Here is a 72,089-nt window from a genome sequence, read left to right as displayed (position 1 = left end):
AAAATAATCAATAGGAACGCTAGAAGTTCTTTCAGCTGGTTTAAAGAGACTATGATTGACAGTAACAACTTCACCATTATGGGGAAATTTCAAACACTTATGAATAGGAGAAGCAATAGCTTTCATGGAAGATAGCCAAGGATAGCCTAGCTTCACACGAAATTGTTCGGATGAAGGAATAATAGCAAAGTTCACATCAAGGGATTTGTTATGGACCTCAATAGGTAATGTAATAGAACCAATTGCAGGAGAAGAAAATGCATCAAATAATTTCACAATCACATCTGTTTTGTCATAGATCACTTGATTCAATTGCAAAGTAAAAAGAAATTTTTCAGTAATAACATTAACCATGCACAAAGGATCATTAAGCACTCCACGACAAGGTGTATTATTGATTTTTGCAACTATGTATAAGGACCATCAGGTGCCCTGATAGTTTCACTAGAATCAAATGTGATGGAAGGTTCTTTAAGGTTTTCTTGCTGCTCTTCAAAGTTAATCACATTCGGAGTCATAGACACAAGACCATCAGATGAGAAAGAGGAATCATTAGTCTCAATCACATGAGAGGTATGAGAAGGTAATGGATCAGTAAAAATCTGAAGATTTTGGTTAGGAGGAGCTACAAATGTGTTGCCTTTATCATTCACTCCAGAAACAGAGATAGTATTATTATCAATCAAATCTTGAATTTTACCCTTTAAAGCAAAACATTTTTCAGTATCATGCCGAGGTTGACGATGAAATTGACAAAAAGATTTGTTATCAAAATAGGGTGAATTAATCTTTGCAGGATCTATTTGCCTTATAGGAGGGAGAGTAAGCACATTTTGTTCCAATAACTTATTGATAATACTATGCAATGATTCATTCAAAGGAGTAAACTTTCTTTCTTTCTTGAAAAACTTAGAAATAGGAGGCACACCTGATGCTGCATTCACATTGTTGTTGATGATGTTTTCATTGAATTTAATGGAATCTCTGTTCGGTTTAAACTTTCCAAATGGTTGTTGACTGCTATCACCCTTATCACTCGGAGCCATAGGATTTGCTTGCTCCATTTGACTCACAGTCAGTTGATAATTGTGAAGAGTTGCACACAACTGTTGGAAAGAAGTAAACTCAAAAAACAGAAGTTTGTCTCGAATATCTTTTTGTAAATTAGAAATAAAGATTCTTTGAATATCATTGTCAGGCACTGGAAAAGAAATTTGAGCATACAAATGCTTATATCTACCAATGAAATCAGTCACTTTTTCTTTAACACCTTGTTTACAATGCATTAAATCAATCAAAGTAACTTTAGGACTTATATTGTTTTGAAATTGTTGAATAAAAGCATTTGCAAGTTGTTCGAAAGAAGTAATAGAATAAGAAGGCAATGAGCAATACCATTGTAGGGCCTTATCTCTTAATGTTCTAGTAAACAGTTTTGTAAGCAACCTTTGGTCATAAGCAAAATCGGTACATATTGTTTGAAAAGTCTTAACATGTGTTAGAGGATCACCTTTACCATTATAAAGCTCCAAATGCGGGATTTCAACATGTTTAGGAGGGATAGCTCGAACAATGTCAAGAGAAAGTGGGATCGCAACATCAAATGTGGGCACACTAAACTTAGATTGATTCATAGAGGCAATTTGTTGCTGTAAAGAAGAGACAGTTTGTGCAAGATTATTAATGGTCGCTTCAGTTGAAGAGTTCATATTAGATGTGTTAGATTGAGATGGAGGTATTATGTTATTGAAAGAAGGTATTGATTGAGAGTAAGGTGGCGGGACACTATGATAGTTAGTCATAGGAGATGATTGGAAAGGAGGAACACTACAAGGAGGAATGGAATAGTTAAATGAATTGCCCCCTTCCATCATGTTCATTTGTGGAGATGTAATAGGGACATTCATTGAAGGAATGAATGAAGAAGTTGGATTGAATGAAGGAAGAGGGTTAATTGAAGAGGAAGGATTGCCCCCATGACTAGTGATCATAGGCGGAATGTCTTGTATAGAAGTAGTCATTATGTTTGATGTAAAGGTAGGTATGCTAGCAATAGAAGTTGTTAAAGGAACAGAATGATTGACTTGAGTGGGAGGTTGTGTATAACCTAAAGTTTCGGCACAACTCTTCATAGGAATCACATTCGAATCAACAATGTGTGCAATACCACGCAAAATATCAATTCCATTCTTATCACTTTGAAGCATATGTTTTAGACCCTCAATTAATGAAAGAGCTTGACTATCGGGATACTCTTGAGACATCCATTGCTGAAAATCACCAAATTGGATATCCAATTTCGAAAGTTGTTCTACAGAAACCTCATGGAGAGCTTCTTCATCATTAGAAGTATTAGAGGAATTACCCGTTTCCTCGTTAAAAAGGCTATTCAAATTAGGTTCCATCTCCTCAGTAATTAAACCTCGGAAAGACTTAATTCTAAGGCTTTGTCCAACGGGAATAGTGTAAGTAGGGCTTATTGTTGTAAAACTCATGCACTAGAGAGGGAGAGAAGATTTTGAATGTAGAGGTAGAAAATTTTAGTAAAATCAGCCAATCTCCTAGATTTAGGCTGTTAAATGCAATCATGACAATCTCCCTAAATTTCAGAAAAAGTGTCAGGGACCGTGGTGCTCGGAGTGCACACGGTCCTCGCAATTTTTTTTGAAATTTTCAAGGATGAAAGTTATGATGATTTTAAAGCTAATCTGAAAAAATTGAGTGATTTTACAATCTGTAGATAGGCCAAATTAAAGTTGCAATCTGAAAATTGAACCCTACCAAGATTGTTGAAAAATGCAAAATTTGAATTTTGAAAAAGAGAGGGAAACTAAGATTTTGAATTTTATGATTTTAGAGGGAATTCCAAAAGCAATGCAAGTTTTGAAATTTAAAAGTTGACTCAATTTCACGCAAAATTCAATTTTGAAAGTGGAAATCAAAGTTGGTGTAATTAAACACTTAATTTCAAAAGTCATAAATTGCAAGAATTTGAATAAAGCATTGAAATTTCGAATGAACGCCAACACACTATTCAGATTTAGGACAGTAAGAACACAATTTTGACACAAAATTTCAATTTCAACAATTTTAGAATGATTAGAAGCCTTAATCCAAGCAATCACTAGACCAACTTTGACTATAATTTTGAAAGTGTTAGAATAGATAAAATCAGCCAAAATTCTGGATTTTAGTAGAAAAATATAATAAGATCTAGCTCCCGAAATTTTGAAAAAAATGTCGGGGATGATGGCGCTCGGAGTGCACACGGTCCTCGCAACTTTTTTCCAAATTTTCAGGGATGAAAGATATTATGATTTTGTTGCAGAATCCAAAGTTACAGCTGATTTGGAGATGTTTTGATCAGTGAAATTATCAGTCAAAGGTTGAATCAAGAGGGTTTTAAAAATTAGGGTTTTGACACTTAACCACTTAATTTTTAGAATTAAAGCACAAATATGAATTGACAATTTGTAATAGAAGAGTAGATCTAAAACAAGCATTAATAATTAAACATTTCGCAAGCTTAATTACTAAAAAGAAAATTTAGGGTTTTTATGCAATTAACCTCTAAAATTTGCAAAAGATCAAACATGGAAATGTAATCAAGGAAGCCAATTTTCAGATCTAACCATGAATAATCAGAAAGGATGTTCACGTCGGGTTCACCAAAATGTAAATCGAAAAAATCGAACCCTAGTTGCTCTCCCCTCTTCCAACTCCAAGGAGAGAGAAGGGAGGTCACTAGGATTGACGGTTTTCACTTAGGGGAGACTTTACATTCAAAAGAGGGGTTGAAACCCACAAGATCCAATCTCACACAAGGCAAGATTGGATTCAAAATGAGTTTCAAGGGTTAAGACAGCAAGGCTACCCTCTTTTGTAAAGAATGTAGATAGAAAGATTAAGGTGGGAATGCATGAAAAGTGAGAAAGATTCACTTATAAACTGAGATAGGAATATAGGATGAAGCTGCGGACCTGGAATTAGTAGTAAAATGTCGAGACGACACTGTCCTGCAAATTTGAGTGAAAGTTGACGGGACGATGGTGCCCGGAGTGCACACGGTCCTCTGAAAAATCCACGAAATGAAGGGGGATCTGTTCATCTCTGCACAAGGATTCCAGATCTTCAATTTCAGCCGCGTACCTGCAACCTACACACAGAAAAGTAAAGACGATTGGGGGGTTAGGGATTAGGGGTTTGCCCTTAGGTCAAACCCCGGTTTTGGAATTAACCAAGAAATGAGAAATGCTGTAAATGTAATTGTTTGTAATGTAAAACAAGTACTAGTACCTTGTTGTAAGAATGTTTGTATTCTTACATGCGAAGGTGTAGTTGTTGTTGTATGTTGTATGTTGTATGTTGTAAGTGATCTCCTCTTCAATGGTTGAATCCTTGCCTTGAATGCAACACTTAGCCTTGAATGGAGACTTAGAATGATCAATTGCTTGTAGGAATGCTTGAATGCTTGAATGCTTGAATGTTTGAATGTCGTTTCCACGCCTTTTTTTTTCATCCTTTAAAATTGGAAAGGAAATGTAGTTTATATACTTGTCAATTAGGGTTGATAGACTAATTTTCCTGACCTTAGGCCAACCAGGAAAGAGTATTTTTCAATTTGCAAATATAAAGACCCGAAGCCCCATAGGAGACCGGGCCCAAAATAGGGCCAGGGACCAGGGCACTGGGCGCCATGGTCCTGGGGGACCAGGGCGCTGGGTGCCCTAGTCCTGAAGGACCAGGGTGCTGGGTGCCCTTTTCTTGAAGGACCAGGGCACTGGGCGCTCTGGTCCCACCTCCCGGGATAGCAGGGTGCAAGGAGGGATCAAGCAGGGTGCTGGAAAAATTCAGTTTTTGATGTCATGAACAAGTTTCAGGGTCTCCATTTAGGTTCAGTGTTGCGTTGCCATTGTGAAGACCCAAATGCAATCGAAATTGCAGGTGTTGCAATTTTAGGACGCTACAGTAACACAATGATACGATATTTCTGAACAATTGTCCCTTGAAAAACCCCGAAGGGAAAACCAGTACTGCAGATGAGAAATACATTAACTTCAACAAATTAAGAGATACAAAATTCCTTGCCTCTCATTGGTAGAACTCCGACGATCTCCCAATTTCTCCTGCTGATATTCCTGCACTGCTATCCTCAATGCTATCATTGTGCCCCTTGCTAACACTGCAAGACTATTTGCTAACTCTGCAAATAATTCAAAAACTTCATCTTTTCCAAATGACCCATGACCCCTTTTTATACTACTCTATTGGAAAACCAATGGCTGAGATTAAGACAACTCAATAACCAGTAAGTAATTTTGGCTATGAGGTGTCACCTAAAAAGAGCCACTATTAAATAACAATAGTTATTATCCTAACAATAGGATATGACAAAAATAACCATTTTCTAATTTCTGGGTCAGGACGAATAGCTGTCCAAACTACCCATATCTAATGCTACTATTTCTGGGTCAGGACGAACAGCTGTCCAAGCTAGCCATAATTAACACTCCCTCTTAGCAAAGAAGTTGTTCTGCACAACACCCAACTTCTCTCTGAAAAAGATGAATTTCACCTTCCCCAATGCCTTTGTCAAAATGTCTGCTACCTGTTGATCTGTAGGTATAAACTATAGCTGAACAACTCCACGCTGTACACAATCTCTGATGAAGTGACACTTGATGTCTATATGTTTCGACCTATCATGAAACACTGAATTCTTAGTCAACTTAATGCAACTCTGATTGTCGCAGTGTATTACTGTAGTCTCCACCTTCTGACCAAACAAGGCTATTAGCAACTTCCAAAGCCATATAGCTTCACATGTCGCCATGCTAGCTGCTATGTATTCCGACTCTTCAGAGCTCAGAGCCACGGACTTGTGCTTCCTATTGAACCAAAAGACAACTTCTGATCCTAGACTGAAACAACACCCTGAAGTGCTCTTCTTGTCTCTTGTACTGCCTACCCATTCTGCATCAGTATAGCCCATCAACTTGATTCTTTCACCTCGAGCATATCTAATCCCATACTCGATTGTACCTCACAAATAATGCAACACATGCTTTGCCGCTGTCCAATGTACTCCCTTTGGCTCAACCATGAACTGACTAAGAGAGTTAACTACAAATGCTATATCTGGCCTAGTATTGACCAAATACATGAGAGAACCAATCAACTACCTGTATAAGGTGGGATCTACATCCTTCTCTTTAGATGTGTCTACCTTCCTCCAATTTGTGATCATAGGTGTAGACATGGCTTTGCAATCTTCCATCTTGAACCTCTTCAAGATTTCGATGCAATATTTCCCTTGCCCAAGGAAAATATCTCCATATGTCTGCCATACCTGCATGCCTAGAAAGTAGTGCATAAGTCCCAAATCTTTCATCTTGAACTCTGCTGCAAGGTCCCTCTTGCACTCCTCTATGAGCTCTAGTGAACCAGTTAGAAATAAGTCATCCACATACAGGACAAGAATAAGAATCTCACCCCCAACCACCAAGTAGTAGAGGTTAGCATCCGCCTCACTCTTCACAAAGCCCATTTCCTGCAAGTAACTATCAATGCGCTCATACCACACTCTGGGAGCCTGCTTGAGTCCGTACAAAGCTTTCTTTAATCTACACACATGGGTCTCTTTACTATGTGCTACAAAGCCCTCTAGTTGTTCTATGTATACCTCCTCTTTCAACTCACCATTGAGGAATGTTGTCTTGACATCCATCTGATGGATCTGCCATCCCATTTGTCTGAAATTGAGATTATAGCTCATATAGAAGTATACCTGGCAACTGGAGCAAATGTCTCATCATAGTCTATTCCCTCCTTCTGAGAGAACCCTTTTGCCACAAACCTTGCCTTGTATTTCGCGATGCTACCATCTGCACTGTGCTTGACCTTATAGATCCAACGTGATCCAACCACAGCCCTATCTGTTGGTCTAGGAACTACTTCCCACACATCGTTCTGCATTATTGAGGTATACTCCTCAACCATTGCATCTTGCCACACCTGATGTTGTGCAGCCTCCTGATAGCTAGAAGGTTCAATATCTACCAACTGACCAACTAATGCTACATAGTCATCATACCTAGCTGGTTGTTTCTGTTGTCTACTACTCCTCCTAGGAGTACCCACTAACTCCTGAGTATTCTTTTGTGTCGACTGAACCTCATGATTCCTACTACCAACTGTAGAGGATGAAACATCAACCTCCATGTCTTCTTGATGCATCTCCTACTACACCAGTTGCTCCATACTCTGCAAACTCCCACTACCTAAGCCTATGCTTGTACTAGTAACTGTACTTGAGCTTTGCTGCCTTGACTCGATTGAGCTATCCTTGGAGCTTCTGTCGGTTGCTCACTTTGATCATCTGCTGGCAAATCTCTAGACCTTCTAAATGCCTTGTCCTCCATGAACCTGACATCATGCCTGAATATAATCCTCCTGGTCCCTGGAATAAATATCCGATATGCCTTTGAGGTTTCACTGTACCCCACAAAGTACCCTTTTTCTGTAGTCTGATCTAACTTGGTACATGTATCCTTAGGAATGTGGCAATATGCCAAACTCCCAAAGATCTTGAAGTGACTGACATGTGGCTTCTTCCCAGTGAATGCTTCCTTGGTGTCATCTTCTCCAATACCTTATGTGGAACTCTATTTTGTATGTATACTACTGTACTGCATGCCTCTACCCACAGATAACGAGGCATATCCTGGTCATGCAACATAGCTCTTGCAACCTCCGATATAGACTGATTCTTCCTCTTAGCAACTCCATTCTATTGCGGATTGTAAGGAACAATCCACTCTATCTTGATTCCTTCCTTGGTGCAGAACTCTTGGAACTCATTTCCTTTGTACTCGCCTCCATTGTTTGACCAAAGAACCTTTATCTTCTTTCCTGTTGAATTCTCCACAAGAGCTTTGAACTCTTGGAAGCGACTGAAAACCTCATCCTTGGTCTTCAAGAAGTATATCTAGGTCTTCCTAGAGAAATCATCAATAAAAGTAACAAAGTACTCATACCCTCTGAGAGACTTCGTTGACATAGGTCCACATACATCTGAATGTACTAGATCAAGAACACCCTCAGATATTGTATCACTTCTTGGAAAAGATGGTTTCACAAACTTCCCCAACACACATCCCTTACATATATCATCATGCTCTATGCTCACCTTTGGAACACCTATCACAGTCTCACGAAGCAATTTATGTGCTCCATGATGTATATGGCCCATTCTCCCATGCCATAGCTCTCCAAGATCTATAGAATTACTGCTACTCATGAGTGCCTTAGGAGTATCAAACTGCAACCTATAAAGTCGACCACTCCTAACTCCAATAGCTATGGGTGATTTCCAATCCTTATGCTTAGTCAATACATGTGCTCCTCTAAAGAGTACATTGTACCCTTTCTCCTGAAGGATAGATATAGAAATCAAATTCATCCCTAAGCTTGGAACATGTAACACATCATGAAGAGGAATCATCTTACCATTCTCCCTCTGAAACTGAACACTCCCTTTCCCAACTGGGTTGAGTCTGGACAAGTTCCCCATAGAGATCTGGATTCTGGTGTTCTCCCCTTTGTAGCTAGAGAAGTACTCTCTAACTCTTGTCATATGAAATGATGCACCACTATCTATATACCAGACACTCTGTGAGGTTGAGCTAATCATACAACCTATGAGTGCAAATGCATCCTCCAATCTACTAGAGAGCTCCTCTACACTTGTTGAAGCTGCCACTTGGTTCTTGCCCTTCTTATCTTTCTTCCTTTGAGGGAAATCGCTGACATAGTGGCCAAACTCATGACATCCAAAGCATTTGATCTTAGATAGATCTTTCTTCTTCTTCTCACCTTGTGGATTTGATCCTTTACTAGATCCCTTCTTTGCTTTCCCTTTACCCGCTAGGGCAACGTTTTCCTGTTCCACCTCACTTTTTTGACTCTTATTGTTGGCTCCATTGACAAGCCTTAGTCTAAGCTCCTCCTGAGTGAAATCACTCCAAAGTCAATCCCAACTTGGTAAGGTGTCTCATCCATTAATAACTTGAACAAAGACATCCCACTTCTTAGAAAACCCATTTAGGGCTATTCTTACTAGTTCGTCATCATCTGGTTTATCTCCAATAGCTGCTAACTCATCCTTGACAAGTCTAAGCCTGGTGAGGTAACATGTAACGTCTTCTCCCTTGTTCATTCGAGTATTCCTCAACTTTTCTCTGAGAATCAGCTTTCGGTTGGTGGTTGCATTCTGGTACAGATTCAGGATGGTGTCCCACATTGCTTTCCCTTTATCTAAATCTGAGATATGAGGAACTATGTGATCCTTAACACCGTCAAGGATTATCCTCCTCGCTTTGGCATCATCCTTCTTATAAGCTACAAGAAGTGTTGCATCTATAGGTATAGTCACAACAGTGGTAACATATTCCCTGATACCATTCTCTTCTAGCAATAAAGAAATTTTGGCTTTCCAGACACCAAAATTTGAGGCTCCATCTAATCTATCCTGATCTCTTAAACCTACTGAGGCCATCTCAAGGGATAAAAGAAATAATAATTCTAAAGAAGTCAATCTAGATTTTATAACCCTTCAATTTCTTTCCTTGCCTAGGGTAAACTTTTTCTACCCTCAACTTAGCTCTAATACCATGTGAAAATCCTATTGTAGTTACTGATTATTAACCTCCTATCTTCAATAGATTATTTGATCAACAAATATTGGAAAATAACACAACTACAACTTCACAAATAAAAATAGGCGGAAAGAAATATGTAACACAATGATACAATATTTCTGGACAATTGTCCCTGGAAAAACCCCAAAGGGAAAACCAGTACTGTAGATGAGAAATATATTAACTTCAACAAATTAAGAGATACAAAATTCCTTGCCTCTCACTGGAAGAACTCGGACAATCTCCCAATTTCTCCCACTGATATTCCTGCACTGCTATCCCCAACGCTATCACTGTGCCCCTTGCTAACACCGCAAGACTATTTGCTAACTCTACAAATAATTCACAAACTTCATCTACTCCAAATGACCCATGACCCCTTTTTATACTACTCTATTGGAAAACCAACGGCCAAGATTAATTCAAACCAATGGCTGAGATTAAGACAACTCAATAACCAATAACTAATTTTGGCTATGAGGTGTCACCTAAAAGGAGCCACTATTAAATAACAATTGTTATTATCCTAACAATAGGATCTGACATAAACAACCATTTTCTAATTTCTGGGTCAAGACGAACAGCTGTCCAAGCTACCCATATCTAATGCTGCTATTTCTAGGTCAGGACGAACAGCTGTCCAAGCTACCCATAATTAAGAAGAGGATCATGCATGCATTCGATTACATGAAACTTATTAATATTTTAACTCTACCACTGTAAGAGCTGCACAAAAATAGTGCATGTGGATTTATTATGCACCGATGAAAAAAAACTAAAAATATAAATTATGGTAGTCTTCATGCAAATAGATTCGAATACCCAAGGAAATAAAAAACCTAGCTGTGGGAAGATGCTGCATGAAAAAGCAAAACTAAAATTATGAATTTCCTAAATTTAACCATCGTTGTGAGGCCATGATGCAATACATGCAATGCATGTCTTCATACTTATCATAAGGGCAGTGCCGATATGCTTCAGGACCACGTGAAAATTCTCTGACAATGTTATGATTTTATGGACATGTCTATTTTGGCTCCAAAAAGACAGTACGGATTGACTAACACGTGTGTTAGTCCCACGTTTTACACCGTCAATTTTGTAATTAACGGCTGCGATTGACTAACCTATCACTAACACACTATACAAAAGGTCTGTTTTGGAGCTAGAATAGTCGCGGCCTGATTTTATGGACACGTCTATTCTGGTTCCAAAATGACAATATGAATTGACTAACACGCATGTTGGTCACACGTTTTACACTATCGATTTTTCAATTAACAGCTATGATTGACTGACCTATCGCTAACACGATGTACGAAAGGTTTGTTTTGGAGCCAGAATAGCTTCAGCCTAATTTTATGGAGGTGGATGAGGAAGAGGAAGAGGAAGGCTTGGCTTAAACATCACACACTAAGCCTTTGACTGCTTAGGTGGTAGTTGTGGGCCCATTTCCTTTCCCAAGGTCTTCTTTTGTCTGTTCCTGTTTCTGTTAGCATTCAAATTCAAAAATTTCTCCCACGCAAATTTCAGTGGATGTCTGTATATGTTGCATCGCAGCTTGTGGGTAGCTTTTGTTTCCCACAACTCTCTTGGCCTATACTAAAATGACAGCTTTCTGAACAAGGTTTGGACATTCAAGAATGTTCAATAGAACGATGATTATTGTTAGATATCAGTTGGAAATGCTTAGGTAAACATGTGTGAAAAAATGCGGAAGCAAAACCAAGCCACATGAACTTTTTGATTGGATGCATCAAAGAAATGCGATCACATTGAACACTTTTGTAGAAGCGAAGATTGTTGCCATTGATTTAAACACGACATCGCTTATTCCCCATTGAAGGGAATCAATACTGAGAATGACGAGGCGCGTATGGTGAACTCACCATACGGTGGTTGTTCACCATGCAGTGAGACACCATACTACCATATGGTGATGTGTTGTGAGACACTGTATGACCTATGCAAGGAGTCACCGTGTGGACTATGCAGAGGGACACATCATACAAATTGTGTGGAAAGATCCAGCAATGTGGCATATGGACATGCCCTCATAGTGTACGAAGGTGTGCGATGAAGCTATAAAGCATATAATGATGTCATACCAAATAGTGATGCCCGTGTGGTAGTATCTAAGAGCATGCAATGATGTCCACACATAGTTCGGTGACTGTTGGATGGAGGAGTGCCAAGGCTATTAGTAACCATTTTTTGTGCAGTGATAGTTAACGCACTAGGTTTCATAATGGATTCAAGTGTGTATAAACTGCTACAAGTTTTATTGGGAATGAGGCATGATAGAAATTCAGGTTGATTGTAGCACAATCTGAGCCTGTGCAAAAAGTTTGTTGTCAATTGTATGTAATATTGTTTACTCTAATACAAAGGACACGCTCAACTTTTTGGGGTGTGGTTTTTTTTCCCGAAAGTGTTTCCCATGGTAAAAATCTTTGTGTATATGTGCATGATCTTTATATGTGCTCTATTCTTCTATTTAAGTCATCTTAAGATTCTACAATTTAGGAAATAGAAAGATGTTGTTGCTTACATCCTCTGCGAATTGGCATTAGGAGAGCATTTCTGCACCATAGCTTTCCTTACAATAAACTCCAATGATTAGGAGAGAATTTATGCACCATAGCTTTCCTTACAATAGACACCAATGATCCTTAAGAAGCAATAGAAAGAATACTCTCTGTTCCAGGACCTCCAATGTTTGTTTTTGGCTGTCATCCCATGGAATGAACAAGGAGTGGAGCAATCTTAAGATTCTGCAATTCAGGAAGTAGACAGATATAGTTGCTTACATTCTCTGTGAATTGGCATTAGGAGAGCATTTCCGCACCGTAGCTTTCCTTATAAGTGGTATCAGAGCCTAGCCAGTTGTTAATTTTGTTGGGTAGGGTTGGTTTTTTGTTTCAATTTGTTTTCAGTGGGAGTTTGCGAAGTGGTCATCAGTTTTGTCTGGAAATTGAGAAGGCTAGCATGCCAGAGAGAATAGACATTGAAAATTTTAATGGCATAAGCTTTGAGTTGTGGAAACTTAAAGTTGAAAACATGTTGGTTGACTGAGATCTGTGGATTGTTGTGTCTGGCAACAATCCTCCAGGCATGAAGCAGGAATATTGGGATCTAGCGGATTGAAAGGCCAGAGGACTGATAAGATTGAGCCTTGCAGATTCTGTTTTGTTGAATGTCCATGAAGAGAAAACTGCACATTCTTTGTGGAAGAAGTTGGGAGACATTTATTAGGGCAAATCCTTGGTAAACAAGCTCTTCCTAAGAAAGAAGTTGTACTCTCTGAAGATGGATGAAAGAACGTCTGTGCTAGATCATCTAAGTGTGTTCAATATGGTGATTTGATAGTTAACTTCTATTGGTGTGTCCATTAGTGAAGAGGAGAGTTGTATGTTATTGCTGAATTCTTTGCCTGATTCGTGGGATCACCTTGTGATGGCCATCGGAAGTACTACTACCAAATTTAAAATGGATGAAGTAGTTGCAGCACTTCTGTAAGAGGAGATGCAAAGGAAATCTTGTGAGGTGGCTAAAGAGGCTCTCATTGTCCAAGGCAGATCCAAGGACAAAAGCAAGAAGAAGGACATGAAGTCAAAGTCATAGGAGAGATCCTCTACTCCTTGAAAGAAGTCCAAGGCAAAGTGTTGGAATTGCGGGCAGGAAGGTCATATCCAGAAGGATTGCAAAGAGGAGAAAAAGAAGAAGAAGAAATCTACTTCTAACACTGAATCTTCTTAGAGTGATGATGATGCCCTTGTAGCAGCCTTGGCAGTGCTTGTATCCGATGATGTATGACTAGTCAATTTGGGAGCATCATTCCACATGACATCTCATAAAGAGTGGTTCTCAAATTATGAAGTGTACAATGGTGCAAAGGTTTTTCTAGTAAGTGATTCCATACTGAAGACCATTCGAAGGGGAAGAGTCAGAATTCAGTTCCCCAATGATAGAGTAAAGGGAATTGATGGTGTACTTTATATACCTGGTCTGGCTCGAAACTTACTCTCGGTCAGCAAACTGAATGATGCTAGAGTTTAGGTAACTTTTGTGAATGATGGTTTTAAGATGACTAGGGGTTCTATTGTTTTAGCTAAGGGTGAATGCATTGAAACACTGTATAGGTTAGATGCCAAACCCATGTGTTGTAATAGTGTCTTGGTAATATCCAATCAAGCTGCTATGGCAACACATGATGTGAATTCAATGGAAGTTAAACTTCTAGCAGAGAAAACAATGCTCTGGCATTATAGACTTTGCCATATTGGCGAGAAAGGTTTAAAAACCTTGAAGAATAAAAACCTAGTTAAGGGGATAATTGACTATAATCTTGAGTTCAATTTTTGCAAACATTGCATATATGGAAAGCAAAGCCGTGTTTAGTTTTAGTCTAGTTCTCAAAAGTCTTCTATTTTTTTGGACTATGTTCACTCTGATGTATTTGGTCATGTGGATGTTCCTTCTTTGTCTAAATAAAGATATTATGTGTTTTTTATAGATGATTATTCAAGAAGAGAATTCGTTATTTTTTGAAGAGTAAATCAAAAGTGTTCAGTTGGTTTAAGGAATTTAAAAGCCTTGTAGAAAATGAGACTGGGAGAAAGATTAAATATTTAAGAATGGATAATGGTGGTGAGTTTTGCAATGCAGATTTTGATCAATTTTGTGTAGATCATAGAATTAAGAGGCATAAGACTATGCCTTATACTCCACAGCAGAATGGAGTAGCTGAAAGGTTGAATCAATCTTTGATGGAGAGAGTGAGAAGCATGTTGAGCAATGTTGGTTTGGAGTAGAAGTTTTGGGTTGAAGCAGTGGCTACAACATGTTACTTGTTGAATCGTTCTCTTACTACAGCACTAGTCGACAAAATGCCTATGGAAGCATGGTCTAGTAAGAATCCCTCATTGAGACATTTATGTGTCTTAGGCTGTGAGGCATATGCTCATGTACTTGATGTGAGAAGGTCAAAATTAGATAATAAGGCAGTGAAATGCATCTTCATTGGTTACAACATTGGTGTGAAAGGATACAAATTGTCGAACCCTCTCACTGAAAAGGTGTTGTATAGCAGGAACATTTTGTTTTATGAGATGAAACCTGTGTCTATAGATCTGCAACTAGGGAAAATAGAAAAAGGAAAAGAAGCAGTTGAAATCACTTTTGCTTCTAAAAGGGAGATATTACAAACCCCAAATGTGTCTGAGACTGAGGACCCAAATATGCCTGAGAATGAGGAGAACTCAAGTGGTTCTGCAAGTTTAGAAGAACATGATCATGAACCTCATGTCGAACCTTGTGAAGACTCACCATAGGAAGTAAGGAGATCCACATGACAGAGACAACAACCTGATAGGACTGTGAACGAAGGAATTAATATGCCAGACTCAAATTCTTGGTTGGAAGCCATGAAAGATGAAATGAAGTCATTGGAGAAAAATGGAAACTAGGATCTAGTACCCTTGCCTAAAGGTAGAAAACATGTGGGTTGTAATCTGGTATTTAAGAAGAAGTATGGTCCAGATGGAAGCATTGACAAATACAAGGCAAGACTAGTTGCAAAGGGGTATTCTCAAAAAGAAGGGGTTGACTATGGAGAAATATTTTCTCCTATAGCTAAGCTAACATCCATTAGGTTTTTGTTGTCACTTGTAGTAGCATATGATTTTGAAATTGAGGAGATGGATGTGAAGAAAACATTTCTACATGGTGATCTTGAAGAGGAAATATATATGTCCCAGCCGGAGTATTTTGTGGAGAAAGGTAAAGAACACTTGGTTTGTAAGCTTAAGATGTCTCTTTATGGTTTGAAACAATCACCTAGAATTTGGTATCAGAAGTACAATTCATATGTTTTATCTTTGGGTTTTATGAGGTCTAAATCAAATAATTGTGTGTATTATAAAATTAAAGATGATCAGATACTTATTATTGCACTATATGTAGATGATATGTTGTTTACAGGCAATAATAAGGCAATGGTCTCAGTTTTAAAATTTCAGTTGCCCTTGAAATTTGAGATGAAAGATTTGGGGGCAGCTAAATTTATTTTGGGGATGGAAATCAAGAGAGATAGGGCTAGTAGGAAACTTTGGCTTAGCTAGAGAAAATATATTACCAATATTCTTGAGCGGTTCAATATGACTGATTGCAAGAAGCAAGTAGTTCTAGTTTTATAGGGAACGGAGTTGTCAGTTAATTACAGTCCAAAGTCTTCGGATGATGTTGAAGACATGAAGCGAGTACCTTATGCAAGTGTTGTTGGCAGCCTCATATATGCAATGGTCAGTACAAGACTAGGCATTGCCCAAGAAATGGGAGTATTGAGTTAGTTTATGGCAAATCCGGGCAAGCTACATTGGGATTCCATGAAAAAAGTGCTTAAATATTTGAAGGGTACAACATAGTATGCTTTGTACTATCAAAGTAACTCAGCTAGATCAAGTAGATCAGTTATCATCCAAGGTTATTTGGATGCTAATTGGGCAAGGGACATTGACAGAAGAAGATCCACCAGTGGATATGTGTTCACGATGAGTGGTGGTGCCATTAGTTGGATGAGAAAATGATAGAGCATAACCATGTTATCTACAACTAAGGCAGAGTACATGACATCTACTCATGCATGTCAAGAAGTTGTTTGTCTTAAGCGCTTGTGTTTTGATGTCGGTTTTGATCCAGGGAAAATCACTATCTTATGTGACAGCCAGAGTGCAATTTGTTTGGCGAATAATCCTATTTACCATGCCAGAACAAAAAAAATTGATGTGCAATATCACTTTGTGCGTGACATGGTTGAAGATAGGAAGGTGACGCTAGAAAAGGTTGGCACTGAGGAGAATGTTGTAGATGCATTGACAAAGCCGATGTGCACTATTAAGTTTAAATGGTACACAAGCTCGATGGGGCTTCAGTATATACCTCGTCAAGTGGGAGATTGCTTAGAATGACGAGACACGTATGATGAACTCACTGTATGGTGGTTGTTCACCATGCGGTGAGACATTGTACAACCATATGGTGATGTGTCGTGAGACACTGTATCACCTATGCAAGGAGTCACTATGCAGACTATGTGGAGGGACACATCGTACGGACTATGTGGAAAGATCCAATAGTGTGGCATACAAACATGCCCTCATAGTGTATGAAGGTGTGCGGTGAAGCTGTAGAGAATAAAATGATGCCATACCAGATAGTGATGGCCATGTAGTATTATATAGCGTGTGGTGATGTCCACACATAGTTCGGTGACTATCGGATGGAGGAGTGCCAAGGCTGTTAGTAACCATTTTTTGTGTAGTGACAATTAACGCACCAGGTTTCATAATGGATTGCAGTGTTTATAAACTGCTACAAGTTTCATTGGGAATGAGGCGTGATAGAAATTCGGGTTGATTGTAGCACAATTTGGGCCTATGCAAAAATTTCGTTGTCAATTGTATGTAATATTGTTTACTGCAATACAAAGGAGACACTCAACTTTTTGGTGTGTTGGTTTTTTCCCGAAAGGGTTTCCCATGGTAAACATCTTTGTGTATATGTGCATGGTCTTTATATGTGCTCTATTCTTCTGTTTAAGTCATCTTAAGATTCTACAATTTAGGAAATAGAAAGATGTTGCTTACATCCTTTGTGAATTGGCATTAGGAGAGCATTTATGTTGGGCTTCATATACCCAACAATCTCCCCCGTGAAGTCCAACTGGCACAACCTATAACCTTACCTACATCTCCATTCCAAGGCTCATACTACAACCATCTCTTGAGAAGATTTTAATATCGCCAAACTTTGTTCATGAATGGTGCGAATTAATCTTGTCCAAGTCAAATCAGAATTAAAAACATATTCTCTAACTACTTCATCTAGTAATCCATAATCAAAAACACTACTACCAATAGATGCATAATACACTCCTCCATCAAAGTCTCTTGTTTTTGTGCTCCCCCATAATAGAATATCTAGAAGATCACCATTATCAGATTTTAATACCCAAATATAAAACTCTTGTACAGGTGTGAATAGCCTACAAACATCACTCCCAATTCTCACAGTTGCCTCACTGAATGAATTTATTGTATTTTGTGCAGAAACTTGTGCATTACCTACCATCAATGCATTCCACTCTGCCTCCACTACTGCAATCTGCAACAATAAATCATCACTTCTGCAATCTAACTGTTCTTCTTCAGGGTCATCCTCATTTGCTAGATTCTAGACTACATCCTCCTCACCTTGGGAGGCATCCTCCTCATCTTGGAAGGGAAACAAACCAATCTCTTCTTCAAACAAAAAATGCAACAAACCCTCTTCTTCTTCAGCCAAAGTCTCCTTCGATTTCCAGCCATCCCACCAATGACATTTGGTTTCAACCTTCACTTGGACATCACTCTCTACCGAGTCTAGACTACCAAGAAATTTTTCAATGACTAATTCGGCTTCATCATTTTATTCGGCCTCATCATCTGAAACTTTAGCCTGTTTGTCAATAACATAAAAGCACCCAGCTCTAGGATCAAACACAAAGTAAGGACACCCATATCCAAGATCAACTATCCAATGGGATCCCATCTCTGCTCAAGCCAACCGTGACTCTGATACCAATTGTTAGTTTAAAAAACAATTTTCTGCACCATAATTTCCTTACAATAAACACCAATGATCCATGAGAAGCAATGACATAGAAAGAATACTCTCCGTTCCAGGACCTCCAATGTCTATTTTTGGTTGTCATCCCATGGAATGAACAAGGAGTGGAGAAAACTAACTTAGTAGCAACTGTGATGTCATCTTTTACCCCGCATGATTAGAGGATATGCACAAAACATGCATTTGTTGAAAAGAATTTAGAAGCTTTCAACGAAATGCAATTGGCAGGCGTAATGCCAAACTTCACAATTTCTTTCAACATCCTCACAGCCTGCACGAAAATGGGAGCTTTGGAACAGGGCGTGGAGATCTATCACACAATAAACAATAGAGAAATTTTGGAGATGTTGTAGCTAAAACTTCCCTGGCAGACATGTATGCAAAATGTGTAAGCATAGAAAAGGAGCGTGGACTGTTTGATAGAATGCCTCCAAAAATTGTTTGGCAAAAATATATGTAAAATGTGGAAGCGGAGACAAGGGACCTGAACTATTTGACATAATGCCTCAAAGGAACATGCTTTTTTGGAAAGCCTTGATTGCAGGACATTAAAAAAATGGGATGGGATCTATTCTTTGGTACACAGAGTGCCAAAACATTCAATAGTGGGCTTTAATATCTTATAACTTAAAATATTAACAATTTTTTTATCTAATATTATGCATCTACTTTTAATGTCATGAGTAATTATCAATTGAAGCAAATTCAAAGCATTCAGATATTTTGAGAAAAAAAGAATTCACATTTGTCAACAATTGTTTCGAAGTCTGTCATGCTCTTATTCCAAATATTATATTGTCCAATGGCCTTCCTACCTTAGTTATCACTAATGAGGGTGTAGATATTACACAAAGATGAAAGAGATGTCAATGTTGGCATTATCTGAAATGAATCCTTCAATATTAGATTCTAATCTTTATTCCAAGATCCATAAAGCTTAGCATAAGAAGGATTTATTTCATGAAGTATATTCCCATTACTTGAATTCATAGCTAGTAGTGTTTTAAGGGATCTAAAGGAAAACCCTAACAGAATATTGATTAAAAAGTTAGTGGATTGCAACGTGGTAGAGAATTCAAGATTTTGGCATTATGGAGGTTGTTGATTCCTTTGCTATTTATGATATTTTTTATTATGGTTATGGTATTTGTAGGGAGTGACATTTATAATTTTATATGTATTTTTTCTTTTTATTTTATTTTATTTACCGTAATAGAGATATATTAACTAAATCTTGATCCTTGGAATTAAAGAAATTCAACCAGGTGAAATTTGAGTACCATGACACAAAATAGTAACATTTATGATCTAGCTTTTTAACTCGAAGGACATGAAAGTGGAGTATGTATTTTAACTTTTGAATTGACATGGAAAACAATTAAATATAAAAAATTTAATGTGTTTTCTTTTTTTTAATTCAAATCTTAAATAAAAATATTAGACTCTTTTTAAACAAATCTAACACTTTTCCTTATTTATTGAAAAAGTTCAAAATTTGGAATCATCTAAAAAATATTTTTTCTCTAAGTAATTATATTTTTTAATTTGTTTAAAATAGTATTTGTTTAGATAAATCCTAATATATCATCAATAATAAATATCACAAACTCCTTTATAATAAGTGCTTGTTGCAATTGAACATTGATTGAACAAATAAATTTATTGGTCAAATGTGTCAAATCAATGATAATAAATCCCTAAGGCATGCTAATTTCATATAATTAGGTTTGTGGGGCCTAATTATCCTTAATTATACACTATATATTGAATCTTTTAATAAACTAGTTTTAGTGAAGCACAAAATGTTTAGGGATAATTATAACATAATATGTGCTACTTTGATATAATTGGTTTTAAAATAATTGAGAGTCTATTTATTATAAAATAATTCCTAGTAATCCCTATAACCAAGTCTACATTCTAATGTGTATGCAAGATTTCCAAATTAAACATAAAATAATTTAAATAATCTATAAGAAATGGTAAGAAACCACATGGGAGCGAATTGGAGCAATAAATAATGAACCAATTTTGCTGGTTTGGTAAACTATAATTAGAATAATCACTATAATTCTAACCAAAATTTCGATTGAGAAATATACTAGTAATGATTGGGAGAAAGCCCAAGGGATATCCCACATTAATGATTCTCACTTTCACCAACGAAGTAAATTGGCGAAAGTGGAGAATTATGTTGTGGGGTAGTTCGAACGAACTGGGGGGGTTCGAGTGAGCCCCCCCTCTGGGTTCGAGCGAACCCTCCATCGAACATGGCTTTGATCGAACCCCAGGTGGGTTTGGGGGTTCAATCGAACCCCTTAAAATGGGGTTTAAGGGGTTCGATCGAACCTCCCCTTCACTTGAACTTGATTAAAAACTACTTTTTTCAAACTTCTATAAAATCCGAAAAGGACAATCAAACTGTCATTTTCAAACTTGTATTTTTATGTCTAGTGGGGTTTAGAGTGAACCCGACATCAGCACCACATCACCGTTCCCTGACTGCAGTAGCCAGCGTGTCTCACATTTTAGCTTTCGACCTACATTATTTCAAGTGCACAAAATATCCCCTTTTTTGCTTACTAATATCTTTTTTTATTAACTTTATTCATAAATGAGTAAATAATTTGTTTGTTTGTTTATTTTTTTAATTAAATAATTATATATTAATTATTTTTTAGCATTTTAGAAAAACTTTTGATAATTTAATGTTTTGATTGAAATTTATCAATTTGTTTTTAAAATTACATAACTATATATGTATTTTTTTTTTTAACATTTTAAAAAATTGTTATGAAAAACTTAGAAAACTAAGGTAGTAAATTAGAAATTAAACAAACATTAGCAAAAAAAGAAAATTAGAAAAATGTTACAAATCTAAATATAATAAATTAAAATTTTAGAAAAATTAATAAATTTTAATTTTAAAAAAAAATTAGAAACCTTAGATAACAAATTTAAACAAATTAGACAAAATAAATCCTCTACAATGTGACCCCTTTTCACATTCTATTACACACACAACATGACCCCTTACGACCCCTTAAAACCACAAATGCCCTTGATGACACTATACGTTCCTTTAGGACCATAGAGGATCACATAGTGGATCCTAAGGGGTCATGCGTGGTCCTAAGGGGTCATGCATGTGCGACCCCTTAGGACTGCATGTTACCCCTTATAAAAGCCTAGTATGTACAACATACCCCTTAGTCCATTACATAGTGTCCTAAGGGGTCATATGTAGTCCTAAGGGGTCACACATGTGTTAACACATGTGTGACCCCTTAGGACCACATATGACCTAGTGTACATACAACATTTCCCTTAGGATCACATAATGTCCTAAGGGGTCATATATGGTCCTAAGGTGTCAAACATGTGTTCTAACACATACATGAGCCCTTAGAACCGCATATAACCCCTTATAAAATCTTAGTGTGAACAACATACCCCTTAGTCCATCACATAGTGTCCTAAGTGGTCATATGTGGTCCTAAGGAGTCATGCATGCATTAACACATGTGTGACCCCTTAGAACCACATATGATCCCTTATAACATCATAGTGTACATATGACATTCCCCTTAGGATCACATAGTGTCCTAAGGGGTCATATGTGGTCCTAAGGGGTCATGTGTGTGTTCTAACACATGCGTGACCCCTTGGAACCACATATGACCCCTTATAAAATCCTAGTGTGAACGAAATACCTCTTAGTCCATCACACAGTGTCCTAAGGGGTCATATGTGGTCCTAAGGGGTCACACATGTGTTAACAGATGCATGACCCCTTAGGACCACATATGACCCCTTATAACATCCTACTATACATAAGACATTCCCCTTAGGATCACATATTATAGATTTTATAATTTTATAATCATATGCCCATTACAAAAATACAATGACCTCTATTTTTTTGAGATATGGAGTTCAATAACAAACAATGTCAAAAAGTTTAGGGAAGTTACATTCCATTTTGTAGACCAATGCCCATGTTCAGTTTCAAAAAAAATTAAAAAAATTGATATACACACAAATATTTATACGTTACAATAAAATATAGGTCTAATTTTTTTTTGTTATTGACTTATAAAAACTATATATATCATGTTCTTGAATTTTTTATGTATTCAAGATTTAAATAAATATATATATCTCTTTCTCTCTCTCTGAAATATTTGATTTTTTTATGTATGCAAAGATTTAAATTTTTTATTATATATATCTCTCTCTGAAATAAATGTCATCTCTCTCTCTCATGAAAATGATGTCTCTCTCTCTCTAGAATTTAACTAATTTTAATTTTTAATGTTTTAAATTGAATGCACTTCATGTGTGTGTGTGTTTATGTATTTATTTTAACTTTATGACATACCTAGATAGATGGTGTCCCAGGATATACCTTCACAGGCTCCTCATTAGGAGCCTCACATTGATGATATAGATCCTCCACACTAGGATCCCCCATTGCCTGACACTGCTACCATTCTATAGTACAATGATTGTGAGCTATATAGGTTAAGGGTCATATTAGATGACCCCCATACTGATGGCATCTACAAAAGTACATGCACATCCATTTTTGATAGTTTGGAGACATTGAGGAACCACTTAGTTTCTCACACCTCATATTTATAGACAGTTGAGGAGTGATGTGAGTGGTCCTAATTCTTTTGCTGATGTGGTGAGCGTGGTCTTGAAGGAGACCATCAAGGAGATATGCTTTCCACAGTATCAGGAGAAGAGTAAGGTGAGAGGATATTAGGTCATGAGATGTATCAACCCACATGTTGCATCATTGATTTATGCATGCTTCTTAGCTTCCCATTGTCGTTATCTTAATAACGACTAAATACCATTATACTTTGCACAACATGTATTTCTTGAGGTTCATTGTCAAATGAAACCAAACTACCTTGATATTCCAGCATATTATGGATAGGATAGGGGCAATATTGCTGATAGAGATGCATATCATAGGCATGATAGAGCTCCACCTAGACACAGGGACCTTGTTGGCTAGAGATTTCTTGCAGTAGTCCTAGCCCTAGCCCCCATAATGGATCACGTTATGATTTCTTCTCAGAGAGAAGAAATTGATAGGATTGGACTGATTGCATCAGCAACAACCACCATATCATCTGACAGGCTAGGAAAATATATGATGAGCCGACTACGTTCAAGATCATCCATAGATCATGTATCTTCTAGTCACGAGGTGGCTTCAGATTCAGATGATCAGTATATTACTACTGGCATCCCCTCCCTAGATGAGGTAGCAACTATAGTTGGAGGTAGTAGACATGTACAAATGTCATAGTATTTAGCCGAGGACTTGCTACATTCTTACCGTTTTATTTCATCTCAACTTGGGATACCATTTGCTGATGTTAGAGAGGAGATTCTCAGAGACAGGCACACTACCACTGCAATGATGCATACCCCAAGGCAGTCACAACATTCTCATCACTCAACGCATGCTCCAGGCATTGACCCACCTATAGATCACTTTGTTGCTGCAAAGGAGGCGATATGAGCTGATCAGGTCCAAATGAGAAATGAGTGCTTGGATTCATTTGATGAGCAGTTGTGAGGTTTGAGCCATACTTTGTTTGTGGATATGCTATTATAGTCAGACACTTCATCCGTGATGCCTAGTCATCTAGTTAGCCCCTTACACTCCTCAGTCATACATACAGCTAAAGAGAGATATGCAGGCATGAGTGATGTAGTTGATATGATCACATGACATGATCAAACTATATAGCCTACTCCTAATACACAGGTATGTACATACATGTGCGTTTAAATTTTTACAAGACATGTATACATGTTGTAATGTACGATAAATCTATATATAGATCATTTAATAAATAATAGTTCTAAGTAAATTTGTATCATTTAAATTGATCCTGGACTAATCCTTAAATATATATATATGTATATGTATAACAGTTATCTCATGTCACTCCTAGCTTGAGCTCTGATCATGTACGTAGAAGAGATTCTTTCGATGCTATTAGTGGACAGGTTAGTTATGGTTTTTTGTATATATGTACATATATGTATGTGCGTTACAATTTATCTTTTAATTTTAATTTAACTCTAGTTGGATTTGATGTACATGTGTCTAGAGATCTATATTTAATATTTAAATAAATTCTACTTTTACAGGGGTCTATTGGACATCCAGACTCTCACCAAGAATCTCCCTCAAATGGTCGCTTTGTTCGTGGCCGACATGATGCATGTTGATTTGCTGGACTTTATAGCTCATTTGTTTATCTTTTTATATATACATGTACATTTTAGACTTTCATATTATATATATATTCATGCATGTATGAAGCTTAGACTAGATTATACTTTATACAGTTTGTGTTTGATCAGATTATATATTTCATGTATGTGTGTTAGATTATATGTAGTTTATATAGTTTGTGTTTGATGAACTGGATTATATATATCATGTGCATGTATGGTTAGATTATACTTTATATATATGTATAGTTTGTGCATTTGATCCTAGATTAAATATATCGCATCATTTGTATTAAGATAATTATATATATGATTGAATGCACACATGTTAGATTACTTACACACTTTAAATATATATTATTGAATGCACATGTTCTCTAAAACTTTCAAATTTATATATATCTGTGACTCAATTTACATGTACATGTAGATAGATTAAAAAAAGATTGATATGTTTATAATTTAAATTTTACTACATGTAAAATGTATACAGTAGATATGCATTAATTTAAAAGAATTTGTGAACAATATATATCCACTCCATTGTGCAAGCCATGAACAATATAAAAATCACACTTGTTCATATCAAATGAACAAACTAAAGTTAATGAACATATTCAATTTAATTTAAATTCTAGGTCCTTGTACTTCTAGGTACATACAAGTTAAAAAGTTCACAACACATCACTTAGTGGTTCAGACCGCTCTTCAATTATTACACATGTATGTCCTAATTTAATGTCAATTTTACACATGTACATTCTAATTTAAATATGCATTTTTAATTAAATTTATGTGCATGTGCATTTTTAATTAAATAAATACATGTCCTAATTTAGTTTACATACATGCTTTAAAATTATTTTAACAACTTACAAATTACATATGCATGTACATGCATTTAGAATTAGATATCTACTATATACATCCTAATCAACTCCATACATCGCCCACCTCAACACATTTTCAACTCATCCACATGTCCCAATTTACTTTACATACATGCACGTAAGTATTATTTAACATACATACAAATTAAGTCTTCATACATCCTAATTTGATATAATTGAAAATTTCATATTTAACTAAAAAATATATGGTCCAAACAATATATATATATATATATATATATATATATATATATATATATATATAAGTTTCAAAACAAGTTAAGTTCTAATTTATCAAGTATTAATTCAATTCATGGGTTGAACCATATGTACTTTGGATTACTAAATAGTTCATACCACATCAAGTGGTTCAGAATGCTCTTCAATAACACTTAATATTTTGTCATGATCTTCATTATCTAGTCTCTACTTTTGAGACCGCCTGCGACATGGAACTGTTTGAAGAATTAGGCGAAAAATAATGACCAAGTGGTTATACTGATATACCTTGTTATCAATTTGGTATTCAGTGAAATGAATCCCATGTTGAGCAATTTTAACTTCTTTGAAATATGTCCCTTGCACTACAACTGATCCTGCATGTACATGTATATAAGAAACATGAGAAATTAAAAATTTGCACGTAAGCGATCTGTGTACATATAAATCAGTTCAAACCTGTGGGAAATGACATTCCATCGCTCATTTCAGATTTTGTTAACTTCTTTCTCTCTTATGTGCAACACAATAAATAATAACTAACACCTTCTATATTTCCATCTTCTACTATGACTACAAAAATATCTCCTGCAATTTGAAACAAGTTAAATAAATTTTAAACATCATTTAAAGAAATATTTACATGTACACAACATTTTTTAAGGATATATATATATATATATATATATATATATATATATATATATATATATTTATATATTTATATATATATATATATATATATATATATATATATATATACTTTAAATATATATGTGTACGTCATATACCTATTTTAATCAATTCTAAAATATGATCATAATCACTAGAAATCAAAGGAATGTATTCAAACATTTCCTCCTCATTCGAATCCTCGTATGTGTCAGAAATATCTAGTGGCACAAATTTCCATTCACTAACATATCCAAGCTCTTGGTTCTTGCAATCAACATAGTTTTCCAAAATGCAATCAGAAAAAAAACATGAATAATCCCTAGTGGATAATGTCCATGGGTGATTATCTGTACTCATGACACATTGCAAAGGTCTTGTCCTCTCCACGCTCTTGCATCCATGCATTGATCTTCTATCCACATTTGCAAAATGTACATGTGTACACGAACATACATATAGATCAAGTTGTTAAATTGAAACATTTTAACCTAGGAACATTTAAAAAAGAAAAAAAAATTAATAAAACACTAAAAGAGAACACGTACCAGTTATCTCCCAAAACACTCTATATCAAATGGGTCTATATGTTCTCAATGATGATTCACCAGAATAATTAGGTTGCTCAAAGTGTTTCTTACACCATTCAACAACATCATGTGCATCATCTATATGATCCCCTATGTAATTTATTTGATGCTTTCTTATAGCACTTTTGATACAAGCTCCTGCACCATCATGTTCACCCTTTCCATGACCACTCTCAAAAAAATCCAAACATGTGGTATTTTATCATTTCGATGATATCTACATAGAGCATAAAATAGCCTCAAAGATTTGAATTGTACCGCACATCCATCCGACCAAACAAAATGTTTAACTATTGTTATGCCTCTCTCTTTCAAATATTCAAAAAAATTCTTAAAGCAATGTTGTACAAAAAGTGTGTCATGCTCCTTATCACCACTGATATAGAAGTGGTACTCTTTCTTAATGAAATGATTTTAAAATGTACTATCAACACCATCCAAATCCATCTATGCATGTCGATAACACACTTGCACCAAAATAGTGAGTTTCTTTGAAAAGTAATACTCTAATTGAATCTCTTTTTGATGTGCAGAAGAGTAATTTTCTGCGAAGTCCACTACGGATAGAATAGTTCCAAGTGGGAAAGTTTCTCTTAATCTTTTAAATTTTTCTTCTTTCCACTTGGCAAAAAAACCATGGTATATGTATGGTTTTATCAACTTAGGAAATTTTTTTCCATAAATGTTCCAATAGGTATTTCCTCTTCTACATAATCTAACCTTGTATATTCCTTTCCAAATTTTGTTTCAAATTTTTTGTACTTGTAACTCTTGCAATTTACCATCTTCCTCATGTCAGTATCTTCATCTCTCAAAGGCAATTTAGCCAAGTCCCCACATGTTCCACAAATTCCTTTTATGCAATTTATTTGAACGGTTGCATTATCATCCGATTTGTCACATAAGATGGATGCTATGAATTGACTTGTTCGTTTAGGAGGAGCTTTTTGATAACCATCACTATCTTCTCTAATCTTTTGAAACACCTGATAGTATAGATAAAATTCGATGTGATAACGACAACAACAAGTTTCGAAAACTTTGTTTACCTTCACATAATATGGCCTTAACCATTCAAATATGGTTTGTCCAATCTTTATATGAGGGTTTGTTTTAGTAAACAACACATACAATTCATGTTTTGTTGTGTCTATCCAATATTTTACATGGAGATGATAACGATCAGGACAAATCCTTTGCTTGATAATATCTCTATTGTTTGATGAATGATGAGTATTATCATTCCAAAAACTTGTCACAAAGTTCCTAAAAACATCTTCAATTCTATCAAAATGAGGAGCTCTACACATAATTACCCAGTTCCCTTCTGAGGTAGTATCATCCAAACTCTTTCTCCTTTTAACATATTTTGATATTGTCCTTCTACTAAAACCAAACTCAGATGACAGTGAAGAGATTTGTCTTTTTTGAAGCAATATTTCATTTACTAAAGATGTCAACATCACTCTTCTTGAAATGGTCTTATCTATTGTTCGAGATTTTTTACCAATGTTCACCAAACGTTTCAACAATAGATTTTTGTAGCTGAGAAGTTTTTCTCTTTTGACTTGTTGTATCTATACCCAACAATTTCAGTGAATCTATTAAGTCTTTACGAGTAAGTACAATTGATAACAATTGAGCTTTCTCTAGTGTAGTATCAATATTGTAGAAATGAGACATTATTTCTTGTGCACTTTTATTCATTGGCCTCCTTTTAGTATGCCTAGGTTCTTCACTAAGACGTTTCAACTCATCCACATCCATTTCAAGTAAATGATCTAAATTTCTATAAGAAATATTTCTCTTCACCTGTTTAGCTAGATCCACAATATGCTCATCCATACCAATGGTAGGAGGTAAGGAGCCTGACCCCTATCCTTCAACCTCCATTGGTTCAACTTGGACAAGCTCCTCCCTATGTTCATCAACTATATTGTGTTCTTGAACAGGTTCATTTTCCTCGACTCCCACTTCAAAACTCCCTTCTTCTCAAGCCCATTCTGCACATAATTTAAGATGATAAAGAATATTTTTAATGCAATGAAATTCCAAGTTTAATTTTAAACCAAATTTTCAAGACATTTAGTAAGACGTTCAAAAATTATGTCATAACAAGTGGACTATAATTTCATGTATTTGAGACCTATTATTGCATAATAGACCTCCTAATATCACATGTAATACCTGTCCTAATGTGATCTGCATAATATAGGTCTTAAGGGGACTCTTGAGTATAATGGGAAATGTTTTTGCAAACTATTATGACATAATAGGTTCTAAATTTATGTCATATTTAAGACCTATAATCAATGTAATAAGTCTTAATATCACATAATAGGCCTTATTATTACATAATATGACCACATATGCAAAAAAATTTCACATTAATTTACTTGACTCCCCTTAAGACAGATATATTATGTGATATTAAAGGACCTATCACATAAAATTTAAGTACATGTCTTAAATATGATATAAGTTAGAACCTGAATTATGACATAATAGGTCTTATTAATTTTATTACTTAATACGAGACCACATATGCAAAAACATTTCACATTACACTTGACTCCCCTTAAGACCTAGATATTATGCAAATATTAGGACCTATTATGTATGTCATATTAGGACCTAAATTATGCAATAATAGGTCATTAATTTATCACTTGTACATAATAGGCCCTAATATATCATAAATATAGACCTCTTAAGGCCCATACTCAAGTATATAATGTGAAATGTTTAAATTGCATACGTGATAATGTTATTAAGTCACAATAAGACCTATTAAGTCATAATAGGTTCTATTATGTCATATTTAAGATAGGTATTAACACAAATAATAGGTCTTAATATCACATAATAGGTCCTAGTATCACATAGTATAGGTTTTAAGGGGAATCAAGTATAATGTGAAATATTTTTGCATACACTTAAAAACAAAGAAGACACAATGTTTATTTGTTTGAAAGTGTTTGATTGTTTTGATCATGCAAGCACAAATCCTAGGGCTAGACAAGATAGTAGTTGTTGAATCTCACTTGGGGGGTTACCCTGAGCTACACAATTCAGAGAAGATACTAAGGTGCTTGACCTCACTGGCTCCCTCCATGACACTCACTTCTCTCGGGCAGCCAAGCACCAGATATTTGTCTTCTTTGTTATCGATATCTTTGTTTCGTTTCGGGAGAATAATTCCTTGAAGTCTTATTTTTCCTTCTCTTCTTGTTCCCCATGCCTTTAAAAAAACCTTCAAATGTCTTCAAATTATTTCCCTCAAAATAATTTTCAAATGTCTTCTTTCATCCAAAAATGCAAATTGTTTTAATCATTTGTATGTTAAAAACTGAAAAAAATTATGTATATTTATACAACTCTACTTAAATGTTCATTTTTTTTTTTGAGTCGACCAGGGTTCGAATGAACAACAACAGTTAGAAAAGGTCGGGTTCGTTCGAACCCAGCCGTTACATAAATATGCGCGTCATAATTTAGCATGGGGGTTTGAGTGAAGGGGGGTTTGCTTGAACCCCTTATGGTTCTAGTGGATGCCCCTTCACTCGAACCAATGTTCATTCGAACCCTCTTGTTAGATGTCTCTCCCAAAACATTTCAGAATTCTGAGGAATTTTTTCCTTTGGACCTTTGGTTCAAGGCACAAATGAAATAATCTTAATAACCCAAAAATATTAGATGGTAGTACTTGGAGAAAGCTTTCCAACGAGTATAATTTTATTACATTGTAAATTTATTATGTTCTTGTTTTTTTAATTTTATGGAATATTGGTTTTTCACCGAACATGAACTTCTCTGTTCAACGCATTGGGAAAAATATGATACTAATTCAAAAAAAATCTGAAAAAATATCTATGCCCTAGGTATTGATGTCTTCTTTCTAACAAAAATAAATAAATTGAATTTTGATATATATAGAACAAGTTATATGTTCAAACTTAAACCTATGTCTGAATTATGACTAGTCAGACTTCAAAAATTAATAAAATGAAAAAAATTCAACATATCACTATCAAACCAATTGCAAGCCCTAGATATTGATGTTACAAACCAAAATTTGAAAGAATTGAGTTTTAATCATTTATAGAAAAAAAGTTATGCATTTCGGAAAGCACATCACTCTTAAAAAATGTAGTTTGTTGTAAAAAACTACTTTTCGAGGGAGATGGAAATATTATTAAAAAAAAATACTGAAAAAAAATTTGAAAAAATATATATAGAATCTACAGACAAAATCCTACAAATCACTAATCTACATCATCTTCAAATTTTTAATAATTTAAAAGTTATAGTTCTCGGAAATTGAAGATTATTTTAAAAATGTTCATCTCAGTGTCAAAAGTGGGAACCATTATTGTGAGTTCCCCCCAATAAAAGGTATATAAAAAGGTAGGAATAACCTTTCTAATTCCATAACTCCAAGGGAAGAAGAAGACTTATATAAGAAAATACATGAATATTAGTAAAAAATAGGAAATAAATAAATGTCTATATTTTTTTTCTAATAATCACATCTTTGAAGAATCACACATAATATTTTTAGTAACATCCTTAAAAAAAAGTTCTTGATCTAGACTAAGGAACAACTAACCATTCAATAAAGGAATCAACATTGAGTGAATGAAGTGAAGATATGGAAAATTAATTCTATTCTAGTAATAAAGATCTGAATCCGACAATTGGTGAGCTGAGAGAATGAAATTAACCTCTCAAGAAATTTTAATGGCTCCTATCTTGTGAAATTGATGAGGGGATTCTTACACATTAAAATTCCTCTCAAGAGAACTCATTGGTAATAGAAAATGAGGTGAATTTAATCTTCTATAAGAATTATAAATAAAAAATCTATTAAAAAATAGATAGAATATCCCATTAATTATTGTGAAATGGGTTAAAAAAGAATAAGTTGATCCTAAGGAGTCCTCAAATTAAAATTCTGCACAAAATCAAGTATTATAAGATATGAGGAGATCATAACTACCTTACCAAATTTGGTCAGTTCATTTTCTTGCTTTCCTAGATTGGTGGGAACTCTATAGCATGAATGGATACCTCCTCTATCAAACAAAAAGGTTATGGTTTCAAATTTTCATAGAAGTAGGTTTGGTCAACCAAATAATTAATTAGAAACTCTTTTAGGCAACTAAAATTATCTCTACATTATAAGTTTCTAGTTTCATCATAAATTGACCTAATTGTCGTACAATTAGGAGATAACTATAGCAGACTATCTTTAATACATTGTGAAACTCATAAATTAATTATACATGATATGTGAATATTTTACTACTATATTAGCCTCAAATGACAAGTGAGGAAGCATATGAAGGGTCACTATGTCACATATTGATTTCAGCCTCATTATCTGGATGAATACACTCTTAGATTTAACACCTAGGAATGGAACACTCACATAAACAAACAAAAGGCCTGGTTTAATTAAATATTATTTTTATATTTCCCATATTGATTGAGCATAATGATTTTATAAAATTTGAAATAATTATATGCTTGGTTTGAGAAGACATTCCTTTGACCTTACAAGTCATGGAAGATCATCTAAAGCTCAAATTCACCTTCAACTTAAAAAGAATATGTAGTTTATGATCAACCCTTCATATATCTCATTGAACATTGATGAAGCAAGCTTCTAAAAACAAGAATCACCAATACTATGCTCTACTAAAAAGGTCATACTCCTAAAAAATTCATACGGATTGGAATCGTAATTCCAATTTTCAAGAACATTCTATTGGAAAATAAATGGATAGAAATGAAACTAAACACTCTCAATGGATTAATCATATTTAGAGGAATAGACTAGGATCAATTCTTGAAAAAATATCTCTTATCTTAAAATTAATAAATGTCAAAGCAAAGGAAAATAAAATCTAGAAATAAAAATCTTGAGACATTTAGCTAGCTTGACGTGAAAAGAACATAAAACTTTTCAACGGCTTAAGTAGGGAAATAAGGAGCTACAAAAATCACTTTTATAAAATTTCATATGAGAACCTCTCATTGAGCCTAAACCCATCAAACTTGAATGAATTGGGAGATTTAAAATTGTACGAGAAAATATAATTCTTATACTTCATTCTCTTTTTTAACACAAGTGAAGATAGTCAAATATTAATGACACATTTCATTGAGGAGATGAATTGAGATTCATTTGAAGTGAACTTAAACAAAGCCCAAAGCCCTAATGAATTCCATGTTTCCTTGTTGCTATATCATTGAAAAATAAATCGTGGTGGCTTGTATTGAAGCTCAAAGATTCAAAAGGTTCTAAAAGAACTCAATTGTATGTTTATTACATAAATCCCAAGAATTCTTCCCTTAAGTCTTTTATAGATGATTTAAAAATCTCCCTTTGTATCACTATATAAAATCCTATAAAAGTCAACAAAGGACCATCTAAAAATACATGCTCCTTTTTTTTAATCTCCTAAGAACAAAGTGGCTGAAACTTTGAAATATTCATCATTGAAGGCATCACACTAGACATAAAATAAATGATTCAATTTCTAATGGAAATAAAAATACACTATAATCAAGCTTAATATTAGCAAATCATATGATAGAGTAATTAGAGGTTATTCATGAAAATTCTAAAAAAAGTTTGCTTCTATGATAATTTGAGAGAGTTGATTTTACAATGAAATAGAATTTGAAGCTCTTTTATTTGTATTGAAGCCCAAACATTCTAAAAGGTTCTAAAAGGTTCTAAAAGGACTCAATTATATATTTATTACATAAATCCCCAGGAATCCCTTTGTAACACTATTGAATGTTTTGGCACTCTGTACCAAAGACGAGATCTCCAACCCATTTTCTTAATATCCTGCAATCAGGGCTTTCCAAAAAAGCATGTTCCTTTGAGGTGTTCTGTCAAACAGTTCAGGTCCCTTGTCTGTGCTTCCACATTTTACATATTTTTCTGCCAAACAATTTTTGGAGGCATTCCATCAAACAGTTCACGCTCCTTTTCTATGCTTCCACATTTTGCATACATGTCTGCCAGGGAAGTTTCAGCTACAACATCTCCAAATTCCTCTACCGTTTATTGTGTAATAGATCTCCATGCCCTGTTCCAAAGCTCCCATTTTCGCGCAGGCTGTGAGGATGTTGGCAGACGTTGTGGAGTTTGGCATTACGCCTGCCAATCACATTTCGTTGAAAGCTTCTAAATCCTTTTCAACAAATGGATTTTTGTGCATATCCTCTAAGCATACGGGGTAAAAGATGACAGCACAGTTGCTGCTAAGTCAGTTTGCTCCACTCCTTATTCATTCCACGGGATGACAGCCAAAAATGGACATTGGAGATCCTGGAATGGAGAGTATTCTTTCTGTGTCATTGCTGCTCAGGGATCATTGGTGTCGATTCCCTTCAATGGGGAATAAGCGACGCCCTGTTCAAATCAATGGCAACAATCTCGGCTTCTGCAAAAGCGTTCAATGAGACCGCATTTCTTTGAGGCAACTGTTAGCGTAACATTACCTGCAGTTCAAGTCTCCGTGATTTACGGATAACTGCTGATGCATGCTCCTTACAATAAGCTGTGACTTATGAAAAACTTGTGATTGCATTTGCATGATTTATGCGCTCTTTGTAATAAGCTGATTAATGCGAACAGCAAGTTAGTCTTCATAATTTCCGAAAACTTCACCATTATTTCTATGGTTACTATTGTATAAATCTGTATTTGCATATTGTAAATCATAAGATGGTTAATACAATTTCCTTTCTTAGCTGCTCTGGTTTTCATCTTCTGTGCTATTATCTGCAATTTTGTTTTTCTTCTTTTCTAGCTAGATCTTTGTGTAGATTTGTACTCTATTTGTAGGTTTAGCTAAAATTTTACATGGTATCAGAGCAAGGTTGCTAGGAAAAAAAAGCTAAACACTTTTATTTGCAGGCATTGAAGATAGAGCTGTTTAGATTGGAATAACCATTGTATTGAAGGTTTTGTTTTTGTATCTGTTTTGAGATATTTTTAAGGAGTGAATGATGTATATGTATAAGGGTTGCAGATGCAGGTATTGTGGGAGCAATCAATATGGGCATGAATGGTGTCCCCATTTCTCACATAATGCCTTTCTACTCTTTTTGGGGAATGCATCAAAATCACAAGCTGCTCCTTCTCCACCTACAAAAATAGTTGATGTACTTTCACCTTCACCTGCGAGTTTGATATAGATCTTAGCTTCTTCGAATGCTACTTCAGATTCTCTTCAGCAGGTTCATTCTTGTCCTCTTGATGAGCGAGATATCATCCTATTAGACATTTATCATTTGTTTGTTGAATCTCTCTCTGATCATGATGACAATTTTGAGGACACATTTCTTCTCTCTAATGTCGGCTCACATCAAGTTGCATCTTCTTTGGTTTGGATTCTCTTGTTTTCTCTCAACTAGTCCATGCTACTATCTTGACACATCTTGATTCATATCCGAATAAATCTCACACTCCAGTGGTCACTGTTCTAGAATCTTGTATGGTAGAGTCGCAGTTCAGCATCGGATTGGAGAGCCATGAGTATTTTTCAGAACCATTCATCTTGATTCCTTCATACATTTCACTTGAGTGAGAATTCACCAATTTGACAACTCGAGGTTTCTATCTTCCAAAAGGACGAGGCATCTTTTGTTGCAGAGGAACCTACTACATCATTCATTTTGCTACATTTTAAGTTTACATTCTTTCTCATCTTTGTGAAGGCACAAATAGCCACTTTCTGCAAGACCTTCTTTGGTTGCAAGACATTGTAGCATATTAAGTGTCATGCAGAGTTAGTGTCTATTTTGAGGGGGGGTTTTGTTTCCACTGGGTTTTCCCTCTTTCCTCTTTCCTTTCATTAGGATTCTCTCCTTAGTTAGACTTAAGGGGGGGTGTTAGCGTAACATTACTTGCAGTTCAAGTCTCCGTGATTTACGGATAGTTGTTGATGCATGCTCCTTACAATAAGTTGTGACTTATGAAAAACTTGTGATTGCATGCTATTTGCATGATTTATACACTCTTTGTAATAAGCTAACTAATGTGAACAACAAATTAGTCTTCACAATCTCTGAAAACTTCACTACCATTTCGACGGTTACTATTGTATAAATATGTATTTGCATATTGTAAATCATAAGATGGTTAATACATTTTCCTTTCTAAGTTGCTCTAGTTTTCATCTTTTGTGCTATTATTTGCAATTTTTCTTTTCTTCTTTTTAGCTAGATCTTTGTGTAGATCTATACTCTATTTGCAGGTTTAGCTAAAATTTTACAGCATCCGATCAAAAAGTTCACATGCCTTGGTTTTGCTTCCACATTTTTGAACACATGTTTACACGAACATTTCCAACTGATATCTAACAATAATCGCCATTCTATTGCACTTTCTTGGATGCCCAAACCCTATTCAGAAAGCTCCCATTTTAGCATAGGCCAGGAGAGTGATGGGAAATAAAAACTCTCCATGGGCTGCGATGGAACATATACGGACATCCACTGAAATTTGTGTGGGAGAAATTTTTGAATTTGAGTGCTAACACAATGGGAACAGATGGAAGAAGACCTTGGCAAATGAAATGGGCCCACAACTGCCACCTAAGTGGTCCAAGGCTTAGTGTGTGATGTTTAAGGCTAGTCGTAATGGATTAGTGCAGATAGCTTGTAATCCTAGATAATGGAGGATTATGGGTAGCTTCATGTGATGATGTTCCTTTAGCTTGCACATGGCCATATCACACCCTCCTGAGAGCTAGCCCAGAGCCTCTTCACTCATGGGCTCAGAATTTCCTTTGTCTCCATTTCATTTAGTCTTAAATCAAACATTAGGCAACATATTAAGTTTAGAGAATGTTAGTCAATTCTGAGTGTTAAACACTTTTAAGTCTATATAAGTGTATTTTTAGTGTGACCACATCCATTAAGCAACATATTAAGCCTAGAAAAGGCCAATCAACTCTGAGTGTTTAATACTTTTAAACCTAGAAGTGTAAGCTTAGTGTGTCTAGTTTAGGCAATTCCGTCCACTCTGTATAACATTGCACGATTAAACAACAAAGTGTACTTTGAATTGAGAAGAAATGAGGACATAATATTTTCAAATGGTTGAACTATTTGTTGGACTATTAAGAATAACTATAATAAAGTTACCTTAGTAACTTCTTGTTTTTATTTTTCTTATTACTAAATAATTAGTTTCTTTGTTGTAGATTGGTTTCTCAGGAAGATATAATAGAGAGGTTTTATAAAAGTCTTAATATAATATATCGAAAATCAAGTCTCAATAATATTATTATCATTTTATATTTAATACTATGCAAATGTATATATTTGATGATTTTTACAATATTGTTTCTTCAAGAGACTTTCATATTACTCAATAGTTCCCATAGCTAACTGTAGTCTAATTTAATAAAATATATATTTGTATAAGTATTTTCTACATTTTAAAAGAAGTGGCTTTGCACTCATTTAATATATTTTGTCACATCTCATACTCTTTTGAGAATCACACTCATTTCTAAAATAAACTATTGTATAATGTTGTTATGGAATCATGTTTCTTGGCATAAGGCAAAGGCATGCTACTCTAGTGCTATCATTTTCAATCTCACTTGCTATAGTTTAAATTTTTTACCATTCATCTATAACCATTTATCTATTACTTGCATTATGTAATCCTCTATTATGCTTTATAGAAAAAATAAAAAATAAACATAAACTTTCAAACCAAAAGAACTTTTATTAGAGGAACCACATCATAGTCTACCATAATTTATTATTCTATGTATTTAGTAAAAATACTTATATTTCAAATGTGAAATATTAGCTTATTTGATTTGTCATGTATAATATTTTTTTTATGGATTTTTTTAAACACCTTTTAAGGAAAAATAAGTAGAACTTAGATTCTTAATTAGTTGCTAGACTTGGTTTGGTTTTTTTACTTATTGACAAATCTATTTACAATTTGTATAAAATAAAGGACAGATTTATCCATTGGATCAAAGAGAACATGTATATTAAACTAATTCTGAGTGTTTTTTATTGGCAGTTGTAGGAGGGCACATGCTCTATATTTTGAGATATGTAGAATGAATTAATCTTGCATGGAAGTGTCCAAAAAAGTGGTCAACATGCATCAAATTACCTTGTGTTTAAAATTATAAGAAATATTGACATTTTATTATTCTTTGGCCTTTATTACAATAACCTACTTTTACCACTTGTTCCTACATATACAAATATAAAGACTACTAATAGAGCCTTGAAAATCGTTTGGAAAAATCAACTTTCAAGTTAGATTGTAGATGTTTCAATTCATGTTTGCATAGTTTAAATCTGAAATCAATTTGGGACTTTAGATTATTGTGTAACATCAATAATTGTATACCTTCTGATTTCATTAGTTTGCATTATGGTATTCTCAAGAGAATAATCAATTTGTTGATTCTTTTAATAATTTTCTTGAAGACTCTTGGTCTTTGGAGGAGGATTAAGTTCTTCAACTATATTGGAAGTTTCCTTAGGACTTTCATTAGTTTCAAAGGAGTTATAGGATCATCATTATCTATGTCCACTTGTACAATATGAGAGGATTTTATCATATCTTCAAATTATTCATTTAATTAGAAATACCTTGTTTGTAACACACCCTCCATAATAGGATTGTACAACCTATACCACTTTTTATGTTGGAGCATCTAAGTTCATGAGCAATCCCAAAAACAAACTTAGGTTTTATTTTTATTTCAAATTAGTTTTCTTGTGCTTCTATTGGTTCTTATAGTTGAATCGGAGAATTTCAAACTTGGATTGGTTGACTTTATTTAAATTAAAAGTATCAATAGATTTCATAGGTTTCTAAACATGATTTCATAAACTCATTTTATTTTGACACATTAATAAAATTAGAAGGTTTTAAAACGTGCTTTCACTTTAGAAGATGTTTTCACAACATTGTTGACTTTTGACAAGGTTGTCACAACCTCATTAGATCTTGATAGTACTTTCACAACCACTTCTATTTTTGAAAGAAATTATTTTGTGTGAGTTTATTTCAATTTCTAAACTTGTATCAATAATGGATAAAATTCTCTTTTTTATTTTAGAAAGAAGGTTTCTTTGAAAGTGGTGTTAAAATTTAGTTGTTGATTCAAAATTGGTCATTGGCCTTCGACAAGGTTGTCAAAACCTTATTAGCAGGAAAAACATGTTTCAAAACCTCTTGATTGAAAGTCTTGTTTAGAAAGTAGGGTTAGAGTTCTACAATAGTTTCTAAACCATCATAAACCCTCGACAAGATTGTGACAACCTTTGTTCCACACAAAGAATTTTGAGAACCTCTAAAGAAACAGATTATGAATATTTTGGTAGAATTATAAGTGGCATCATTGTAAAAAAGAATATGAAAATTACTTGAAATATATTTTTGGTGTTTTGTGCTAGTTCTAAAACCTATGTTGAACTTTCACTATGTTGTCACAACCCCATTAGATTCCTACAAGCCTATCACAATCATTGTGCAAATCGATGGAACAATTTATTCATATTGAGAGATGATAAAGTAGCATTTGTAAACATCCAAAGATATTTATTGAAGTAATTTTGTAATATTGGCTTTTTGTCTTGGTTTCAAAACCATTTTCAAAAGTTGACAAGATTATGATAATCTCTCAAACCTTTAACAAGTTCTAAAAGCTCCAAATTCCTAAAATTTAAAAGATATTTTAACTTGCATCATTATGCTCTAATCAAAAGAATTAGTTATAAAAACTAAATTATGCTCTTATATAATTGATTGTATGGAATATATAAGGGAAGCGAAATATTTCTTTTAAAAAATGATAAGATTGAGCACAAAGACTAAAAGAAGAAAAAGGGAGATTCTATTTCAATGGATAATTTTACGTAATGCATATATGATTGTTCTCCTCAAATAAATTTTAAATTAATTTCTAAATTTGAATATGTTAACAATCAATAATGTGTATATATTTTTGTTTGTTTAGTTGCTAGATTTGGTTGTCTAATTAGACTGTCGTTTATAGACCATGTCACTTCTCTTTGATCATCATAGGCAACAAAAATTTGTGGAACATTCTTCTTATCAAATTTATTTTCTCTAGTCTTATCATTTATGTAATAAAATTCATCTCATATATATACTCTAAATTACTTAATATTTGTATTGTTAACACTCCATGCTTCTTGATGATTTATTTCCAACAAAAAAGTTGTACAAGATCTATTCAAAACATGTGATATAGTATTGACAACCTCAACTCAAAGAAACAAAGGAAAATCCTTGGATTATATTATGCCTCATTCCATTTCCATTGAGGTCCTACTCTTCCTTTTAGGAATGCTATTTTCTTTTGATTAGATAAGCACATAAGAAGGCCCAAACCCTATTACAGATCAATGATTAAGGAAAAAGAGACAAGTAAAATTTCTATTGGGAATTTCTCTTTTGATTCTATGATATTCACAAAAAAATAAACTAAGCTTCTTATTGGCATATTCTCCACAAATATTTTTTGTTATTCACAAGATCTTATTCCCACTTTTAATTTCCACAAATTCTTTAATATTTTTTTATAAATAATTCATTTGTTTTCTTAATGAAACATACACAAACTTTGCATGAAAAAACATCAATGAATGTTAAGACATACCTAGCTCCTCTACTAGATGGGGGTTTAATAGGTCCACATAAATCACTATGGATAAGTTTAAGGTATTTACTTGCTATCCATTTACAGTTTCAAACATGGTGATTCTATTCCAAAATTTTAATAATGATGATATAGATCAATCTATCTAAAATACTACATTACATTACTTAAATATAAAAAATCATGCTAAAAACAACAATCCATGCTACTCCAATATACATATATATTGAATTAGAAATAAACAACAATTTATGATTTTGCAACGTGTACATAAAATACTAAATTAAAATAAAGAAAAATGCTCATTTATACAATAAATAGGAAATACACTTGTTGAAGCAAATGTTAAACACTATTAAAGATGGGAAAGTGAATGCTATATTTTTATCTAGTTTTATGACTTTTATGATTTTATGAATAACTATAGGTGAATAGAAACTAGTATACTTATCTTTAGAGGAATATAAGTAAAGCATGCTGAAAGATATCATATTTTCTCATTTTTCCACTTTAAGAATTATGATATTATTATTTTGTAACTAATATTAAATCATTCACTGCTGTGTTGCTTTTTTTGTACTTGGATTTGTGTTTCGGTCCCTGTAAAATCTGCTTTATCTTAATCAAAAACTAATATTAAATCATTATATTATGATATTGTAATTGAAATTAAGATGAGACTTATATTATTATGTTTTAATATATTCTTCTTCTTATAATTTTATATTTGTTTTAAACTATTGACAAAAGCAAAAAATTATATTAAGACTAGATTATTATTATTATATTATCATATCATTATATTTTTATTTTATATTCATTTTTATTCTTATCTACTATGTCTTTTGAAGAACTTGCAATAAGGGGATCGACATAGCACATTCTTTCCAATAGCTAAGACTAAATAAGGTGTATAAGAAAAACTAAATGTAAAAAACCGTTGAAGAAGGAGGATGACAAGCAACAAGGATGCCAAATTTCATGTTTATAATTTTTATCCACAAAAGATTTTACATCCATTCTTTGAGTGTAATATGCCTTCAACGTAACCATTATAATCATGCGATAGTATAACCATGCATAATAGAAAAAAATTAACAAATGAAAAAATACTTAAAAATCACGTCTTTTTTGATACACACTTAAAAATCACCTCCTTTTTTGATACAATAGACTTAATTCCCCTTCTAGAAGGATTTCCCTAAGCCAACATAGAATAATAAAAATCCATTTCTTTTTTTCATTCAATGGAATTCCATCTGATCACATTACAACATGGAAAAATGAATGTATTCCATCTTCTCCCATTGCAAGAAGGGAAAATGAATGTATTCCATCTTCTTGAATTGCAAGAAGGAAAAATTAAATGTCTACTAGGAATGAGGAAATCTTCTAAAACATAGAGCTTTGTTTCCTATCTAGTGGCTCCTTACTATTATAATAAGCTGAGCCTTATTCCCTAACTGGATTGAACTAAACTGAACTAAACTAAGAACAAAATTAGACTAATCTTTTTCCCTTATATATTCTTAATATAGACCTAGCTGTCTTTTTATTCAACACCATTGTTGAGAACCATTTCGATCCCATCATGCCCAGCATCATATTTCTCAGTCCCTGCCATTGTAAACGTTCTTGGATGAGGCAAAAGAGCCCCAGAAACATCACCCCACCAATCTGGGTTTCTAACATACCACTCCATTGTTTTCTGCAGCCCTTCTTCCCATTTGGTTCTCTCACACCACCCCAGATCCTTGAGCTTTTTATCATCCAAATAATACCTCTGGTCATTGAAAGGCCTATTATCTACAAACTTAATAACCCTCTGTGGATCCAATGAAAAAAGCTTACAGATATCCTTAGCTACATCTATAACCCTCCTTTCCTTCTAAGTACCAATCTTATAAACATGTCCAACTTCACCCTTATACAAAATAACCTCAAATGCCTCAGCTACATCCTCACAAAATAAATAACTTCTAACATTGGATCCATCACCATGGATGGGAAGTGACTTACCTTGCATTGCCAGAAGAATGAATTTGGGTACGAGCTTCTCTGGGAATTGATTGGGGCCATAAACATTATTCCCTCTTGTAGTAATAACAGGCAAGCCATAGGATCTCCCATAGGCCATGACAAGCATCTCAGCACCTGCCTTAGTTGCAGCATAAGGATTTGTGGGCAAAAGCTGAGAAGCCTCATGATTACCCTCAATGGCATCCTTTTCTGTTTCACCATAGACTTCATCAGTGCTGACATGAATGAATCTTTTAATCTGCCCAGTGACCTTGCATGCTTCTAGAAGGACATGAGTGCCATAGATGTTGTTCTTGGTGAACTCAAAACTGTTGCCAAATGAATTGTCCACATGGGTCTGAGCTGCAAAGTGCATGATGGTGTCAATTTTCTCTGTAATGAGAAGATAATTCACCAAGTCTGCACTGCCAATGTCTCCCTTGACAAACTTGAAATTAGGGGATGGTCTGGATGGTTTCAGGTTCTTCAGATTGGAGCAATGGTCCAGCTTGTCCAATACCACAATCCTATATTGTGGGTACATTTTCACAAGCCTGTCAGCCACATGGGAGGCTATGAAGCCTGCTGCTCCTGTGATGAGTATGTTTTGGGGAACATACTCGTTGCTTCTGCCATTATTCGCCATTGCAGAAGAGATACAACAGAGAACTCAGAGGTATATTTTAGAATGTATCCAATCCAATGCACCTTGTAGATCATCATCTCACCCCCGCTACTTATAGCATAGGGCGATGATGCACAACGAATTCTGCGTGTACAAAATGTTTTAATGGTGTCACAGGAGAAAGCCGACAAAGAAAGTAATATTACCTACGAAATTATCACATGCATGCTGTGCAATCAAACAATCCAGGACGTGCACGATGATTTTCCATGGCAAGCCGCTTTACCAAACGATGAAAATGAAAATGATGAATTCTAGTAGATATAGAAAATAGAAAATGTTGAATGCTGGTAGATATATCTAAGAGGAAGTCGCTGGATTTTTCTGTGACTTTTGTTATAGTTTTTTATTAAATACGTTTACCTTTATTTTCTATAATTAGTGTTTGCATCAATTCAGGTGTAATGGTTATTTCGATAGTGAGATTTATTTTGGGTTTTATATTTTATGTGTACGCATAGTCAAAAGTTGTCACTTTTTTTGTGTTGGTTTGTAAATTTTCTTATCTTGGTTCTGCACATCTAATATGTAGAATAAACTAAAAATATTTATTGAAATTTTTTATTTCAGTGGTAGTCTTGTATTTAACAAGGGACACAATGCTTCAAGTTCATGTCAATAGTGTTGATAGAAGAGGTGAGAAAGAGAGGAAGATAAATATATAGAGAGGGAAAGATGTCGAGAAGGGGAGTGTAAGAGGGATATGGAGAAATACAGATAGAAAGAGGGAGATAATAGGAGAGGGTAAGATGGAGAGATAGAAAGTGGGAGATAATGAGAGAGGGTAAGATGGAGAGATAGAAAGGTAAATAGATGAGACTTGAAGCATTTCTTGTAGTTTTCTATGCCACTCACTAAATTGGTTATAATCTCCAAACATGTAAAGTGTTGTTTTGTTTCAAAGAGCTTGAAGTGCATGCACATCATCCAATACAATATGCTTGACAATTAAAGTGACTTTAGGTAGTTATTAAATATATGTGTACACATGCATATATACACATATATCATGTGTATATGTATGTGCATGTATGCATTGTCATATATATAATTGTAAGTGTATACAATTTCTTTTACAGGAATCTAGGATAATTGAATAAATGTAAACAACAAGCATATAATCAAACTACATTAAATCAGGATGGTTATTGTCAATATTGGGTCATAAAAAAAAGATAGCACAAAAGTGCACTACTTATCAATTTGCAATTATTTTGAGCCATTCAATCAAGACGTAACTAAAATTAAATATGAATCAATATGTGTATCAAAACTTCAACATTAAAATCATATATATGTATATGTAAGTGTGCAGATATATGATATGTATGTGTATATATGGTATGGATATGTCATATATGATATGCATACACGTATGTACACAAAGATTCACATACATGTCGTATAAGTTTCTTACATATATATTTAAAGTTTCCCTAAAATAACTCAAATTTCTTATCAAACATATATAAGAAAATAAAACTCTCAACTGTAATTTTTCCCACTTGCAAGACTGAAGTTAATTTTTTGAGGGAGAGAAGTTATAATTTAGCATTTGAACTATCACCTAAAAATATTCCCACTTGCAAGACTGGAAGTTGTATAGTTTATGCCATTTTCCATAAAAATTTCACCCAATTTGTTATTTTACATCCCCAACTGGCAGTCATATTTGCCACGGTCCACTACTTCAAAATAGTGGAATCGATAGTAATAATTGAATAAATAATGTTGCAAAAACACGTCTGCAATGAGAAAGTTCAAATTAATAAAGGAAAGAAAATCATCTAAAATATGAAAGTCAGCTCAAATTCTAATATTTAAAATTAAAAAAAAAATAGAAAATCATAATCATATATCATCTGAATGGAAATGATGCAGATTTAACAATCATAATCATATTTCTCTTGAACGTCAATGATGTATATTTAACGAAAAAATAATTTCTCAAAATATTGAGGAAGAAGAAAGAATGGGTAATTGTAAAATCCTAACAATATGAAGAAGAAATCCCAATATCCATAGGTTAAAGATAACTTTAGACAAACATAAAGAAGAATATTCATAGCTTATTTCTTGCCACTATTACAAACCAAGGGTGGAAAGGAAAAAATATTAAAACAACCAATAGTGAAGGCAAATAAATAAAATATTCACATGCCTGAATAAACATTTCTGTGAAATTGTTGTCATATTGTGCACGAATCTTAAGTATACAATTTGTGCTCGAATAAGCACCAAAATATTCCTACTGCTGGTCTTAATATATTGTTGCACCATTGGTTATAATACAACTCTGGCTTAGACATTGCAATGAAAGTGGTTTTTAGGGAAAAATTTGTTACTCCTAACTAGGAGTAGTAAAATGAATGATGAGGCAGGCGCAAAGGCTCAACCATAGCCATAAATTTTTACATATCTAAAGAAGAATAGACATAGCCACAGTTTATTACATGCCCTTTTTACAAAGGGAATAAAAAAAAATAAAAACAAATTTATCAAATAGATATTGAAGTGGAAATTATAATTTCAAAAGATAGATATGCGAATTAGGTCTCTCGAAATATAAATGTTGACTAAGGAATATAATTTATTTCAACATAAATATGCATTAATGTGAAATCAGATGCACAAATACTAATGATCAAGCATAAAATAAAATTATTGTATTGTATACTCATTGTAGCTCTCACAATAAGCAATCTAATCAGTGGGGAAAGGTGCTCGTAGTACTATTTGATTTAATAAACAAAAGAGAATAATGTGGATTCATCAAAATAGTAGACTTAACAATATTTATTGATAGATTATTATTATTCATTATCTCTCACACATCATTGTTGTTTTGATTTTGTTTGATCTTTTTTGCATTATTTTTGATTAATTTTATCATGTCTATTTGATTTTTACACTATATGAACCAATAAAAAAGATATAAATGATTTTTTAAATTATTAAATAAAAAATAATTAAAGATTATAGAAATTATTATTAAAATTTTAATTCTATGCATTGATTGGCTAAACTAATTATACTATAAATTGAATGAATAATATTTTCCTTGATAGGAACTAATAATTGTGAACACCAACAAGTTAATACATTAATGAGAGAAACATTAAATGAATATGAACAAGAATTATGTCTTCATCTAATTTAAAAGGCCAAGGGGAAAATCAAACGACTAGTGCCATGTGTTTTTTAGTACAACAACTTGTGAAAATTCAATGCATGACAACATTGAAGAATAATTTTATCTGGAAAGGAGCTTAATAAGGAGCACAATCCCACCCACTCAAAACCAAGTAAACATAAGCATATTTGGTTTGCAAAGAATTCATTTTAATTGTGATGCTCACATTTCTCAAAAAAATTATATATTAATAAATATTAAAACATCGTCAAAAGAAAATAAAAATAAAAAAATCATAAAGAGAGTTACACTAGAAATAGAGGGGGAGGTGAGGCAATGCAATCTATATAGGGAAAAAAGTGGTAGATTTGGTTAAGGGGTCAAACGAGGAGGAGGAGGAAAACTAAGGGTGAAGGGACATAGCATGAGACCTCCATTTCAAGAAACTAATGGTTAGAACAAGATCGTGGTCCTCTATAGAATTAAAAGATATAATTAAAAAAACCATGGGAACATGGGTAAATATCAACATTACCTTTTGGCAGCAGGTTCCAGTTCTCGAAAATACAAGAATGCAACTTCTAAGCCAAGGTCCATAGTCGATTAAACCAACAAATTATATCCTTCCTTTCAAAGTAGGATATATTATCCATCACCTCCTAACTAAGAATCACCTCTAGAATAAAGGAAGTACATGGGAGATACTTCTTAGCCATACTAGAAGAACCCTTTGAGAGATTTCTTGGCAAATCTATAAATTAATTATTAGAACCCTTTGAGGGATTCCTTAGCAAATCTATAAATTAATTATTGAGTGGAGTGTTCACCAAAGCCTCAAGAATGATAGAATGATCAAAGGAAACAAGCATAGTTTTAGCAAGAGAAAGGAAAGTCCACTAAGTTGCAAGCTAGCGAACTGTTAACTAGTTGTGTTGTCTTGTTTGGAGACAATAATTTGGAAAACAGGGAGCTAGAGGCCATAGCATGAGGTAGAAGATTAAAATTTATCTATTGGTAAATGTTATTCATCGATAATTTTTTTAAAATATTATAATTCTTTTTAGATTTAGAATGCTATGTTTGTAAAAACTAATCATGGGACCACCTTCCTAAAATTTGGAAGATATGTTTTAAACTTTTCCATTATTAAAAATCCACTAAAGCCCATAGTTTTAAAAGATTCAAAAAATTGTTAGCAATGCCTCTAGAGATATTTGAGGAAGCCACCTTTCATCAAATTGCAATCTTACATAAGAAATATTACCACTTATCAAATTTATTAGTTGAATTTATCTTAATTATTTAATTTATAAAATTATTATTTCACATATTAAATCACAAGTTCATCACATATTTTGGATCGAATTTAGTTCACATTCTCTTTTAATTTAACAAAAATATCACACCTCAACAATTATATATTTATTTACAATTAAATAATAACAATAATATATTTATTTACAAAGTTTTCACTTACTACATTTTGTTAAAATTAATATCTATTCAATAATTTTACTCAATGAACAAACATATAAAGAATGAACATAACTCCATAATCCCATATAATATAGTTATTCAAAAATAAATAAAATATCACATCTAAATTATTAGTAGACAAAAATAAGACTAATATATCTAAATATTTATATAATTTTTTTAAATTTTGTTAAAATTAATATCTATTAATCGTTGCAGTCAATGAACAAACATATAAAGAGTGAACATAACTCCATAATTTCATATAACATAGTAAATCCAAAATAAATAAAAATACTCACATCTAAATTACAATTAAATAGAGAATTTACTAATATATCTAAAAATTACTACATTTTGTTAAAATTAATATCTAATTAACCATTGCATTCAATGAAAAAAAATATAAATGACGAATGTAACTCCATAATTTCATATAACATAGTGAGTTCAAAAAAATAAAAACATACATCTAAATTATAACTAGATAACATTATCATTAATATATGTAAATATTTATAAAAAAATTCTAAATTTTATTAAAATTAATATCCAATTATTCATTTCACTCAATGAACAAACTTATCAAAAGTGAACACAATCATAATTTCATATAACATAATGAATCTTAAATAAATCAAAAACTCATCTTTAAATTATAACTAGACCAAAAATTTGTTAATATATCTAAACATTTACTTGAAATCAAAAGAAAGTATATTAAAAGATAACTCTCAAATACTATTAAAAATTTAAACCAATGTACTTACTTTTACCAATACCCCTACTTAAATATCTTTAATTAAAATGTAATCCAAAGTAAATAATTTACCCTTGTTTTTTCCTTCCACTTCCTCTTCAACTTTAACTTCACCCTCACTTCATCTTACAATTTGTAAGGCTTTATGGGTGTTACTGAAATCACCCCTTAATTTTGTACACTCTTGGATATTCAAGTATCTTAGTCCTGTGAGTTGCTTAAATCCAGGTACTTCTTCTATTTGAACACATTTCTTCATATTCAGACCTTGCAGAGCCATAAGTTCCCCAAAAGTAGAAGGCAATTCCTTCAATGAAGTACATCCCTTCAGATTTAGATACCGTAGAGCCTTCAGTTTAACCATGCTGGAAGGTAGTTCTTCCAGTTTGTCACAATATTCTAGAGCCAAATGCCTTAAACTTATAAGGTCTCCAAACGATGGTGGAAGATATTTCAAGTGACAGCTCACCAGACTTAGTGTACTCAACCAATGTAGTCCACATATTACCTCTGGCAACTCCATTTCATCCCAATCGTATAATTTCAGAGTTTTCAATGCAGTGAAACTTTGAAGTTGCTCTGGTAGAGTCTTTCTAGAATATGACATTACATTGAACTCTTGTAGAGAAGAATTTGGAGCCACTGGCATTGGCTCTGACTGCTCCGAATTTCTGGTTGTGATGATATGGCGTAAACTTTTGGGCATCTGCAAGCAAATATTTTCATCAAGAATACTTGACATACAACTCAAGTACAGATTGCTATGGAATATAATCCCTTACCTTATAAATGTGATCACCTTCTTTGAGGAGAGGACCAATATAGACAGCCAAAGTCTTGAGGTCCTCCAAATGGAAGGGTGAACAAGGAATATTGAGATCCAAATTAACATATCTCAATTCTGGAAATGGCTCGTCACTTGTAGCGCTTACGCTGATGCTACGTCCCAACATGAAAACTCGTAGCGATTTGCTCATTGAATTCAAGTGGTCTTTTTCGATCACGTAAGAAGAATGATCTTTGTCGCAGTAGAGTTCAATTCCTTTTATCTTTTTGAGCCTCTGCAGAATGTATAACCATAACAGAAAAAAATATTAGCTTGTATCCAATAGCTTAAAATACAATTATAATTATGGAGAGATGGGAATGGTTATCTTTGAACAATAGATGCTTCCATTTGTTTAGATCATTTATTATAAATCATTGAAATTTCTAATAGAATTCATTTGTGGTGAATCATCTAAACAAATCAAAGCTTAAAGTGTATTGTATAGGTGGCTCAGCTCAAATCAATCACTTCTCTAATAGAACCCACTTACTAATGTGATTTTAGGTGAATCACCTAAACAAATCAAAACTTAAAGTGTATTGTTTGGGTCGCTCATTTCAAATCACTTATTTTTCTAATAGTACCCACTTATTAATGTGATTTTAGGTTAATCACCTAAACAAATCAAAGCTTAAAGTGATTTAAGGGGCCTACCTCAAATTACTCAATTCACTAACAAAACCCATTTATTAGTGTGAGTTAAAGTGAACAACCTAAACAAGTTGAAGCTTAAAGTGTATTGTTTAGGTGACTCATCTCAAACCACACACTTATCTAATAGAATCCACTTATTAGTGTGATTTAGTATGAACCACTTAAACAAATCAGAACTCAATCCATTCACTTCTCTAATAGAACCCACTTATTAGTATGATTTCGGATAAACCAAACAAATCAAATCTTCAAGTGCATTGTTTTGATGGCTCATCTCAAATGACTTCTCTACAAAAATCTACTTATTTATGTGGGTTAAGATAAATCACCTAAACAAATCAAAATCTAAAGTTATTATTCAACAGATCAATCTCAAATGACTCTCTTTTCTAATAAAACTTACATAATAATATGAATCAAAGATCAACTACCTATATAAATCAAAACTTAAAATATATATCCGTTGAAATGAAAAAAATTAGAATACCTAAATAAATCAAAACTTAAAATATATATTCGTTTAAATGAAAATAATAAGAATACCCCTTCTTTTACAGCATCTTCAAAGGATTGAATATTTTTAATTCTGGTGGATTCTGCCATCTTCTGCACCCTTGCTTTGATCAAATGATGAACAACTACGACCTCCTCAATCCAGTCCATGGTGTCATGATGCAACCTTGTGGTTATCAGTGCTGCGTCTTTGAGTGCTTTGAACGCCAACGGTCCAACAGCGGACTCCACATGTCTACGACGCCTATTATCAAAGAAGCAGCATATGTCAAAAAATGCTTCTTGGGTAAACTTTTCCAGCTTATTGAATACAGTGTCCACCATCTGTTTGCTCAGATCAGATCGTTCAATATTCTCTCCTCCATGCAAAGCATCTAGAATCGGACTAATCTTCTCTGCACTGTATCCCATGTTTTCCAAATGACCACAAACCATCTCTATAACAAGAGGAACCCCTCCACAAATCTTCGAAATCTTCTCAACATCTCTGTAATAAAGAAGATTCTTTGTTTTGTTGCAGACTAATGTAGTGGCATCAGTGTCCGGTAGTTTTTCCACCAGATATGTATGGCAAAGCTGTTTATCAAACATATTTGTCTCAGACAAGTTTCTTGTTGTTAAAAGAAGTCTGATATGTTTTCCAAGGCCTCCCAAGTCTTCCGGCAAAAGCTCTCTGAGGTCTTCTCCCCGCAGAACATTGTCAATAAAAAGAAAGACAGGCTTATTCGTTTCTTGCAAAGCAGTTCTCAAAGTCTTCTTCCCCTCTTCTTGATCTCTCAAATGTATTCCTCTTCCACCGTTGTAGCTGGGAAAGGCATCCTTCAAAATCTGTCTCTGCAACGTTGTGATATTATATTTGTGACGATCCATTCGAACTCCGGTATGGTTGTAGCCCTCCAGTTCTAATTTTGAATATACAGCATTCGCAATGGTTGTCTTTCCGATGCCCCCAAAGCCATAAATAATCACAGCTCTGAATGGCTCATCCGTTTTGCTCATCTGCAGCAACTCCTTTACATGTTGTTCCCGTTCTTCAATTCCAACTGTTATAAACAATAGGACTTGTGAGAATCGATGGTAAAGCAAATTATTTTTCTATTTTAAAAACACACAAATTTTGTCATCGTCATGTAATTCCCTCAAGAAAATTATAATTTATGTAGACAGCTATAATAAACTTTTGTGCGATACATATAAACTTGTCAGGGCTAAATCTTAATGTTTAAACTAAAAGAGGGGTAAAAATTTATTGAAATCCAAAGAGAATTTGTGCGATACATATAAACTTGTTAGGGATAAATCTTAATGTTTAAACTAAAAGAGGGGTAAAAATTTATTGAAATCCAAAGAGAACAGTACAACAAAAGGGACAGCAGAAAATGCAAAGAGATCTAATGAGCTTTATCTTGAGCAACAAGTTGATCCAATTTGTGATCCAATTCAAGGGGAAGATGCCTCTGATCCATAATATTCCAATCCTGCATAATACTCGGACGCCCACTTAGCCAAATAGTCGGCCACACCATTCCACTCTCGAGGGATATGGGAAAAAATGACAGTGAAGGGTCCGACATAACTGAGTGATCTGCTTAACAACCAAAGGCAAATGCCAGTCAACATTCGCCAGCTCTTTTTTATTCAATAAGCTGACAAACATCAGCGAGTCTGTCTCACAAATGATCCTATGCCACTCCTTCTTGCAACATTGCTCCATCACTACCTGGATGGCCAAGGCCTCCATAAGATTATTGGTATGAGAACCTTTGTAGATAGAGAAGAGAAACTGAACATCTCCAGGGTTGCTGTGCCCCACTCCCCCTATGTCTGCAAGGCTAGGATTTCCCCGCGAAGATCCATCAGTGTTAATCTTAAGAACTCCAGGTTGAGGAGTCTAGTGCCCCTCATGATTAGCACGCTGCAAGTGATATCCAACTCTCCTCCCAGGGTGGTGGGAGACCAGCAAAGGAACACCATCCTGCAAAGGAAAAGAAAGGCGGGTGTAAATACCAGCATCTCCAAGGTCTAGACCTCTAGACAAATCACATTTCTCCATAACTGTTTCATGAAGAGAATGAACAATTTTCCCCTAGAGGTGCACAATCTCAAGCGTGACACTCTTAAAGATCCATCTATTTCTTTCAAGCCAAACATGCCATAAAATAAAGGAAGGGCCAGTAGTCCAAGCATCTTGGAGAAAAGAGGATGTAGACAGGGAAGGTCCCAAGCGATTCCAAAACTTAGACAAAGAGGAAACATGCCAGCAAGGGCAGCCCCATGCAGACCACCAGGAGTGCTAGATTTGTCTAACAAAGGAGCATTGAAAGAAGAGGTGAGAAACAGACTCCTCATCATTAGTGCATAAAACACATATTGAAGGGCCATGGAATCCTCTCTTATAGAGATTATCCCAAGTAAGACACGTATTGTGAGCCACCAACTAGAGGAAGAAATTACACTTACGCCATGAGGAGTAATTCCAAACTTTCTTCCACCAAGGAACCTCCATATCACCAAACAACTATGTAGTAAGCATAAGGTACCCTGAGGAAACAGTATATTTACCAGAAGAAGAACCTCCCCAATCCAAAACATCAGGTTCTTGCAAAGAGTTGCACTCCCTAGAAGCTATAATCTGAGAGAGGTCCATTCGATCCCCCAAAGAGCCCCCTGACAGCTAGTCAAATGGATTCTTCCATCAGAAACCAACAGAAAGGCCCAAATTATAGGCCTCCTTATAGTGAGACACCTTATTCCAACCCGCAGAAAGGAAAGAGTCATAGAGAGCTTGCAAGTGCGGGTGAGAGGACAAAAGAGGAGGTTTACCATTCCAAGAATCACTCTAGAACAGAGCCTCTGAACCATTGTTACTAATCTAGAAAGGGCTACTCTTGACTAGGCGAGACCCTGTCTTAAGGGTATTCCAACACCATAGAGCCTCCACCCACCAAAGGGAATCTAGAAACCTCTGAAGGCTAGGATCCTGGTAAATACTTATGTGAGAGGATACGAAGGTTGCACCTAGAGGATCTCATATATGGAATATGTAAGGAAGTTAAGTAGCAGAACAACTTTCTACACTAACCTTGAGAGAAGGGTAATGCAAAACATTTTACAAATCGTCACAATAGTTACAAAAAATAGAAATAGATATAATAACATTCAAACCATATCACTGTGATTTACATGGGGAAAACCCTTTCGGGAGAAAAACCCCACACTCCAAAAGCCACCCAATATGTTAATCCGCAATTAAAATAGATTACAATATACTTACAAAGAAATCTCTTCGGAGGAGTACCACTAATTAGAGATTCAAAGGTAACTCAATAGCTATAAGACTCTTACACACAACCTCTATCTCACGCACCTTATATATAGGAGATAGAATACCAAAAACCATCAAACGATATTACAAAACCATGGGCTAAAAACACCCAATAAGGTGTAGCTGACCTTATTTCCCTTCTAGATGCCCTATGATATGTCCCTCTCTTTTTGCAGCTCATTTATGTGTTTGATGTATTTTATATTTCCGATTTTAGGAGTACAAACTTTTGGAGGCCATAAGTTGAGAATTGTGTGTCCTATTGATGAACCGTTTGAAGTATCAGAAAGCTCACGAAGTGCTCTATTGCCTCATAAATTACTACATCATTTATGCCCACTTTTAAGGGTATCTAAAGTCCTCAAAATCAAATTTAAATCTTTCATTGGACCCCTTCAAAACAAAAAAATTAATATCATTAAAACTAGCTGTGATCTTGTGACATAACTTTACCTGAATGCTTATCTAGCCAACCAAAAACTTTAGAGAGAATTTTGCACCATTTTGTGCTCAAATGAAAACTTACTATAAATAGTAACTTCATGCAAATGCAAGGTTGAGACACCAGTTTTCCAACAGAATAATCTCCTCAAGACCCATGATCTATTTCATAAAGGTATGATTTGGCAACCTGGGAATGGTCGGCACATTTGATTTTGGAAGGACCCATGTGTTTCCCCCATCTCTCTTGAATTTCATCCTATTTTGCAGCGGTTGAAGAAGATCTATCCACAAGCCTTGGGACCCTTCTCAGTGATATTTGGGTCCCACATTCTTCACCCATGGAGTGGGGATTGAAGGTTCACAACTTTACCCAGTAGAAGAAATGTGTGGTGGAAGGTCACCTTCTCAAAATCCTTAATTCTATTAGATTTTATAGGAGAGAAGATGAGGACATGCTCATTTGGGCACCCTCAAAATATGGAAATTTCATCATGGTTAGATCTAGCTATGAGATCTCCTCACCTTCTCCACTGCCTATGTTAAAATGACACTACATCTGGAGAACTAAGATGACACCCAAGATATGCTTCTTTTGGTAGACTATCTCTCATGGAAGAATTCTAACAGTTTATAATGTCAAGAGGTATGGCTTCCAGATGGCCAATAGATGTGTGCTCTATGAAAAGGAAGAGGAAAGTATTAAACATGTTATGTTCCATTGCCCCTTTTCTTGGAATGTCAGAGAGAAGGTTGTTGGCATGTTTCTCCTTAAATAGGATTGGAATAAAGTTGCCAATGATATTCTGCTTAGTGAGAATGTGCCTTCTCCTCACCCCTTAACTAAGGAGTTGTGCTAGCAAACCTTTTTTCACACTAGATGGAGTTTATGGAAAGATCACAATAACAAAATTTTCAAAGAAATGAGGTGTGGCTAGGAAGAACTTACCAAAAAGATCATTTCTATTATCAAGGAGAATATGGCTTGTTTTGTGAAGAGGAAACACTCTCACCTACAACTTCCTATGGATTGAGCGATTTCTAAATTATGGAATATGGAGCCAATCCTTTTGGCTCCATGTCCCCCCTATTGGATTTCATAATGCTATCAAATGGACCCCTCAACATTGGCTGGTTGAAGTTGAATTTCAATGATTCATCAAGGGGCAACTCGAGTCAAGAGGAAGGGGGTGGAGTGATTGGAGACTCACGTCATAGCCTCCTCCTTTCCTATGTGGCATATCTTGGAATACAAACATCAATCATGGATGAAGTGGTAGCTATTTATCATGGGTTGATCGCAGCCAAGGAAAAGGGGCTCAAGCGTATCATTATTAAAGGTGACTTGAGCAATACCATTATGATGCTCAAATGGGTAGTGAAACTGGTCTAGAAAATTAACCCTCTCATTGCCAAGTGTCACGATCTCCTTCCCTTACTAGAAGACATCAGGTTGTACCACGTGAGATGGGAAGGCAACTATGTGACAGACAAGCTGACAAGGATGAGCTTGTATGTTAATGATGTCAACATTTGGATTCACTTGCATAAAATCTTGATGGAGGCTCATTCCATGATCTTGAAGGACTCATTAGTTAATGATGAATAATCCTAAAGTTGTTTTTTTTTGTACTTACCTTTCTCACCCTTTCCTCTCCTTGTTGGTTAAGTTGGTTGGATTTAAAAATTATTGATGGTACTACCTACCACTATATTCCCTAGGTCTGTCACTTTGTCAACCTAGTTTTCTATTTTGCAACTATGGGTGATGATTTGATTTAGACTAATCCTAACAACTACTCTAAATTTTAGGATAATGGGGAGTTGTGAGAAAAGGTGATTAAAGGGAACCTTGATAATTATGTCGTAGGGATGACCGACCATGACCCTGAGCTCTTTATTTATTTTGTTTATGCTTGGGACAATGGGAACGTGAAGATTGACATTGTTACTTTTGTGGTTTTGGTGGAAACTATTGGGAAGGTGATAGGGTTGGCCTTTCATGGTGTTTCCTTTCCCAAAAAACCCAAAGAAAATCACAAGGATGACTTTGATCATTTTTTCAAACTAGTATAAGGAGTTTCCAAGCTTCTATGTGGCTACAAGGAGGATCTCCTTGGAATTTGGAAGCATGTGTCTCTTCTTATAATTTAGTACTTCATCTTGGACGATAGAAAAAGAAGGTTTTGTAGACACCTAAAATTGTCCTGTATGATTAAATAAATATTTTTATTTATTTAATTATTTCATCCTAATTCTTCTATTAATTAAATAAATCTTTATTTAATTAATTATTTCACTTTAGCCCTTTCTATCCTTTTCTCATTTAAATAAATATATTTAAATTATCCCTTCCTAATTAAATAAATATTTTTTATTTATTTAATTATCTCCTTTCTTCAATTTGTTAAATAAATCTTTATTTATTTAATTAATTCCGTAGACTTTTCTAAATCCATGACAATTGACATTTATCTCTTAATTCCTAAACCACCTACCCTCTCATTATTTTCCAATTTCCTCTACCTACCCTTTAATCCTATCCAACCATTTATCCTTTACACCTCTCAATATTATCCCTCCGTAAAGTGTCTTCTATATAAGAGGATACTCTCCTTCATTATCAACCCTAATGACCTAATCAACCTTATGTAATCAAGCTTTGTTGCTATCAATCTATGAAACATAATATGTTCTTTGTTGAGCTCTTGTGCACACATAAAATCTAAGAGCAAATATATCAAACAAGATCAATGGAGATAGGAGACAATGGATATTGAAACCCTACTTGACATGTGAATGGTATATCTTATTTTTTTACTGTTTATTTCCATGATCTTAGGTATCTTCATTTGTGTATGGTGGATGGTTTTCATTGTTAGGCTAAGGTTTTTGTTGTTGGATCTTTGTTAGCCTTTTAATATTATTATTTTCATTCCATTTTCACCGTATACAGGTTCCATAGAAATCATTTCTAGTTTGGGTTTAGAATGAATTTCCCTTTCTAGATTATGTATTCTTTTTCTTAGTCTATTTCCAAATCCATTTACAAGGGTAAACCTGACTCCATCAGGGTCTCATCCAAAGACTACATACCTTCCACCTTGCATTATCCCCCTCTGGTGGGGTCCCTTCTATTGTGGATGGGTCTACCTATGATCCTAATTTGATTGTTGACCATATTATTACCCCCTCTAATTCTAGGGAATAAATTATGCCTCACTTTGGTTCTAAAATTTCCACTAGGAAAAAACATGTTAGAATGGCAAAATTTAGGGTCCTTGTTGCCACCAAAAAGGGTCACAATGTGGGTGTCTAGTCTTAGATGCAACAAGATGTGGTTAACAAGATTGTTGATGATTATGGCTCTAAGTCTCTATCCTCGAAGGAATCTTAGTCTTTGGTCCATATTGTTGCACCCTCTAATTTAATGGAATAGATTAAGCCTAACTCTGGTTCTAAAATGGCTACTAGGAAAAACCTTGCTAGAACGGCCAAATTTAGGGCCATTGCTTCCACCAAACCCAATATCTCTTTTTGTCTCACAACTCCTCTCTCTTGATCTCTCTCTCACTCAACCTCTCTCTCCCTATCTATCTTTTTATCTCTCTCAACCCCCTTCTCTCTCTCAACCTCATTCTCTCTATCTCGATATCTATTTCTCTCCCTCAACCCCTCTCTCCCACTGTCTCTCTCCCTCATTCTCTTCTCAACTTCCCTCTCCCTCCCCCTCGCTATCTCTCTCTCATGATCTCTCTCTATCAACCTTAGTATTTCTCTCAACATCCATTTCTTAACATCTCTCTCTCTCAACCTCTCTTTTTCTCTCTCCCTCTTTCTTTCCCTCACTCCCTCTCTCTCTCTCTCTCCCTATTTCTCTATCTTTTTCTCTCCTCAACCACCCCTCTCTCTCAACCCCTCTATCTCTCAACCCCTCTATATCTCAACCTTAGTCTTTCTCTCAACATCAATTTCTCAACCTCTATGTTTTTTCTCCCTCTTTCTCTCCCTCTCTCTCTCTCTCTCCCTATTTTTATGTCTCTTTCTATCTTAAATCCTTCTCTCTCTTTCTCAACTACTCTCTCTCTACCTCACTATCTCTCTTCTTCAATCCCTCTCTCTCTCACAACCCTTCTCTCTTCAAAACCATCACTCTCTCTCTCTCTCTACCCTTCTATGTCTCAACCCCTCTCATTAAAAGAGAGGGAGGGAAGATAGAGAAAAGTAGTTAGAGAGAGAGAGACTACAAAAAGGGAAGGAGGGAGGGATGTAGAAAAAGGGAGAGAAAGAGAGAGATAATGGTGTGAAGGGAGGGAGGTAAAGAGTTAGGGTAGTTAAAAGTAGAGAAGGATAAAAAGAGAGGAAGGTTGATAGGAGGCAGGGAGGGAGAGATAAAGAGTGAGGTAAATAAAATAGAGAGGGAAGGAGGGAGAGCGATATATTTATGTAGATGAAAGTAGGTAGTGAGGGATAGAGGTAGAGGTATGTTGAGAGATGGAGAGGGGAGATGGGGAAATAAAGATAGAGCATAGGAGGGTGGTAAAAAAAATGGAGAGAGAGGGAGATGTATGCTATCAATTAGAGGTAAAGAGGGAGAGGGGATGTATGTAGGGAGATCTAGAGAGAGAGAGAGAGAGAGAGAGAGAGAGAGAGAGAGAGAGAGAGAGATTCTTTCATATATTTCACATATTTAGAGAAGAGAGGGGAGATATAAAGAGGGGTGAGAAAGATAGGTTAACATCTAGGAGGAGAGGAGAGATTGAGATAAATAGATGGGGTAGAGAATGGGAGAGGGGGAGTGATAGGAAGATAGATATGTCTAGAGAGAGAGAGAGAGAGAGAATAGGAGATTAGTGATTACTCAAAATTGATTAAGTCTGATAAATTATAAGATCTAGAGCTTGGGGAGAGAAGAGAGACTGAGATAGAGAGAGGTAGAGAGGGTAGAGAGGGTAGAGAGGGAGGATAAGGAGAGAGATAGGAAAATAGATTGGTCTAGATCATAGGGGAGACAAAGAGCATGAGATAGAAAGAGAATGATGATATAAGCCCACTGATAACAAAAATTTAAATAAGTCTAAAAAATTATAAGATCTCTTAAAATTTAAAATCTGCATTATGACTCCTATAGATCTATAAATATTCTCAACCATCCCGACAGTATATACATAAATTATAACTTATACTTAAATTTTATATTTTATGTAAATCCTTATAAAAAAACTTTAAAGGAATGCTAAATGAATTACCATCTAAGTCAAAGTTCCTTATCTAACTTAATGTAAGCATAATGCGATCGTGTTTGTCTTGTTAAACATAATATGATCATGTTTCTATTGTTTTTTATTAAGGAAAAACAAGTTTTTAAGGGACTAGAAACCCTATACAGGACAGGTTTTAGAAGGACCTGCAACCCAAACCGAAAGATAAACTTGAAAGACCACTCAAAGAAATAGAACACAAAAGAGATTTGGCACAACCAATCAAAAGAAGGGGAACAACATTAAATACCCCCACCAAAAATCAACAGGCTGTAAAAAACCAGCAGCCCTAACCCAACCAGGAAGGATCAAGAATTTGACCTACCCTTGTGGGATCGAAGGGTCATATCAAAAGAGGACTAGGACAATTTAGATTTTTTACTTTTAATAGTAATCCATCCCTCATTAACCCTAGAAGCAGCCTTTTGCCAAGATGATGGGTCCAGAATAGAGGACCTCCCATCATCAGGAGGAATAGAACTAGCATCCAAAGAGGCAGAGACAACAGAAGATCCAACAACAATCTGAGATGCGGGAGGGTCATCCATCGAAGAGGAAGATCCAGCATTTTTCAAATGATCAATTGGGATGCCACCGTAGGCATCCACACATTCCTGAGGCAAGGCAACACCAGAAATAGAGGCAGCAACCAGAGGTGTACCCTCAGCCTGAGGAACCTGTGCCACCACCTGGGAGAAGCTTTTCTTTTTAATAAAATAGTGTTCAGAGGATGCACCCTTCCACCAAGAAGAAGATCCTTTTTTATTTTTATCTGTTTCACACCTTGCAGCAACATGTCCAGTCAAGAAGCACTTTCGACATCTAACGGGGATACCTCCAAAGTCGAGTGGTTGGACCCAAGATCCCAAGGAAGATTCAATCTCTAACTCAGCTGGAAGCCCTTTAGAGACATCAATGTTAACCAAAATCCGAGCATAATTAGAATGATAAATTTGGTAAGATTCCTTATGAAACATTAGGAATTCGCCTAAAGCCTCCCCCACTTCCTCTAGCAGAGAGTCCGTCCATAGATGAAGGGGAAGATTAGGGAGCCTAACCCAAATAGGAATCTCATTAAATGAATCAGTAGATGGGTTAAAACTTGAGAACTAGGGTTTAACCATCAAAACAAATTTGTCCTCCCAGCTGAAAGGATTAATCTTTAAGATTTTCGATCTGTCCTCTGCATATTCAAATTTAGCAATGAAAAAACCCTTGGCTAAAGCAAAAATGTTAACTGAACCTTTTATGATCACTTCCTAGCTTTGGGAAATCCAAGTGTGCAGCTGAGGAAGGCTTGGCCAGAAACCTCGAAACCTACAGATCAGACCATCAGCAGACACCTTGAAAACCAAAGGTTTGCACACAGAAACAGCCACAGACACCCCGATCAGTAGCAAAGGGCGCTGGATGCACCATATCACCATCCTTAGAGGAAATCCCCGCAGAGACCCCATTCACAGCACCAGGCAAAGTAGTCTCACCAGCCACACCAGGGGGAACAGGGGGCTGGATGACATCACTAGCCAACCTTAGGGTAGATGGCTTCACAACAGCGGATGTCCTTAGGGCAATGGCAACAGTAGACGCAGACGACCTTAGGGTGGCATACGCAAATGCAGACGACATCACGATAGAGGAATTCCAAATTTATGTGTATCACATTTCCACTGTTAAAAACACAATCATGTTTTAATTTTTTTTAGAACATGATTGCATTTTTATTTTAAAGAATCCATCTTCATTTTTAATTTAAAGAATGCGTACATGTTTTGGCTCATATTTTCCAAGCCTTAACATGTACGCAGTTTTTTAATTTATTAAAAATACAAATGTGTTTCGTTCATTTTAGGCATTTTTGTGTTGGTGTGCAATTTTTTGTTCACCATCTTGGTGCACTTACCGAATTTATAGTTATTTTTTAATTTTTAATTAAACTAATAAATATAGAACAAGTAAATTCAAAGGTGCATTTTGATTCATAGATAGACATGACAAAAGTTAATTTGATTTTTGGATATCACCACGTGAACTTTGGAAGGATAAGATGCAACGTCGCAACTACAATAAATTAACAATATTCCTAAATTAAAGAAGATTAATTATGTAGAATTAAATAAAATTTCAAGATCCATAGTGGCTATGGATTGATAAGGAGTACTAGCACATTAGCATAATATCAATGAGAGGTAAAGGAACTAAAAACAACTAAACAATAAGAATATTTTCTTTTATGACTCTTGCAATTTGTATTGGAGAATTTGATCAATTTCATCATGATCTAGTTCCAAAAAATTGAGTGTTATTTTGTGTTTCTAAATTTACTAGTTTGTCTACAATGAATTGGCTTCTTTGTTGCAATGCCCAATTTGATAGTTAGAGAGTTTTAAAAGTTTCACCTTATTAAAATGAGGAATAATATAATAACATTTATAGTTTCCTAAAAAAATAAATTGATAAGATATTTATAATAGCCATTGGCTCACCCTATAAAATGTAAGGAAGAAATATTCTTCTTGACAGACACCCTTAAGCAGATGAGAAGAGCATGATTCTCTACAATGTTATTTGACCTAGAAGGGAGTTTCTCGAAAGGAGCTATAATGATTTTTGTAGTGTTATCTCTTATGATAGCCCCAACACCTAAAATAGTGAGTAATATTACAACCTTTTTTTGGAGGTGGGATCCATTTAACAATACTTTTATTAGGTTTAGTTTTCTATTTGAGTGCACCATTATAGGAGAAGGGTTTTAACAAAAGACATTTTTTTAGTATCATATTGTCCTAAGAAGAGAATTTAGAGTTTGAGAGGGAGGGTTTAAGGATATGTGATATAGAACATTTAGAGATGGATCTTTCAATCTTTCAAATCACATCTATAAGGTCAATAGGTTTCTTTAATAAACCTGTGTGATTTTTTGTTTTTAGCTAAAGTTTGGAGATGAGGATTGAAGAAAATAATTTGTAGAGGACAGAATTGGTAGACACTTTGCAGATGGAGGGTCATGATTGAAATATATGGAAGAGAAATTTTGGTAAAGGCTGAGACCATCCAAGTTTGAGGTACAACTGTTTCCAACAATAACTAGCAAAATTATACTTCAATAAAAAATGATTTATGCCTTCAAATGTTTATCCATAGATAAAACAAGGAAATAAATTGGTGATTCCTACCATGTCTATCCCATTTTCTATTATAATATTATTATTTAAAGCTAGCTATGACAATGCACTAGTTTTAAGGAGGCAAGTTTATCTTGAGCATAGTTTTGCTAGCCAGAGTTGTTTGGATTATTGTTCTAGATGAGAAATTTGTAACCTTCCCTCATATATCACTAACCTATTTTTTATCCCATCCACATAAGCTCATCTTCATATTTTGAGAGGAATATTTGCCTTTTTTAAAGCTATACAAATAACTAATCTTTCTAAATTTGTGAGAAATGAAAAATTGATTGATTTTGAGATGATTTTTGGAGGCTAGGTAGTGGAGTCAACAATGAAATAATCGTTTAGAACCTCAAGATTGACTAGTAATAATTTTATAATGGACCTAGTTGAGGATTTGAGACCATTCTAAGAGCCATCACAAGAATTTTCTACATCATTGATCACCAAAGAGAGCTTAGGAAGAATCAAGTAACAATTTTAGATTATGAATTTCCACATATTAGACCTTTGGAGATGTTTTACATTGTGAATATCTATTCAGGCGCCACGAGGATTTTGATGGTTTTGAAAATACCTAGGAGAAATTCTATTTTGACAATTTTTGAAGGATAAGCGAAGTAGGATCCAATAAAAGATTAATTTATTGTATCATTATGATGTAATTTATGATGTCATGCTTATAATAATATAATTAAAACTTAATAAATAATCTTTCATTAGGGGCATTTAAGCCCTTAATGTTTCATGAAAGGGTCATCATTGTCCCTAGGCAAAACAACACAATTTCCTCATGTTCAAGGTCCTATCAATTATGGACTTGATGCTAGATATGTAATATCCTCCTAGGTTTTGAAATTGTTTAATTTTCTTCCTCACATACTTCAACAAAGCCATTAGGATTTTCAATTCCCTTCAATTAAAATATGGAGAGTTTTCGAGGAGAGGTATCTTCATCACTCTTACTTAAGATATCATTCTCAATAGCCTCTATTAAATTATTCCTCAATCTAAAGTATATCTTTTGATACAATAAATTATATGATATCAACTCCAGTGTTGTGCAACATTTGAAGGGGGCATGGTATTATTTATATATTTTAGAAGCGTGAAGTTTTAATTTCTTATTTTTCTATCATATCAAATATTGAGGAGTCAACATATTTTAGCTCGAGTGCAAGGGAATATGAGAATTATAGTAAATTATCCTCCCTTGGGATACGTGTTTAGTCAAAAAATTTAGAGGGAGAGGTAAATAACCCCTGATGATAGATGTACATAAAGATAAATAGAGTGATTCTTCAATAATACTTATATCTTGGGTCATTCAAATGTCTACTTTAGGAGGTGATAGAGAATATGATAGATTGTCACTACCTAAAGAGCCCTTTTACTTAGGTTATAGGTGGATCTCTTGGAGGGGTGAAGATTTTGAGGGTGCATGATTTCCTCTTAATGGGGACACTTGAGAGATTAAAATAATTTTTTGGGGGGTCTAGGTTAAATTGTTACTCTACAATCACCTTGTTGCAAATATGGAGGTGTGTTGTCATTGATGTCAAGCTATGATGTTAAATGTTTATGTCTAGATATAGTTTTGGTGACAATGTGTTGTCGTTGATATCAACCAATATTTGAAAATGATTTAATAATCATCATTGGATGTCAAAGCATACTAATCAAGTATGTTGATTTGATGTTCATCATTGGATGTCAAAATGTGTTGATTTGATTTTTATGGCTGGATGTCAAAATGCATTGATCTAAAGTTCATGTTTAGATGTAAAAATATGCTAATCTAGAGTTCATGGTGGGATGTCAATTATGTGATGTTCTAAAGCTCATGGTTGGATGTAAAAGATTCTTATTTGAAGTTAATGTTTGAATGTAAAATGTGTGATGTTCTAAAGTCCCTGGCTAGATGCAAAATATGATTTGATTGATGTTTTTCTATATTGAAATAGCTCAAGAATGTAATGTAAGTTATGATGTCTTTCACTTAAGAGATTGTATTGCATTTAACTTATTTTGAGGATATCATTTTAGAGTTTGGAAGTGAGAAAAAGGAGGATTTGTAGCCTATATGTTTCTCATTTTAGGACATAATAGCCAATACAATTAATTCTAGGGTATGCAATGTGAAGACAATTTTGTATCTTGTTAGCATGGATCTGAAGAATGCTCCACACTTCTTTGTACTCCTATATCTATTCTTGTAGTTTGGGGGACTTGATCCTATTTTTTGTATATTTTTTCAAGTGTACAAGTGTACCAAATGTATGAAGCTAATTGTTCTATCTCAAGTTTTTATTTCTTGGGTTTATTGAAATGTTGGATTTAGTATCTTCTAGCTTGTGCCAACTCATTTGTGTATAATTTTGTGAATAGAGTATATAAGAATAATGTTGAACATCATACTATAAAGTGGAAAAATTGAACCCTAGTGACTCCCCACCTAGGAGAGAGAAAGGAAGTCGCTAGGATGATTTTTCACTTGGGAGAACTTTACATTCAAAAGATGGGCTTGAATCCACTAGATCCAAATCTAAGAGATACAAGGATGTGAATTCCAAGTGGATTGCAAGGGTTGAAGTGTAATTTTCCCTCTTTTGTAAATTGGAAAGTTGAGTTGTTGACTATGTGGAAAAGAGAGAGAAAATGAGTGAAATGAGGAGCTACCAGTTTAGGACCACACTGTAATTTTGGATAGGAGCTAATTAGACTGATATGAATCTTCCCTGCAAATTTGGAGAAAATTTGTTAGCACCATGGCGAAAGTGTACATGGTCCTTCAAAAAATCTATGAAACAAAAAGAGTTTTTTCGCCTCTGTAAACGGAGTACAAATCTGAAAAATATAGTTGCGCACCTACAACCTACACACATAAAAGATGGGGAGAAGGGTTGTGGACAACCTTGAAAGAAAGTAATTGCAAATTCTGAAATGTAAATAATGGAAGTGTATAGCTTGTAGATCTGCAATTTGTTGATGATGTTTGCTTTGCTTATTGAATGTAATCACAAGTGTTGCATGAAATGACATGTAACATGACAACACCCTAACACATAGACATGCTTGAAAATGAATTTTATAATATTTCTCCAATGGATGAATGAAGAAGACTTGAATTCTTGAATGATTGATGATAATAATGAAGGCCTCCTCCTCAATTTCATTTATGATTATGAGAGGAATGAATCTCCCCTCTTATATTGACCTCACAGGATCAATTACTAAAAGCCGACAAAGAATTTCCAACCCCAGAGTCGGATTGTGCATAGTAAACTGGGCAAAACCCATCATAGGTCCACCCTAAGAGGTGGGGACAGGGGCGCCATGCACTTGTCCTAGGGGGATAGGGGGGTCACGCCCTTGTCTTGCCCTATTTTAGGGTCCAGACAAGGTCTGAAGGCAAGAACAGGTCATGAGAAAGGAAGAAGCCAAGGGTAAAAGTGCAAAAAGGGGTCTTGGTCAGAAAGGAGGGTTTTGTCGCCAAGGTGAGGACACTAAATGTGGTTAAAATTTATAGGGTTGCAATTTTATGACACTATATTTAGCCCCCACTTTAGCGGCAGTATGGCTTACGCCAATACTACTAGTAAAGTAGAAGAAAGAGAGATAGAGATGAGAGATGTGGAGAAAGATCACAAGGAGTATAAGATGTCACTAATCTAGAGGAACCAAGCCCCCAATCTTAAGATCTTAGCTCACTCAAACATATGCAAGTGCTCATAAAAAGGCATGCAACAAAAGCTAATATCTTAACACCTCAAGTAAACTAGTCAAAGAGACCTTGATATGAAAAACGTCTCAATCAACTAATATCATTCTTGAAACATATAATGCTATCCCATGAACACATATAATCACATAAAAGAGCAAAGATGACATCATCCATGAACCATCAATAGTAAAACTATGGATTCTTGAGAGGAAGGAGAGAGAGGACATGAATACACACTATGGTGATCCATGATAAGAAAGGTGAAGAAGAGAGAAACCATGGACATATAGCCCCTAGAACTAGGTGATCCATGGAGAGAAGGATGTGGAAATCTAGCCTCCAGAGTCTGTCTGGGTTATCCATGTGGAAAATGGACATGAAAATCTAGCCCCTAGAATTTGTCTAGGTGATCCATGTAAGGCAAGAGAGTGAGAACACTGTTAGTTCCACCCAACCTCATGCGTGTGTGTGAAAATGAGGTTCAAAGAACCTTATAGGAGTCTATTCCCGAGCACACTACAACCTATATAATATGTATAGTGCAAGTGTCAAGAAAGGTGTGACATACCGCTCTAAGAGTTTGTGCTCTAGTTTCAAGAATAATCATCCCGCATAAGAGAAAAGTGATCTCATCTCACTCTAAGGGTCCATGCCTAGATTTCGAGAATCACCCACTATACAAGAGAAAAGAAGAATAATCTCACTCTAAGAGTTTGTGCTCTAGTTCTAAGAATGACCCACTATACAAGAAAAGTGATGACATCTTTCTCTAAGAGGCCGCCCTCTTGTTCCAAGAGTATCCCACTATACAATGCACAAGAGAAGTAATAGTACAAAGGATTAGTGTGGGTGCCCCCTCCTCCCCATATTAAGATGTCAACATAGGTTGATGTTGATATCTTAAGGAAATTAGAATAAGGATACCTACCTTCATTACAAAGAAGATATCATTATACAACAATATCATAAATCCAAGAAAGAGAGGGAATAATCTTCAAGAAAGGATAAGATAATTGAAAAGAGATATCTTGTTGTAAGTGTAAAGGATATCCTTGGTGGAGAAGAGATCTTTGTTCAAAATACATCTACCTCCAAGAGGAGTTGTCTTAGACAAATATAACATCTTCTAGAATGAAGTGCTGAAGAGAACAAGAATTCAATCCTTCCTCTTATCGCTAGGTGAAAGGGATTCTTGATGAAGGATGACTCACTTTTATCCCAATGGGGATGGGTGCATTTATTATAGATGTACATTAACAAGTGTGAAAGAGGTTGTAGTCAAGGAATTTCACCTCTTATATAAGAGAGAAACCTTGAGTGAACAACAACAATTCCACACAAGTAATGACATCAAGTAATAAAACTCACACCATCCATAACATAGGAAAGAGTGGATCCTTAGAGAAAGAGAGAGGGGGAGAGGTCATTGAACCCCACGTGTAGGACAATGAGAATAATTACACAACTTCTAGAGAGATATTACTCACAAAAGACGTACCATTTCAAGAAACGAATAAATCCTAACCAAGGAAGAGACATGCACTCACATAATGGATAAATCCATTCAAGGAAGGACATCAAGGTATGAATAACACAATAGAAGAGGTAATTTACACAGAGAGAGAAAGAAGAAGAAGAAGGTTCACAAAATTACTCTAAGGAGAGATTGTTCATAATAGACGTACTATTTCAAGCAAGGAAAAGATCCTAAGCACAGAACAAAAATGCGCTCACATGAAGGAGAACTCCATGCAAGAAAGAACATCAAGTTTATGAATAATGTACTCCATAAAGAAAATAGTGAAACCTTAGAAGGAGAAAAATGAATATTCTTTCCCCCCAAGCATAGAGGCAATAATAAATAGACTATTACATTTCTCACTAAGTATGATTGCACCTAAAATTGTAGCACCATGAATGACAAGGAGTCCCCACTAGGTAGGCCAACTATGTCACATAGTGAGGAGAAACATAATAGCAACTTTAATGTTATTTTAAAGGATCATAATGAATATTTCATTAATTGTTAGATATAATGTTTACCATGCGTGAATCAATGTAATGTTGTATTTATGTTTTCAACACTTGACACTCATTAGTAGAATGGCCATGGGTTTGATGATATCTACAAAAAGAAGAATTTTGAGAATGTTGTTTGTGTTTTCTTCTTCATTTAGGACAAAGAGGAGATAATAATTTGGAATTTAGAAGATTGGTCAACACATTTTCTTGTTGTAATTCAAAATTAGAATGAGAAGGTGTGGATTTACAAGACAATGGAGAAGAAGATGTGGACAAAGGAAAGTGTGATTTCTCATGACTTTGTCGCTCACATTCCAACATTTGTCAGTTGCATCCATGTGTATGTTCAAAAGAGGGTTCATTCTTAGGGGGAATTGGATTGAAGTTTAAATATGCCCAATCAATTTCAAGATTTGTGTGAAGATAAAAATTTGGAATATGAAATTCAGGCATCTTAGACTTGCTAGAAAAGGTAGGAATGAAATCTAAGGACCCCCAGTCATCCTCTAAGAGTTCTTCTTTAGGAACTTCTTTGGTAGGAGATGGTGTATTTGAGTGAATTGAAGAGAGGATTGTAGGAACTAAGAAAGCATATTATGCTTCACTTATATTCTCATCAACTACCTCATTAGTATATGTGTAAGGAAGGCACAACATGATAATCAAGAAGAATTTTTGGTTTCCTAGGAACACGAATGGAATTGATTTGATTTTTGTTAGGCTCTTAGTTTTGGGGAGAGAAAGCATTATGATAAGAAATAATATCATCATCTTGTTCTAAGCTATCTTTATGTTCAAGATACTCATTAGGAAAATGACTATCATATGTAATTAATGCTTCATCTTTAGAGGGAACATCATGAAAAGAAGGTATGGTATCACTAGGATAAGTAGCCATAATATCATCCTCTTGTACCAAATAATCCTTATGAGGGAGGTAATTTTTAGGAGAATAAGAAACACAATTCTCCAAAGATTCATCTTTAGGAGGGAGATCTTTGAAAAAAATGTCCATATTCTCTTTTTGCACCAATGTGCCCTCATTAATGAGATCAATTTTGGGAGAGAGTAAATCATAGCTATGAATGAAAGGGAGAACTAAATTATCATCATATGCATTAAAGGGAACATTATGAAAATCTTTAATGCAATTTGAAATTGAATTAGAAAAATAAGATAAGAACTCCTTATGCACAGTTTATGATCAAACAAGAAAATTATATGTCATTTAACCATAATAATGTTCACCCCATACATAGAAAATTTAATGAAGGAGGGACAATGGAATTTAAATTGCAAATTTGAAATTTGAATTTTGAATTATGGGAACAAAGCTTACAAAAAATGAATAATACAAAATAAAATAATGATTAAACAATTTGAACTTTGTTGGAGGGAGAAAATGACAGAATTTCCAAAAAAAATTTATAATAAATCAAAGGAAATTGGAATTTAAAAATTAACAAAATCATATATTTTTTTTAAATCAGGGCAGATTATAATTAACCTCTTAATTTTAAAAAAATTCTTGAAATTTGAAACTTTGAATTGTGGAGGTATTTTTGAGTTTAGAGGGATAAAAAATCGACAAAATCAGCCAATCTTCTAGATTTAGGTTATTGAATATAGTCATAACAGTCTCCCAAAATTTCAAGAAAAAAGTCAAGGACCATGGTGAAAGTGTACACAGTCTGACCAACTCTTTTCAAAAAATTTAGGGATGAAAATTACGATGATATTAATGCTAACCCCAAAAAATTGGCGAATTTTACGATTTATAGATAGGCAAAAATAAGGTTCAAATGAGAAAATAGGACCCTATTAGGGTTTTGAAAAAAAAGAGGAATTGAATTACAATTTTGAAAAAGATCAAACCTAATGGATAGGGACACTTTAGAAAATGTTTAAAAATCTGAATTTTAATGAATTTGATTGAAATTTGCACATAATTCAACTAACTTTGAAAATTAGGGTTTTATAACCTAACCACTTAATTTTTGAAATTTGAATTTGTTTTCGACCTTTGAGGGTGTTAAAATTGATAAAGTACGCCAATTTTCTCGATTTAAGTAGAAAAACATAGTTAATTTTGTCTCCTAGAATTTCAAGAAAAAAGCCGAGGACTGTGGCGAAAGTGCACATGGTTCGACCAACTTTTTTTGAAATTTTCAGGGATGATTCTTGATTTGGTGCTCCACAAGTTATCTTTCTTTGTCATAGTTGTTGTTGTTTGAGTATTCTTGAGGTTCAAACGTTGATTGATGAAGATTTGATAAGTGGTGTTGGTGCAGTTGTTACTGATGATTCTAACATTTTTATTGGTGTTTCCCATTTGTTTTGATGATCTGCATTGATCGTTGTGTGCGTTATTGATTATTTTATTGAACCAGTGATGTTTTTTGTGTTATGCAGTTTTCTTGGTGGTGTAGCATGTTGCGTGTTTGGAGATTTCAATTAGGTCCATGTTATGTCATGTATATCATTATATTGGTCTGATGGTCGATCTTTGTATCGTATGATGTAATTTTGTAATTGTGACTTGAGCGTTTAGCCGACCTTGTTGTCAAGGTTGATGAATTGTATAAATAGGTGATATTGTCATGTAATTTAGGTTTAAGGTTGTGTCTGTATTATCAGAGAGTAGTGTATGTGGGAACAAGGATTCATCTTTTCATATGGTATATTGAGCAGATAATTGTGTTTAACAGGAACTATCATTAGGCATTTGGAAATATTATTATTGTTGTTTATTTGTTTCATATTGTAATCTGAATCTTGTTTTAAGTCATTGAGACTTCCTTGAGGGTTGAATCCTTTCAGGTTATCATATTTGAGTAGTGAGCTCTAGGCAGTGTTCCTGAATGATGATGCATTCCCCATTGTAATATTTTCACATACTATTGCAGAGTATCATCTTAATGTGGGTAGGTTCCCACCGTGGTTTCTCCTTTAATCGGGTTTTCCATGTCAAAATTCTGGTGTTGTGCATTGTGCTATCAATTTGCTTATCTTTGTTGTTGTTGTAGTTTGTTTATGAATGAGTTTGTAGATCCTATATAAAATTGATTCACCCTCCCTCCTCTCAATTTTCTCTCATTGTTGTTGCCAACAATTGGTATTAGAGCCAGATCCTTCAAAAGAACCTTAACCACTTAAGGGGATCTAGGATGGCAACTGGAGGTCTTATCATTAAGAAGGAGAGTCTGATATTGATGGAAGTAACTATGCTATATGGAAGATCTCGATGGAGGTGCACTTGAGATGTCTTGGAGAATATTATTGGAAGATTACAAAGAATGCCTATTTTGTTCCTCATAATGGACCGATTACTATAGATGAGATTAAAGAAGCTGAAAATAACATTAGAGAAAATG

The 72,089-nt window shown here is 34.6% G+C and overlaps 1 pseudogene; it reads right to left on the bottom strand.

The window, feature by feature from the left end:
- Nucleotides 1–42,255: 42,255 nt before the first annotated feature.
- On the bottom strand, nt 42,256–43,368 carry LOC131034383 (trifunctional UDP-glucose 4,6-dehydratase/UDP-4-keto-6-deoxy-D-glucose 3,5-epimerase/UDP-4-keto-L-rhamnose-reductase RHM1-like; annotated as a pseudogene).
- Between the last annotated feature and the right edge of the window lie 28,721 nt (nt 43,369–72,089).

The sequence above is a fragment of the Cryptomeria japonica genome, chromosome 4 (genome assembly GCF_030272615.1).
Source record: "Cryptomeria japonica chromosome 4, Sugi_1.0, whole genome shotgun sequence".
NCBI lineage: Eukaryota > Viridiplantae > Streptophyta > Pinopsida > Cupressales > Cupressaceae > Cryptomeria > Cryptomeria japonica.
Note: the sequence above shows the minus strand (reverse complement) of the source record. Positions and strands in the feature narration are given on the sequence as shown.